Below are 72089 nucleotides of genomic sequence, written 5' to 3'. Positions count from 1 at the left end.
TGTGTTACCAATTGTTTTCTTGGTGACTATGGTCCCAGCTGCCTTGAGATCATTGACAAGATCCTCCAGTGTAGTTCTGGGCTGATTCCTCACCGTTCTCATGATCATTGCAACTCCACGAGGTGAGATCTTGCATGGAACCCCAGACTGAGGGAGATTGACAGTTATTTTGTGTTTCTTCCATTTGCGAATAATCGCACCAACTGTTGTCACCTTCTCACCAAGCTGCTTGGCGATGGTCTTGTAGCCCATTCCAGCCTTGTGTAGGTCTACAATCTTGTCCCTGACATCCTTGGAGAGCTCTTTGGTCTTGGCCATGGTGGAGAGTTTGGAATCTGATTGATTGATTGCTTCTGTGGACAGGTGTCTTTTATACAGGTAACAAACTGAGATTAGGAGCACTCCCTTTAAGAGTGTGCTCATAATCTCAGCTCGTTACCTGTATAAAAGACACCTGGGAGCCAGAAATCTTTCTGATTGAGAGGGGGTCAAATACTTATTTCCCTCATTAAAATGCAAATCAATTTATAACATTTTAGACATGTGTTTTTCTGGATTTTTTTGTTGTTATTCTGTCTCTCACTGTTCAAATAAACCTACCATTAAAATTATAGACTGATAATTTCTTTGTCAGTGGGCAAATGTACAAAATCAGCAGGGGATCAAATACTTTTTTCCCCTCACTGTAGGTGAACTCAGTCCTATCTGAACTCTGAATACTACAGCGACCCCTACTGTCATTCACAGAAAGTGCAGTTTCAGAGAGCGACAGCTGACTCTGAGAAAGCATCCTCATCTCAAATCAGTGTGGTGCTAGACTCACATGTACTCTATGGTCCCACAGAAGGTGTGCGTGACTGCGCCGTCATGAATGGACTCCTTACACAGGCCAAAGTCAGTCAGCTTGATGTGTCCTGGAAGACAGATATAATATCTGTGTCAATTGTAAATTATAACAATAAGCCAATGGATAGCAGATCATTTATAAAACAATATATACTATATTCATCTCACTGATATTGATTTCTATGTAACAGACAGACAGACACACCTTGGTGGTTCAGCATGATATTCTCTGGTTTCAGGTCTCGGTAGATGATTCCGTTTGAGTGGAGGTGTCCCAAAGCAAGCACGATCTCACCCAGATAAAAACTATTTGTCAAAGAGGGAAAACATTTATTAACACTCCTCCTCTTACGCATGCACAACACATACTGTCAAGCTATTGTTCTCACATTCTTCTCCTCCTCTCTTCTACAAATGTTCACATGGAAATTCACTGGTGTTTATGGCCTCAGCCTCACACTTGTATCCTTTCCCAATGATAACCTGAAGCTAAGCATCTCCCTCTCTTACCAGGCAGTGTCCTCCATGAAGATTCCTTCTTTCTCCAGCTGCATGAACAGTTCTCCACCTGATAAAGAAACAAAAACAATACGATTAAGGAGATCGAGCGATACAAGTGTCTGTTGAAGTGCCAGGATTCAGAGATAGACATGGTTGTCCTACCCAGATCCCATCTCTTCCTCCTTCGCTCATGAGGTCAAAAGTGTCTGTTGAAGTGCCAGGATTCAGAGATAGACATGGTTGTCCTACCCAGATCCCCTCTCTCTCCCTCCCTCCCTTCAGGATGAGGTTGAAAGCATACAGCAGGTCCCTCTCCCTCCCTTCCTACCTCCTCCCATCCATCCCTCTCCATCTCTCACCACTGAGACACTCCAGGATGAGGTAGAGTTTACCCCCGGTCTGGAAGGCGTACAGCAGGTCCACAATGAAGGGGTGCCGCACCGTCTCTAGAATCTCCCGCTCTGCACGCGTGTGGGCTGTGTCCTTGGCGTTACACACTATCTTCGCCTGGTAGGGAGAGAAAGAGAGGGATGGGTGGAAGGAGGGAGGGAGGTGGAGATAGGAAGTTGTGTATTTAGAGATTTTACATTTTGCCCCTGGTACCGTAGCAATATTTAGAACATTCTTTTGGTTGAGAAAATTGATTAAGAGGAATCGTATGTACCTTCTTTAAAACCTTCATGGCGAATATCTTCCCCCGTCTGTGCACCCTGCACTTTCCGTACCTGGAAAACCTGCAAGTAGAAATACAATTGTTAAATAGGTCGATGAAAAACGGGATGAGTTTCTGATCAAGTGCTTGGTGTATTCCAAAGTACATTGTGAAACTGAAATTCGTAGAAACGCAAACACGCACTGGTTGACTGACACACACAGATGCACGCACACACACACACCTTGCCATAGCCCCCCTTGCCCAGCACACTTAGCAGCTCAAAGCTGTCTGGTCCGATCCTCTCACTGTCTCTGTTGACAATGGCACTGGTCAGCTCTATCTCTTCTGTCTGAACACTAAGAGAGTGGGGGATAAGAGAGAGTGAGGAAGAGGGGAATGAGTGAGGGTGAGTTTATATGATTCAGTGAAAGATATAGGCTCAAGCAAGAATGGTGGACAAAGTGACTAAGTTCAGAGTTCCACTTACGGGTCTGTCTCTGCTACGGTGAAGTCACAAACGTCATCCTACAGAGCACGGGGGACAGAAGAGAGGGGGTCAAAATTAATTCACTGTAGACAAGTGAAGAAGGGTCACTGCAGATATACTGAAGATAGCATCATTTAATATCACAGAACATGCATACATACAGTGCCTTGCAAAAGTATTCATCCCCCTTGGCGTTTTTCCTATTTTGTTTCATTACAACCTGTAATTTAAATGGATTTTTATTTTGGATTTCATCTAATGTACATGAATTGGTGAAGTGAAATGAAAAAAAGTAACTTTTTTCAAAAAAATTCTAAAAAATTAATAACGGAAAAGTGGTGCGTGCATATGTATTCACCCCCTTTGCTATGAAGCCCCTAAATAAGATCTGGTACAACCAATTACCTTCAGAAGTCACATAATTAGTTAAATAAAGTTCACCTGTGTGCAATCTAAGTGTCACATGATCTCAGTATATATACACCTGTTCTGAAAGGCCCCAGAGTCTGCAACACCACTTAGCAAGGGGCACCACCAAGCAAGCGGCACCATGAAGACCAAGGAGCTTTCCAAACAGGTCAGGGACAAAGTTGTGGAGAAGTACAGATCAGGGTTGGGTTATAAAAATATATCAGAAACTTTGAATATCCCACGGAGCAACATTAAATCCATTATTACAAAAATGAAAGAACATGGCACCACAACAAACCTGCCAAAAGAGGGCCGCCACCAAAAGTCACAGACCAGGCAAGGAGCATGGTGGTGGCAGCATCATGCTGTGGGGATGTTTTTCCATCGGCAGGGACTGGGAAACTGGTCAGAATTGAAGGAATGATGGATGGCGCTAAACACAGGGAAATTCTTGAGGGAAACCTGTTTCAGTCTTACAGAGATTTGAGACTGGGATGGAGGTTCACCTTCCAGCAGGACAATAACCCTAAGCATACTGCTAAAGCAACACTTGAGTGGTTTAAGGGGTAATATTTAAATGTCTTGAAATGTCCTAGTCAAAGCCCAGACCTCAATCCAATTGAGAATCTGTGGTATGACTTAAAGATTGCTTTGCATCCAACTAGAAGGAGCTGGAGCAGTTTTGCCTTGAAGAATGGGCAAAAATCCCAGTGGCTAGATGTGCCAAGTTAATAGAGACATTCCCCAAGAGACCAAGAGCTGTAATTGCTGTAAAAGGTGGCTCTACAAAGTATTGACTTTGCATCTTCAAAGTGGTAGGCATGTTGTGTAAATCAAATGATACAAACCCCCAACAAATCCATTTTAATTCCAGGTTGTAAGGCAACAAAATAGGAAAAATGCCAAGGGGGGTGAATGCTTTCGCAAGCCACTGTATTTTGTTTTGGGGATTCTAGCTGCAATTGTCTGGCAGTTTTCTTCACTACATTGAACACTGCCCTGATCTGACAGTCTGATAAGAAGTTAGTTAGGTACCCTAATTTACTTCAATAACAAAAAATGTCCTCAAATCCCCAACCAACAAGTGACAAATCCACACCTCTGCATCGCTAAGGTCTTCCGACTCCAGGTCAATATCGAAAACACCAGCCATCCTGCGGAAGAAATTTTAGCTTAGCTATGTGTGATATGTCATTAAAAACACAACGACGGAGAGCTAGCAATGTGAAACACGCAGTTGTTGTTGTTACTAGCTAGCTAGCTATGCCTGACAGTTGCAAATACTAAGCAGCTACACTGTCAAAGTTGGACAAGAAGCTGGCGTTATCTAACGTTAACCTAGATGGGATCTAGGCAGGCTAATCGGTTTTATGGGTAAAGTTTATGCATAAGGGAACATTTCTTACTGGGCCCGCGGGCAGGGAAGGCAATGCTAATGCTAGCTAGCTAATCCTGTTGAGCGTTGTCAACAGGCATGGTTGGAGATAGCCGACTAAACTCAACTCCACGATTTACGATGGAGTTGAGCTGTGACTAGTCTGGGGGGCCTCGAGCCAAGACGTCACATACAACGACGTTATTAAAACGAGCTACTGATTTCATCACCCAAAGAATATCCAGCAATTGTGTAATTGTGGGCTATTCTTAGGGTGCTGAAATCAGTAACAGTTGTTATTTATTAAAACTTCCGCCCACAGCCACACTAGTCGCCACTCACCTCCATATTAAATCGCAGAGTTGAGTCTAATCGGCTATTGGAGAGAACCAGAGTCAGAGAGCTAGCCAGCTCATGTGAAAGTTCAGACTGTGTTGGAATGTCGTAAGAAAAGAGAGAACCAAGTTTGTTGTGTCACTTTTGCTAGTTAAATGACTAAACTGACTGTATCAAATGGAAATATATATTTAATATGTAACGGTTCGTGATCACTTCGGTTTGAGAGCTGGTTTGACAGCTAACGTTAGCTAGCTAAGTTAGTTACGTTTACTGCTTAGCTACGACGACTCGCAGGTGATAAGGTAACGTTCGTTAGCTAGCCTAGCATTTCACCTCGGCTCATTTACCTGGCTTCAGCTTCATTCGTCGTGACCACTGAGTCAGTGAGCTTTTAAGGGACCGAGGTTGGCTGATTCCACTTTCCTTGCTGTGTCGCTCCCAAAAGTCTCGTTGGACCTAAACTGTAGTTATAAATAAGAATACGATTATCTTAAAAAGCTGTCTGTCACCTCGCTCTGGTCCTTGTTGATGTTCTGTTGTTTGTTTCTCTTGGCATGTGTGATTGAACTGTGACCTTTTTTAGCTACGTCATCAGTAAAAGACTTGCGATTGGCTGCTTTCTTATTTTATTTTATAGCAATACATCAATTTATGACACTGCTTTTTTATTTTATTATAAACAAAACATAACAAACAATATACAATGTTAAAATCACAAATACGGCAAGAGACGTACATGAAAAAAAAGTTAATAGAAAAGTGGACATGGGCATTTTGACAAGCGCAGACATTGGTCAGAAAGGCAATTCCCATTGGGGAAAAATAGCATTCCAGCTTTACAGAAGCTGTTCAGGGGTCAGGGACATTGTGGTCTCTCCACCAACTGGCTTTATCCCAGTTTCAGTAACCTGGGGACAAGGTTTGGGACATTGTGTATGCGGCCCTGTCACCCTATTATAGAGCACCCCATAGGGCTCTGGTCAAAAGGAGTGCACTATATAGGGAATAGAATGGCAGGTTTTTGTTATTGTACGGATGACAATGATATTTACATCTATTGAGACTTTTGAGACAATTCAACTATTTTATCAAACTGATAGAAAAGCAACAAAACCTAAAATAAATAAATAAATAAATAAAATAAAATAAAATAAAATAAAATTTTATTGGTCACATGCGCCGAATACAACAGGTGCAGACATTGCAGTGAAATGCTTACTTACAGCCCTTAACCAACAGTGCATTTATTTTAAACAAAAAAAGTAAGAATAAAACAACAACAAAAAAAGTGTTGAGAAAAAAAGAGCAGAAGTAAAATAAAGTGACAGTAGGGAGGCTATATATACAGTAAAATAAAGTGACAGTAGGGAGGCTATATATACAGGGGGGTACCGTTGCAGAGTCAATGTGCGGGGGCACCGGCTAGTTGAGGTAGTTGAGGTAATAAATACACTCCAACAGATGCGTTACCTAGCCTATTTGAAAGTAACACGCGATCTTTGTTTTCCTCATTGTCTCTGGCGTTGTCTGTTTCAATAAAAGGCAGTAGCTCTTTTGCTGGTTTTGTTTCCAGGGTAAACAGAAGTGAGAGAGAGAAAGGTCACTTAGGCCTACAGCCTACACACCTCTGTGGGCGCAGCTTCCTGCAAGACCAGTCCATAACACACCAGCTCAAATCAAATGTTATTTGTCACATGCGCCAGATACAACAGGTGTAGACCTTACAGTGAAATGCTTACTTACAAGCCCTTAACCAACAATGCAGTTTTAAGAAAAATAAGTGTTAAGTAAAAAAAGAGATAAGTAATAAATAAGAATAAGAATAAGAAAAATAGAAAAATAACAATAATTAAAGAGCAGCAGTAAAATAACAGTAGCAAGGCTATATACTGGGGGTACCGGTACAGAGTCAATGTGCGGGGGCACATTAGTTGAGGTAATTGAGGTAATATGTACATGTAGGTAGAGGTAAGCAGCTGTTGTTTCACCTATGAGAGTACAACACCTTACCAACAGCAAACCATCACACTATGCATGCTACCACTTATGAGAAAGTTTTTTGTTGTGTTTCAAGGTATGACGCTGAAGGTTTGCAAATGGCTGATAACACTTTTTTTTTTATAAAGGTGGTCTACATCTGAAAGGAAGTGGAACTTTCACGGAACTAGTGGTTTTACCAGTGTACATGAAACTGTCCATTGTCAGACTGCAACCTGTAACCAGTGACCTGTAATTCTGCTAGTAATAGCACACAGAGAATGGAATCTCTTTGGTTTATCTTGATGATTTGTGAGTACATTTTATTGGAATTTTAGAGGGTCTTCTTAATGAATAGCCTGATTTGATTATACACATTTCTTTCTTTGACTGTAATAGAAAATAGCCTAATGTGTTGTAATCTATCAAACAGTGTTCATCGTCAAGCCACGGCAGTCTGTGGAGTCTGTGTTTCGAGAGATCCAGCTTGGAGATACTGCCATTTTGCCCTGTGATATCTCTTACCATTACGAGATAACCTGGTTGAAGCACAATCCTGAGCAGACTCCTGCCGTTGTGCTGTTGGCGAGTCTCAAAGGTGGAACTATAATCTATGAGTACAAACACAATCTTCGTTTCGAGGCAGACATTTCCAACAGGTCATTGGCATTGAAAATCCGGACCATTGAGAATGCAGACCTTGGATTGTATTACTGCATGGGAAAGGTTGGCAAAATGATGATGCTTGGGGGAGGAACCAGACTTCATGGTAAGAAGGGATTTTTGCTAATCAAAAACATACGTGTATTTTTCACAAAATACCATGTAATATCATGTTTATTCTCACATTAATCTTGGCACCCATAACCAAATCTCACTTGCGCTGGCCAGCGACTCAATTTAGAATATAACATTTTAATTGTTAAATCTGTCACAAGAGAATATTCTCACATCTAAAACGTTCTGCCTCAGAGGCCTTATGTTCAGTCTCTCAAACTGTGACCTTTGAACTTTACTAACATATTCATCATCACTGGTGGTACACCTAGTCATCAACCAATCTCATAAGTCATTTATGTCACTATTTTTCAGTGTCTGGCCTTGAAACTATAAATGAATCTTCTACCACTTGTGGACAAGGTAACATAAATCTATATTCTAAATGATATTACAACTTAAATACTGTCATGCTGCATGCAACACTAACAAAATTGAGCCATGCAATTTTCCTAATGTAGCATAATATCAGCAGGTAAAGCTACCCCTGCCTCCCTCCTCCTATACTTCTCATTTTAGCTTTGCCTGCAATGTCTATTGGTACCTCCGGGCTATCCTTCTTTCATCTGCATGCAGCTGCAGTTGGACTGGGTCTGGTGGGGATGATACTGGCAGTTTGCATCACTCATCACAAGACCAAGAAAAGAAACATGACAACCTAAACGGTCCGGTCCAAATAAGCTGCTCTGTATGCTTGTCTTGCCCAGTGTGTTTCAGTGTCTGATTACAGTATAATATCTGAAGAAACCTGAATGCCATAGTCCTACAGCATGAATTTTGATTATTTATCTTAAGACAATTATATTATGGTCAAGAGCTCTGGAATTTGGCTCAAGTTTATCAGGAAGGAAGGAATTATTTTGTCTCAGTGTGTAATATTACCTGCTGCAAATTGTGCTATTCGGATTTGTATTGCTCTTGGGCTTTTTTAAATAAAAATAAATAAAGACTGCATGAGGGCCTGGTCTAAAATGTGACTTTATAATAAGAAAAGGAGCTAGACTTTTATACTAACTTTCACCTACTGTCCGTCCCACCTCTGCAATTTAATCAGAAATGCAAACATGTGTACCGGTAGTCTGTACACTACAAAATATTTTAGCAGTGAGTCGTTGACTCTACACTGTCTATGGAACAAATCGATGAAGTAGCTGGCCAACGCTCACGCAATACTTGGTTCTGTGTGCTGTTGTAAAGCTAGCCAAAAAAATCGAAGAGAAGACAGACACCTGTCTGTCTAGCTAAGTGTCAACAGTGCTCAGGTGAGTTATACGCAGTTTTAGATTGAGTTAATGTGTAAATATGCTGTTGTGTAATGTCGCTTAGTTTAGCATGTTTTTTTTCCCAGCTATCCAACAACGTTGATAGATAGCTAGCTATTGAGCATGCAAGCGTTTAGTTAGCTACCTCTACTAGCTAGCCAGCTAACCAGCGAATGTTAGCTAATGTCACCTAGTTTATCATCTTTTTTTTGCAGCTATCCTCGCCGGGCCAGACGTGTATAGCCGTAACGGACATTAAAACACTAAACAATCACAATACAGTAACTATTGGTCACTCTATTATGTATTATTCTAATATGTATTCATGATAGAATTGTCAGTTATTAATGAAAATGTTAATGATAAACCTTTTTTACTGCACTCTAGAGAATTGTAGGCCTAGATATCTTACAATGTATTTACATATTTACAGACTGTGTGTGTGAGAGAGAAAGGGGAGAGTGTGTGTGCATGTTGTGTCTTATTTTTTCCTTGTCAGCCACCCATCTCTGCATTTCTGCATCACAAAAAGCTGAGGTCTGGAACTCCCTCCAGTTCATCTCTCTCTCTATTCCTTTGGCCTTGGTTGCCTGGTTTTTAATCGCCACATTCATTCATTGTGGAGAACAAACATCCGTTTGGCCAGAGCGATGTGGATGGGTAGCCAGGGAATGGCCTTGGTACATTAAAAATACTTTTGCAGGACAATAAACATATTTGCCTGCCACTCCTGGGAACCCTGTTCATATACAGTGGCTTGCGAAAGTATTCACCCCCCTTGGCATTTTTCCAATTCTGTTGCCTTACAACCTGGAATTAAAATTGATTTTTGGGGGGTTTGTATCATTTGATTTACACAACATGCCTACCACTTTAATGATGCAAAATATTTTTTATCGTGAAACAAACAGGAAATAAGACAAAAAACAAAAAACTTGAGCGTGCATAACTATTCACCCCCCCAAAGTCAATACTTTGTAGAGCCACCTTTTGCAGCAATTACAGCTGCAAGTCTCTTGGGGTATGTCTCTATAAGCATGGCACATCTAGCCACTGGGATATTTGCCCATTCTTCAAGGCAAAACTGCTCCAGCTCCTTCAAGTTGGATGGGTTCCGCTGGTGTAACAATCTTTAAGTCATACCACAGATTCTCAATTGGATTGAGGTCTGTGCTTTGACTAGGCAATTCCAAGACATTTAAATATTACCCCTTAAACCACTCGAGTGTTGCTTTAGCAGTATGCTTAGGGTCATTGCCCTGCTGGAAGGTGAACCGCCGTCCCAGTCTCAAATCTCTGGAAGACTGAAACAGGTTTCCCTCAAGAATTTCCCTGTATTTAGCGCCATCCATCATTCCTTCAATTCTGACCAGTTTCCCAGTCCCTGCCGATGAAAAACATCCCCACAGCATGATGCTGCCACCACCATGCTTCACTGTGGGGATGGTGTTCTCGGGGTGATGAGAGGTGTTGGGTTTGCGCCAGACATAGCGTTTTCCTTGATGGCCAAAAAGCTCAATTTTAGTCTCATCTGACCAGAGTACCTTATTCCATATTTTTGGGGAGTCTCCCACATGGCTTTTGGCGAACACCAAACTTGTTAGCTTATTTTTTTCTTTAAGCAATGGCTTTTTTCTGCCCACTCCGCCGTAAAGTCCAGCTCTGTGGAGTGTATGGCTTAAAGTGGACCTATGGACAGATACTCCAATCTCCGCTGTGGAGCTTTGCATCTCCTTCAGGGTTATCTTTGGTCTCTTTGTTGCCTCTCTGATTAATGCCCTCCTTGCCTGGTCTGTGAGTTTTGGTGGGCGGCCCTCTCTTGGCAGGTTTGTTGTGGTGCCATATTCTTTCAATTTTTTAATAATGGATTTAATGGTGCTCCGTGGGATGTTCAAAGTTTCGGATATTTTTTTATAACCCAATCCTGATCTGTACTTCTCCACAACTTTGTCCCTGACTTGTTTGGAGAGCTCCTTGGTCTTCATGGTGCCGCTTGCTTGGTGGTGCCCTTTGCTTAGTGGTGTTGCAGACTCTGGGGCCTTTCAGAACAGGTGTATATATACTGAGATCATGTGACACTTAGATTGCACACAGGTGGACTTTATTTAACTAATTATTTGACTTCTGAAGGTAATTGGTTGCACCAGATCTTATTTAGGGGCTTCATAGCAAAGGGGTGAATACATATGCACGCACCACTTTTCCGTTGTTTTTTCTTTAGAGTTTTTGGAAACAAGTAATTTTTTTCATTTCACGTCACCAATTTGGACTATTTTGTGTATGTCCATTACATGAAATCCAAATAAAAATCCATATAAATTACAGGTTGTAATGCAACAAAATAGGAAAAACGCCAAGGGTGATGAATACTTTTGCAAGGCACTGTATGAGGGCTGTTGGGTGTCAAGGCTGAGGTGTATGTGGTGTGGAAGTCAGGCGCAGGACACCGAAGCTTAGTCCAACAAAAGTTTACTAATGTATCAAAAGGCACAGATACAAAATAAACGGCCTCAAAAACAACAGAGGCGAGCAATACGCAACTATGCGTAAAAACAACAAACAGAGAAAAAACACGCAGCACAACGGACAGGCGAAAACAACACACAATCTAACCAATACAAAACGGGAACTTATAGGACACGTAATCAGAACACAAACAGACACAGGTGTGCAAGACAGACCAAAGCAATCACACCACGAAACATTCAACGGTGGCAGCTAGTACTCCGGGGACGGCGAACGCCGAAGCCTGCCCGAACCAGGAGGAGGAGCAGCCTCGGCCGAAACCGTGACAGTACCCCCCCCTTGACGCGCGGCTCCAGCCGTGCGCCGACCCCGGCCTCGGGGACGGCCAGGAGGACGCGGACCCGGGCGCGTGGGATGCCCACGGTGGAACTCAGTCAGGAGGGATGGATCGAGGATTTCCCTCCTAGGCACCCAGCACCGTTCCTCCGGACCGTACCCTCCCCACTCCACGAGATACTGGAGACCACTCATCCGGCGCCTCGAGTCCAAGATGGTCCGGACCCTGTACGCCGGGGCCCCCTCGATGTCCAAAGGGGGCGGAGGGGTCTCTCCTATCTCATCTTCTTGGAGTGGGCCAGCTACCACCGGCCTGAGAAGAGACACATGGAACGAGGGGTTAATATTTTTTTACTCTATAGGCAGTTGTAACCTGTAACACACCTCGTTCAATCTTCTCAGGACTTTGAAGGGCCCCACAAACCGCCGACCCAGCTTCCGGCAGGGCAGGCGGAGGGGCAGGTTTCGAGTCGAGAGCCAGACTCGATCACCCGGTGCGTACACCGGTCCCTCACTGCGGTGGCGATCGGCGCCGCTTTTGTTGACGGATGGCCCGCTGCAGATGGACATGGGCAGCGTCCCCACGTCTCCTCCGAGCGCCGAATCCACTCGTCCCACCGCAGGGGCCTCGATCTGGCTCTCGTGCCACGGTGCCAGGACCGGCTGATATCCTAAAATATACTGGAAAGGTGTTAAATTGGTGGAGGAGTGGCGGAGAGAGTTCTGGGCCATCTCTGCCCAGGGGATATACCTAGACCACTCCTCAGGCCGGTCCCGGCAATAGGACCTTAGAAACCTACCCACATCCTGGTTGACTCGTTCCACCTGCCCATTGCTCTCTGGGTGGTACCCCGAGGTAAGGCTCACCGAGACCCCCAAGCGTTCCATGAACGCCCCCAGACTCTGGAGGTGAACTGGGGACCTCGGTCAGACACAATATCCTCGGGGACCCCATAGTGCCGGAACACGTGGGTAAATAGGGCCTCGGCGGTCTGTAGGGCAGTAGGGAGACCCGGCATTGGGAGGAGACGACAGGCCTTGGAAAACCGATCCACAACGACCAAAATGGTGGTATTCCCCTGGGAAGGGGGTAGGTCGGTCACAAAATCCACCGAGAGGTGGGACCATGGTCGTTGTGGAACGGGCAGGGGATGTAACATACCCCTGGGCAAATGTCTAGGCGCCTTACACTGGGCGCACACCGAGCAGGAGGAGACATAAACCCTCACATCCCTAGCTAACGTTGGCCACCAGTATTTCACGCTAAGGCAGTGCACTGTCCGGCCAATACCTGGATGTCCAGAGGAGGGTGATGTATGAGCCCAATAAATCAGACGATCACGAACCTCGAGCGGAACGTACGTACGCCCCACAGGACACTCAGGGGGAGTAGGGTCAGTACGCAGTGCCCGCTCGATTTCCGCATCGACCTCCCACACCACCGGAGCCACCAGACAAGACTCCGGCAGTATGGAAGTAGGCTCAATGGACCTCTCCTCTGTGTCATACCGCCGGGACAGGGCGTCTGCCTTACCGTTCTGGGACCCTGGGATGTATGTGATCTTAAAAACAAACCGGGTTAGGAACATGTTCCACCTAGCCTGACGAGGATTCAATCTCCTAGCTGCCCGGATGTACTCCAGGTTACGGTGATCAGTCAGAATGAGGAAAGGGTGTTGAGCCCCCTCAAGCCAATGCCTCCACACCTTTAGGGCCTGGACTACAGCTAACAGCTCCCTGTCCCCAACGTCATAATTACGCTCCGCCGAGCTGAGCTTCTTAGAGTAGAACACACAGGGGCGGAGCTTAGGTGGCGTGCCGGACCGTTGCGACAGGACTGCCCCAATGCCGGACTCGGACGCGTCTACCTCTACTTGGAATGGTAAAGAGGGATCCGGATGCGCCAGCACCGGGGCCGAGGTGAACAGGTTCTTCAGTTTGACAAATGCCCTGTCCGCCTCAGCTGACCACTGCAAACGAACCGGACCCCCCTTTAGCAGGGACGTAATGGGAGCTGCAACCTGTCCAAAACCCCCCGGATAAACCTCCGGTAGTAATTAGCAAAACCCAAGAACTGCTGCACCTCTTTTACAGTGGTTGGAGTTTGCCAATTACGCACGGCCGACACTACGGTCTACCTCTATCTCCACACCAGACGCGGACAACCGATAACCCAAAAAGGAGACGGACTCCTGGAAGAACAGGCATTTCTCTGCCTTGACATACAAGTCATGCTCCAACAGTCTTCTCAACACTCGGCGCACCAGGGCTACATGCTCGGCACGTGTAGAAGAGTACACTAGGATGTCGTCGATGTACACTACCACACCCTGCCCATGCATGTCCCGGAAAATCTCGTCAACAAAGGATTGGAAGACTGAAGGAGCATTCATTAGCCCGTATGGCATGACGAGATACTCGTAATGACCCGAGGTGGTGCTAAATGCTGTTTTCCATTCATCCCCCTCCCCTAATGCGCACCAGATTGTACGCGCTCCTGAGATCCAACTTTGTGAAGAACTGCGCTCCGCGTAATGACTCCGTCATAGTCGCAATCAGTGGAAGAGGGTAACTGTACTTAACCGTGATCTGATTGAGACTACGGTAATCAATACACGGGCGCAAACCCCGTCCTTCTTCTTCACAAAGAAGAAACTCGAGAAACCGGGAAGTGGAGGACCGTATGTATCCCTGTGCCAAGGACTCGGCTATGTAAGTCTCCATAGCCGCTGTCTCCTCTTGAGACAAGGGATACACACGGCTCCGCGGAAGAGCCGCTCCTGTTTGGAGATTTATCGCACAGTCCCCCCGTCTATGAGGTGGCAGCCGTGCTGCCCTCGTTTTGCTGAACACAAGTGCTAAGTCCTCATACTCGGGGGAATGCGCATTGCGGGCACTTGGTTCGGACTCTCTACCGAGGTCGCCCCTAAGGAAACACCTAGACATTTCCCTACACACTGGGCAGACCACTCCATAAGAGCCCTCTGTTGCCACGCAATGGTAGGATCATGGGCGCTTAACCAGGGAAGCCCCAACACCACGGGTACGCAGGAGAGTCAATCAGATAAAACTGAATGATCTCCTCATGACCCCCCTGCGTTGTCATCTTAAGTGGTGCTGTGACTTCTCTGATCAGCCCCGACCCCAACGGCCGGCTGTCTAAGGCGTGGACAGGAAAGGGGTTTTCTACCGGCCGAAGGGGAATTCCTAACCTATAACAAAATGCCCGATCAATAAAATTCCCAGCTGCGCCTGAATCTACTAGCGCCTTATGCTGGGAATGAGGTGCCACCTGTGGAAATCTCACAGGAATACTCATGTGACCAACAGAGAGCTCTGGGTAAGTGGGGCGCCTACTCACCTGAAATGACTCCCCAGTGCGTGACCTGTTGTCTCCTCTCCCAGGAGACCCTCCCCAGCACCTGGCCGCGGTGTGTCCTCCACGGCCACAGTTGGTGCAGGGGGTGGCCTCCCCTCGGGTTCTCTCTCCTCCTCTCTCTAGCGCCCAGCACCCCCGAGCTCCATGGGAATCGGCTCGGAGGTGCTGGAGGGTGGAATGGACGACCCCCACTCGGGGACGTCCGCGGGTAGCCAGCAGGGTGTCGAGACGGATGGAGATGTCCACCAACTGGTCGAAGGATAGGTTGGTGTCCCTGCAGGCCAGCTCACGACGAACGTCCTCTCGTAGGCTACACCGGTAATGGTCGATGAGGGCCCTCTCATTCCACCCCGCATCCGCCGCTAGCGTCCGGAACTCCAGCGCGAACTCCTGTGCTGAGAGAGGAGGACTGGCCGTTGGTGATGGAATGGTGTGCGAAGGCGTGGGCACCTCTCCAGTAACCAACCACCGCAGCGTGTTGGACACCTCGTTCATGGCGGCCCCAAGTCGCCGGATCATGGTGTCTTGGTCGCTGATTCGATCCTCCAGCGACTTGGGTGCCGCCAATGCTCCTGCTGACTCCATGATGGTGTGTTGTTCTGTCAAGGCTGAGGTGTATGTGGTGTGGAAGTCAGGCGCAGGACACCGAAGCTTAGTCCAACAAAAGTTTACTAATGTATCAAAAGGCACAGATACAAAATAAACGACAGAGGCGAGCAATACGCAACTATGCGTAAAAACAACAAACAGAGAAAAAACACGCAGCACAACGGACAGGCGAAAACAACACACAATCTAACCAATACAAAACGGGGAACTTATAGGACACGTAATCAGAACACAAACAGACACAGGTGTGCAAGACAGACCAAAGCAATCACACCACGAAACATTCAACGGTGGCAGCTAGTACTCCGGGGACGGCGAACGCCGAAGCCTGCCCGAACCAGGAGGAGGAGCAGCCTCGGCCGAAACCGTGACATTGGGGCCCTGTTTCAGCTCCAGATTACAAAACCTGCAGACTTCCTTTTGGTCATTCATTTTAATCAGAGAAATATCCAATAAACCAAACTGTTGCTTTCACTGTGAATGTACTTTATTGCACACAATCCTCAAATTAAATGGAGCATACATAAAATAAACAATGTATTTACATTGGCTCTAATGTCTATGTGTGTGAGAGAGACAGAGAGAGAGTGAGACATGTTTTTCAACTCAGAAAAAAGCACACTGAATTTCCTCAAACTGTACACATTATCAATCACACTTTGATTTGATAGATATTTAGAGTAATTATGTAGATATTGATCATGGATATCTAGGCGTAGATACAGTGGGGGAAAAAAGTATTTAGTCAGCCACCAATTGTGCAAGTTCTCCCACTTAAAAAGATGAGAGGGCCTGTAATTTTCATCATAGTTACACGTCAACTATGACAGACAAATTGAGAAAAGAAAATCCAGAAAATCACATTGTAGGATTTTTAATGAATTTATTTGCAAATTATGATGGAAAATAAGTATTTGGTCACCTACAAACAAGCAAGATTTCTGGCTCTCACAGACTTGTAACTTCTTCTTTAAGAGGCTCCTCTGTCCTCCACTCGTTACCTGTATTAATGGCACCTGTTTGAACTTGTTATCAGTATAAAAGACACCTGTCCACAACCTCAAACAGTCACACTCCAAACTCCACTATGGTCAAGACCAAAGAGCTGTCAAAGGACACCAGAAACAAAATTGTAGATCTGCACCAGGCTGGGAAGACTGAATCTGCTATAGGTAAGCAGCTTGGTTTGAAGAAATCAACTGTGGGAGCAATTATTAGGAAATGGAAGACATACAAGACCACTGATAATCTCCCTCGATCTGGGGCTCCACGCACGATCTCACCCCGTGGGGTCAAAATGATCACAAGAACGGTGAGCAAAAATCCCAGAACCACACGGGGGGACCTAGTGAATGACCTGCAGAGAGCTGGGACCAAAGTAACAAAGCCTACCATCAGTAACACACTACGCCGCCAGGGACTCAAATGCTGCAGTGCCAGACGTGTCCCCCTGCTTAAGCCAGTACATGTTGTAATAAATGCTATTTTTATAAACAGCTTATTGCTATTAAAATTGCTATAACTAATTCCTTTTTCCAAGACAAGTTTTGACCACACACACACACTCTTGCCACAAATGCACTCACACACACAGACTCACTCAAGACAAGATAATTAAACGCACACACCAAATCTTTACTCTGCTGAAACATTCGGAACAAAGAGCCTGAGTTACAGTGTGTAGATCTCCTAGACCCAATCACAGAGGACGACGCCCGAGCAGCATGGACCAACCAGAAGACCAGATCTGCCAGACTCAACCTACTTTACAAATAGTATAAAACATATGTGAACTGTTTTTTGGCGCTCTTTTCTGAAGGTTCCCTATGAGCTGAAAGAACGAGACCGTGCACGTTTTGTACCAAGACATTTTTACTCTGAATAAACTGCCGCTTGTCATACAATTTACCACCTAGTCTGAATCGATCCTTGACCGACCCACCCTTCTCTATATCCCGATATCAACAGAAACTTGGTAGCAGAGGACGGTTCTCTAGATACACGGTCCAGAGTAGTTGATGTGGATGTGAGGGGGCGAGTTGGTAAAAGGACGATTCACGGAAAGACTGGTGTAATTATTCGGAGGGAGGACAACAATTCAACTCAGCTCGGGAAACTGATCCTAAAGTCGACTATAAAAAAAAGGTAAGCAAAACCTGTTAAATCAAACTTTGCATATTGTCGAATAGTCTATCCAAATTTTGATCAGTATTACCGAGTGTGAGTATGAATTATTGATAAAATTTATGCATTGATGACAAACTGAAAGGCAGTGTAGTAAACATGTCTGGGAATAATTAATAAGTCGAGAGTCGGCTAAGAGAGTTAGACCGGGAGGGACTTTGTGATAAAATGTATTAAACCGTCTGGGAGAGTTGGTTCACAGAGACGGACCAAGAGAGTCAGATCGGGGAATGTATGATAATATGTATTAAGTTTAAGCCGGCTGGGAGAGTGGGTTAACGAGAGAAGAATCCAGAGAGTCAGACCGGAGGGGGAAATTGTGTGGCTAGGAGAGATTCTGAAAAAGGATTAGTCGTAATTATGTGATGTTTAATGTTGAATGTTGAGTATGTAATGTTTTGTGTATGAGTCAGGTATTATTGTAGGAAATATTGGATAATTGTGATAAGTGTTATATATGTAAATAGATATTGATTTGACTAAGAGTATAATCTGTTGGTTGCGCATCCCACAACGTCTGATAAATAAATAATACATATAAAGTTCTGAGTGTACGAGGGAGGAGCTCTGAGATAAGACAGAGTACGTGTCTCCAGGAATACATTGCTGGTATTAACCGGTGACGGGCTAAGTATATTCAGATAGTCTAATTGGTGTCTGCTAAAATTAAGCTGATAAAATAAAAATTAAATAAGCATAAAATACAAGATATATGACAAAATGACGACCCCAAATACTCTAAAGCTTAAATTTAACGATTTTCTAGATCAGAAGATACAAGATAGGTCAGGGGGTAATTTACAGTGGAAGTCTATTAAGAAGGTTTGGGAGGGGGTGAAGTTGAAGTGGACACAGGCAGGTTATCTAGGGGGGGGCCCGCCAAACAGGGCCCAACTGGGGACGATGGAAGGCGGACTGAAAGAGGCAGTGCAGGAAGCTAGAGACAGGGAGGTAGAAAAGAATAAAAGTCATTTGTTTAAAAAGGAAGGGACTAAGCAACGAGAGAGAGCAGAAGCAGAACTAAAAATAGGAACATGGGCTGTGGAGGAGGCTTTGAAAACGCAACTGAACAAGAAACCAGAAATGATGGGGGTAGTCATTACAAAGGAGGAAGAGGCGTCTATGGAGGCCCAGCAGGGTAGCCTATCAGAGCCGACTCCACCCACGGCTCCCATCTACCCACCTCTACCAGCAGAGGTCGCCCTTGCTACACCCCCTCCATACACTCCCTTGGTGCACTCTGACACTGGACCAACGATACAGGCTCCAGTCTTCGTTGTGCAAGGAGGACACCTACAGGGAAGGATGAACGTTGACCTTGAGGGGGGACATCTGACGTGTGAAGAACTCACAATAGACAGACGGCCTTCACACCATTCCACCCCAAGGGAACCGGACACAACCCAGCCATCACACCTGAGCAGACACTCAACATCAGAAGACTCCCTCCATCCTTCTTCACTCAGGGCAGATTCCCTGAGATCAACCAGGGGATCCCAGTGTGCACCACAGCTGAGCAGACACACAGGACCAGATAACTCCCACACTTCTCCACCCAGAGCCGACTCCCCGAAATCAACCAATGAATCCCAGCGTGGACACTCCTCCCATATGCAAAGGACATCCCCAGCCCAATCTGAAAGGGGAGACAGTCTGAGGGAAGAATATGAACATTCCCTAAAGGGTGCTTGCCAACTAGCGGAATACGCCCATTCCGTTCCCAACCTGTCCAGTCATACTGAAAGAGAATATCACATGAACCATCCTACTGAAGAACAAAAGGACGATGGGGAGGAACTCTGTGAGGAAGATCTGGAAGAAGCATCCAGAGAACTCGAATTTCTGAGACAGGTGGAACAAGAAGGGGGCCCCTACCGAGTGGAGGGAGTACTGATGGGGAAGGTAACCGGACTGAGGGACGTGATAAGAAGGTCAAACCGAATTGTTGAAAGACAGCAGAGAGAAAGAGAGGCACATTCTCAGATGCCTCTTAGACTGAGTGCCACTCAGAACCGTGAGGAGTATGTGGCATGGAAAATGCAAGACCTCACTGCTCTCATGGAGCAGCTACCCAGCCTGCATGGTGGGGGCGTCGGCGTGGTTGCTGCAGCTACAGACACTAACTTCAGGGGTCAGACTGGCTTTAGCGGATATGAAGGCCCTGCTGGCTAGAGCTACAGACCATACCACCATGACAGTTCTCATCCGAGATGCAGGCATGACAACCAGCCCTGGGGCTACTCCTCCTGAAACATATAGAACTCCACTTTGGGATGTGTTGAGGAGAGCATATCCTACAGAAAGGAACTATGCTACACTCACTTCCTTTACTATCAACCCAGGGGAACAGGCAGCGGAATACCTGGACAGGGCAAAAACCACCTGGAGGACAGTCCATAATGAACCCTATGATTATACTGAAACCGCCCTAAGTATGTGGAAGGAAATGGTGGTGAGCGGAACCCCACCAGAAGTAAGAACCAAACTGAGGGCGACGGTAGGGTTGGGAGCCATGCCAAATGTCCAGTTCAACTCCCATGTCCACCACCACATCACCCAATACAATAAGGACAAGGGCACCGCTGACACACAGGTACAGTCACTGCAGGTTCAGCTGTTGAAGCTCCAGCTCAAAGAGGCACAGAAGAATGAAAAACCCAAGAAGCAGATGATGGCAGAAGACATGCCCGATATATCCCAGATCATAGAAAAGACTGTCACTAAGATGCTGGTTGCTACCCCTTTGACTGGTCCTGTGCCTCCATACCAGCCGCCACCACCTAGTGCATACCCAGCACAACTCACACCATACCCACAAGTGGCTTATCCAGCCCAACCAACCCAGGGGCCAGTGTATACAGGCGCTGGGTACGCCCAGCCGGGATATCCTGTGCCAGCTCACCAATGGGGTCCTAGACCAATGGGCCCGTGCTATAACTGCGGCCAACCCGGACACCCGGTAAGGCGTTGTCCGATGCCATTATCGGCCCAACAACAACACTGGATGGCCAATCGTGGGAGAGGATATGCCTATCATGGAAGAGGAGGTCCAAGAGCAGCGGCACCGGGACCTGGCTACTACCAACCTCTGTACAATCATCCGACTGCTCCAGCTGCAGCACCAACCACCCCGGCTAATCCCGGTGTACCTTTCCAGGGCATGTCCGATGGCTTCCCACCCTGGGAATGAAGTTGCCCACCATCACCTGGTGAGACTAATGGCCAGCATTTTTCCATTTACACAGAACCAACAGTGACGTGTGAGGTGGAAGGTGTTCCCCATAAATTTCTGGTGGACACTGGATGTACATACTCTGCCATCAGATCTCACCAACCCCTGTCTTCGGAATCAATACAGGTGGTGGGGGTATCAGGAACACCCGAAGCTCAGTACAAAACCAACCCCTTGCTTTTTCAATGGGGACCATTGTTGATAAAACAAGTTTACTGGAGAACGGAGACCAAGTAGAGACTTTCGGACAAGGTGGATGATTGTATGATATAAGGCAGTTTATTCAGAGGTAAAGATATCTGAATTCTCGTGCACGGACTCGTTTCGTCAACCTCGTAGGGAGATATCTGAGAGCGCGCCCCTAACCATTGTGTGCTGACATTTTATACAATAAAATAAAGTAGGTTGATTCTAGTCGTTCCGATCTCCCCATTGGTCCTGATGAGTTGGTCGAGGTCATCTCCATTTCATTGGCTCTGAGTCAGGTTCTCTGTCTCCGGCCTAAGAGAAGGGGTTTTTTGTGTGTGTGTGCTTAACAATGATGATGTGTGTGTATGTGTGTGTATGTGTGTGTATGTGTGTGAGTGTGTGTATGTGTGTAAGTATGTGTGTGTATGTGTGTGTGTGTGTGTGTCCTCAGGAGATATCTCGTGAGTTTGGGAGGACTTGAGAGACTTATGGCCTGGGTGTTACTCATGGCCACCTGCTGATAAGGCCGACAGGATACAAGTCCTTGTGCATTGTATTAAGTCCCAAGGCCCCAACACAAGATGGGTTATGCACAAGATTTTAGTCAGACCAAGCTTTAACATAATATATTTACCACTACAAATCCCTCTCTTCACGTCTCCCAAGAGACGTGACCAAGTAACAGTAGAGAAGGAAAACTTAAGACGTGACACAAGCTAACAGTGTAATTGGCAAAATAGGGAAAACTTTATCAGAAGAGAAAGTTTTGAGTCCCCCTCTTCACGTCTCAAAAGAGACGTGACATAAACCAAGTAAAAAGAAAGGGAAACTTTCTCAAAGAGAAAGTTTTGAGTCCCCCTCTTCACGTCTCAAAAGAGACGTGACATAAACTAAGTAAAAAGAAAGGGAAACTTTCTCAAAGAGAAAGTTTTGAGTCCCCCTCTTCACGTCTCAAAAGAGACGTGACATAAACTAAGTAAAAAGAAAGGGAAACTTTCTCAAAGAGAAAGTTTGAGTCCCCCCTCTTCACGTCTCAAAAGAGACGTGACATAAACTAAGTAAAAAGAAAAGGGAAACTTTCTCAAAGAGAAAGTTTTGAGTCCCCCTCTTCACGTCTCAAAAGAGACGTGACATAAACTAAGTAAAAGAAAGGGAAACTTTCTCAAAGAGAAAGTTTTGAGTCCCCCTCTTCACGTCTCCAAAGAGACGTGACATAAACTAAGTAAAAGTTCTACCCTCATCCTCCTCGAAAGATAAAAAATCTCCTTCCCCAAGAAGAGGAAACATCTGGGAAGGGCTTGTTGGGTCAATGGCCTTAGGTATGAGCCTAGTGGTGAGTGAGCGAATGCATGGTATGCAACAGCACCCACACAAAACCAAAATGGCCGCAAACACCGAGATTGAAACCAAAATGGAGGACACCAGGGCTTTATATCTACCAAAAGCGTCCATCCAGGAATCCCACATGGAAGTGTCCACCCCTGAGTGGCTCTTCATCTTACCATTAAGAGTTTGTAACCCTTCCAATTCTATCAACGTTTTTATTAATAGTACAACAGTCAGCACCCAAAAGGACTAGCCCCCAAAAACTGTACTCCATGTACCCATGTTCAAGGACAGTTTCACAGACAACAAAGAGAGAGTGTTCTTATCGGCCTGTTATGTGAAACAATCCATATCAGTACAGTACTCCTCATTAATGCATTCCTTCCAAGCTATTCATCACATACAGATCCAAAAAATAAAACCCAACAATTTTATGGTGTCACTCTAAACTGAGTATAATCACCCTTAAGAATAACAGGATATGGAAATTAAATCACAACATTTAATGTTAATAGAAAATAAAAATAATGATTTTAACCCTCTATTCCTCCCCTACACCTAACATGTACTGAGTTGGCTACCAGCCACCCAGGAATCCTTTACCTTCACATCAGGAAGAATAAACAATCACAGTGGTTAGTAAAAACATAAGGTAATAAATGAGCAAGAACTGAAAATAAATGCGTGTATGTATTTCACTAGGCAAAACATGGATCATCCAGCTTGGTCTCAGAGTCAGTAGCAGAGTCACCTGCATCATCCTGGGCCGGTAACAACAGCATCATACCTGACGCCTGCACCACTCCTACCACTGACCTCCTGAGACAAGGGACGATGCAAGCAGCACTACACATTAACAGCAAAAACACAATTACTAGGGTCAGAAATCCAGTAACCACCATAGAAGAGTACTCACCAAACCAGTCACTCAGCCAGGAAATAAGGCAACATCCACAAAGAACAAGTATACCCATAGAGGCCATAACTTCACCCAGAATAGTCACAACAATAGTTTTCCATTTACCAAATATGTTATCAAACCAACCGTTTATGGAGCTATCAATACCAGAGTTCTCAACCAGTTCGTTCGCCAGCGTGGTGATGGTCACTCAAGCGCTTTGGTCACAGGCCCGTCCGGTGCTATATTGTTGGAGATGGAAGTACAACACATATATCCAAACAGAACACAAACCCCGTCCCGCTCAGCCAAAAGCACATCTAAAGCTATTCTATTCTGCCATGTCATTAAGCTAGTTGCCGCTGTCTGCTCAGCTAATCCCTTTATTGCATCACGAGTGTGGTTTATAAATATTTTGCTGGTTATATTAAATATAATTTATCCAATCTACATTTTTATTAATTGTTTGACCACCAGAAAATACTTGATTCAAACTCAGCTGCGATCTGATTGTGGATCCCATCAATATATATCCTTTCATCAAAGGCTCCCGGGAGGAGGTCCTACTTTCTATGTGACAACTCACCAATCTCTGACACGTTTGATTGTTTGCGTATGTAGGTGAGTTCACAATCAGTTATCACCACACATCCATCAGATGTCAGCACGGGCCTGGTTTTGGCTCCTATAATCCTCTTGCTGCAACAAAGAGGAGAGATTAGACTAGAAAAACAATTTAGAATCCCCTGTGACTTCAAACTGAGGCAACCCAGGTCGGGATGACTTTGTTATCGGGGAAACAGATAGTGCAAGTTACCATAAGACTCTTTCACCACATTCCCAAGTGGCTTGCATGGAGGAAAAACCTGTCAGAGAGTTAAAGCCTGTCAAGGGGAACGGAGTAGTTGTTAACCCTGGTTTGGCTGTCCCACTGGCAAAACAGTCTTCTTTAGACATAGTTGTTGCCGTATACTGAATCCATTCCAACCACAGGTCAAGATTTCTATACCCCGTTTCCACCTGTACTACTTCCTCCAGGTCTATAGTTTTGCACTATCTTTACCACAGCCCCGGTCTCACTACCTCCCTCAGAGAGGTTTACTCTAGAATTTCCCTTTTCCCTACGTCTAGCTGTCTCCTATGCTTTTTCAACTTGTGTTAGGTTAACTACCACTTCTGGCTGAAACAGGAGGGTCCGTGTGTGTTAGGAATATGGCCCCCACAATCAGACAGCTACCTACCGTCGGGAGACCTGTGAATCCCCACCCTTGCCCTGAGAACATGTCAGATGCCAGAGGCCAACCCATTGCTTTACCTTCTATCGAACTCACACAGGGATGATCAGACAGGGTAAGGGAATCTTCGTTAAGGAGGCAACCCCCGGACCATAGTGGTGATCGGATCTTTCTCCTAACTCTGTGTTTGTTCGTCAGGTGTAGCTGGTTTTGTACAGTGTGTGACATGCACCCAGATGGATCTCTCAGCTTTTCTGCTGGCAAAGGCAGTGCTTGGTAGGGCCCTTCCCGCCAGGCCTGATTCAGTCTCCTGGTTAGATAGAGTGGGTCACCTTCTCCTTTAGTTCACCTGTGGGGCACAAAACCTCTGACATACAGGTGTGGTTAATAAACTATCATACATGTTTTTTTAAAAGTATTTTGTCCTCTCCTTCGTATATATTTAATAAAGTATTTTGTCCTCTCCTTCGTATATATTTAATAAAGTATTTTGTCCTCTCCTTCGTATATATTTAATATTTAATCCAACCATCCCCCTCTTTGACACATGATTTGGCCATGTGTCAATATTACCACCTACCTAAACAATCACTTTAGTTAATATCGGTATTTCATTATCCAATTGCCATTCCTCCACTCTCTCTTCTGTTATTTATGGTTCAAATCAAATATATTATTACCAAATTATAATCTTCTTCACAATTTTCACAGTACTATAAATTACCCTCAACTTAGTAAAATAAACTATGCTAAAATCTTCCTCTCATGTCTTTAGAATGTACTAGTGTGGATGATTAATTAACACCAGAATGTTAAAACAGAGTTCAGAGGCCATTGAAATCATTTAACGAACTGTTTAATCCCATAGTATACTAAACAATTACCATTATTCTAAATATTTCATAAATGTTAGTTATCCCAAGTGTTCATTAAGTCCTCATGACATTCATTCTCATAAGAAATCATATATACCCCAAACTCAGCCAAAACCTAAAAAATCCATAAAATTCACTGTGTGCACCTTTAAGACCCATAACCCTTGACCTGCTGGAACCCTCCAAAATTGAAACAACATGACTTTATTAACATCATACTAGGTGTGTTGTTTTCTATTCGAAAACCCCAATTAAAAAACAACAACCAAACAGCCAGGTCATGAGGACTCCTGATTTCCACTCCCAGGTGTTGACTAATAGTCTCACTGTCTCTAATTCAACACAAAACCCCATCATCCAATTAATTTTCATACCCATTACTGTCAATGCCAAATTAGGTTTCTCTGTTCCTGTTGAAGTGCTAAATCAATAGTAGCCAATTCAAACACCTCACAATTTGGATCAAAGGGTTCCTTAGTCTTCCCCCCACTAGAGTCTACTATTTCTCCCTCAAGGACTAGTCATGCCTTATCTTCCTCTTTCTCACACTCAAAGCTGGGGGATGGACTCCTCTCTCCTGTCTGACTTTCTCTCATGATGGATTGCATGTCTCTCTGAGGCTATTACACAATTCAGTTATTTTCCCAACATACTCTCCGTAATCGGCCCATGGCAAAAGTGTCCTATGGGCATCCCCTGAAACCCACTGCCCTCTAACGGCAGCCCAAACCTTACTATTCCTGTTTTGGGGTGGGTCATTCTTTCTACCGCTCTGGCCACGTCCTGATGAGTTCATGGCCTGTCTGCTAAATGGCATATTATTATTATTACTGTATACATCTAAGGTTGCTTGGGCCCCTTTCATTCCCCGCCAATAGATTAGGTAAGGCTGTCAGTGGGTACTGGCCCCCTCAACTCTCTCTCTCTCTCTCTCACTGCTTATTTCTCCTTTACACACCTTATGTATCTGTTTAAGCATGGATTCGAGTTTATCTCCGTCCAGACGTCCCTCAAAACCATACCTCTCCCTCCACCTGGTTATATAATGGAGATTTAAAGCTATCCCTGGATTCCATTTTAATTATATCAAGCATTTCTTGTCCCCAGTAAATTCTGGGACCTCTTGTGAGGATTTCCCCCCCCCCCATGGTTGGTACTGTTAAAAATCCCTTAGCCACCTCTTCTATATTATAAGTCAATTTAACAAGTAATTCTAAATAGCTTCACACAACACGGGGCGGCAGGTAGCCTAGTGGTTAAGAGCATTGTGCCAGCAACCGAAAGGTCGCTGGTTCTAATCCCCGAGCTGACTAGGTGAAAAATCTGCCGATGTGCCCTTGAGCAAGGCACCCAACCCTAATTGTTCCTGTAAGTCGCTCTGGATAAGAGCGTCTGCTAAATGACTCAAATGTAATGTAAAAGAACAACACCTCATAAGGAGTGCCCAGCAGAGTCCAATTCCTATCAGAAAACATACATACAAACATTCAGACACTCCCAATCTCTCCCAGGGGGAAAAAGTTATTCTTCACCCTGAGTGAGATTGTTGTTCCCATAAGGGTTTCTTCATTGTGTTGTCAGGATTGGTTCTCGCTGCTCAAATCAGCCCTGACTTCTGTCAGTGATCTAGAAGGAGTGGGGGCTGGTGTGCAATGAGTTAGATGGTGTCAGTGTGCGCCTAATTTACCTCTGACCTGGACTGAGTGTGAAGTAACCTCCTTCACTTCGTACGGTCCAGTCCACCTGGGTTCCAGCCACTTTCTCTTGTGGACTTTAACCCTCACCCAGCCTCCCACGTTTACCTTCAGTGTCAGCGTATTTCCCGACAGCTCCCCCCTCTTGGGCCTTCTGCGCCTGAGAAGAGAGTGCTGCAGAAAATTCCGTCAATTTCATCACATAATCAGTCATTTCTATCTGTGGTACATCAAGGGCGGGCATATGACCTCCCTCCCTTGGTGGACCTTGCATTTCTCTCCCTTACACTATCTCATGAGGAGAGAGATGGGTCCCTGCCCCTGGTGATGCTCTCATAGCCATCAAAACCAGTGGCAGGGCTTCAACCCATGTCAATTTTGTCCCTGCACAAACCTTATTCAGTTTCATAAGTCTCACTCATTTACCACTGTTCACTTTAACTACATCCTTCACCGAACGAATATTCGAGCTTTTGGATGAGGCTTATACACTTTAAGACTATCGGAATCCTATTTTATTTTATTCTTATTTTTTTACTAGCAATGTTCATCATTAAACAATATCCATTATACAATTGACATTTACACATCCGACCCTATTGGTACATGGAGCGTTTGTCATTAAGTAATACACATTAATCAGTTGACATTTACACATCCGACCCTATTGGTACATGGAGCGTTTGTCATTAAGTAATACACATTAATCAGTTGACATTTACACATCCGACCCTATTGGTACATGGAGCGTTTGTCATTAAGTAATACAGTTGCCATGGTCATACAGCTTTTCCTCTAGACTATCTTGGTGCACCTAGCCCGTCACTGGCCGAAACCAGCAATGTATTCTTGGCGCTGACTCAGACTTATCTCTGATGTCCCACCCTCGTACACAAAGAATGTTCAATACTTTTTTCTTAGGAATTATTTTGCAAAAGGTATTATTGTTTTTCAATTATTCGAATTATTATATATTTTCCCAAAAGGTATCAGAATCGCCCTTTTGGAAGAATACATTAACAAACCCAAGCGCTCCTAAAATAATTATCAATTTAATTTTGGGAATTATTTTGCAAAAGTTATTATTGTTTTTCAGTTATTCAAGTTATTATATATTTTCCCAAAAGGTATCAGAATCGCCCTTTTGGAAGAATGTATTAGCAAACTCGAGCGCTCCTAAAATAATTACCAATTTAATTTTGGGAATTATTTTGCAAAAGTTATTATTGTTTTTCAGTTATTCGAGTTATTATATATTTTCCCAAAAGGTATCAGAATCGCCCTTTTGGAAGAATATATTAGCAAACTCGAGCGCTCCTAAAATAATTACCAATTTAATTTTAGGAACTAAGGAAATACCAACTTCCACAAGAGGGAAAAAGTTCAAGTCAGCTTTTAGCGCAGCGGCTACATAACAAGCAAAATAGGACTCCGTGGTCCTCTTAACCCTCCTGTTGTCCTGGGGTCATTCTGACCCCAAATTAAATCTTTTGCCGACAAAATATGTTTTTTATTCATCAATTGGTCTGAAAATAACGGTAGTTGTTTAATACTATGCTCTTTATGATTCAAACAAATTTGAAGTAATTTGATTGAATTATGGGTGTTTTACTAAATGTAATAACTTCTGTTGTCCTCTGGGGTCAAAAAGACCCCGCAGCACAAAGTTTACATACTGCTTGGCAAAACATCTTTGATCATGTTTCTTTGATGTGTGGGGTCAAGCAATGGTTATGACAACAACAACAACAACAAAAAAGTATTTTCTCACAGGTGTTTGGGCATTTCACATTTTAGTCTGAGAGAGACAGGCAGCACAATGAGGAGGCAGAAGTTTTATAATGCACAGGAGGCTTGCAAGATAATTTTTGAAATAAAAGAAAATAATGACCAGGAGGACAATGCTGCACATAATGAGGATGAATCAACTGATGAAGAGGGTTCAGGGTCAGAAGAGAGGAACATAATGATGAGGTGATAGATCCAACATACAGACAGCATGCTACTTCTTCCTCCGAAGATTCCCCCACATCTCCTGCTGCAGAAATGGAAGATGATTATGAATATAAGGAAATGGATGAACGTGATGATGACGTAGAATCTGAAGCTGGTATGGAAGAAGTGTCAGAAGTGGAGCACTGCACCTATTATGATGAAGAATCAACAGATGAGGTAGAATCTGAAGTTGAAATGGAAGAAGTGTCAGAAGTGGAGGACATCATCTATTACGATGAAGACGAAGAATCAACAGATGAGGTAGAATCTGAGGAAGAGGACCGAGCTGAGATGGGTCCTCTTCCTCAGATTCTACCTCATCTGTTGATTCTTCATCTTCATCATAATAGATGATGTCCTCCACTTGACACTTCTTCCATTTCAACTTCAGATTCTACCTCATCTGTTGATTCTTCATCATAATAGGTGCAGTGCTCCACTTCTGACACTTCTTCCATACCAGCTTCAGATTCTACGTCATCATCACGTTCATCCATTTCCCTTATATTCATAATCATCTTCCATTTCTGCAGCAGGAGATGGGGGGAATCTTCGGAGGAAGAAGTAGCATGCTGTCTGTATGTTGGATCTATCACCTCATCATTATGTTCCTCCTCTTCTGACCCTGAACCCTCTTCATCAGTTGATTCATCCTCATTATGTGCAGCATTGTCCTCCTGGTCATTATTTTCTTTTATTTCAAAAATGATCTTGCAAGCCTCCTGTGCATTATAAAACTTCTGCCTCCTCATTGTGCTGCCTGTCTCTCTCAGACTAAAATGTGAAATGCCCAAACACCTGTGAGAAAATACTTTTTTTTTGTTGTTGTTGTTGTCATAACCATTGCTTGACCCCACACATCAAAGAAACATGATCAAAGATGTTTTGACCCCACACATCAAAGAAACATGATCAAAGATGTTTTGCCAAGCAGTTTGTAAACTTTGTGCTTCGGGGTCTTTTTGATCCCAGAGGACAACAGAAGTTATTACATTTAGTAAAACACCCATAATTCAATCAAATTACTTCAAATTTGTTTGAATCATAAAGAGCATAGTATTAAACAACTACCGTTATTTTCAGACTAAAGATGTAACACAGAATTGATTGAAAATGTATACTGTATGCTTTATAAACCGTCAAACCAGGCGGGTCATTTTTGACGCCAGAGGACAAAAGGTGTGATTATGGGCTGTCATTAATAAAAATAAAATGATTCAAAAACAGCATCCTCACTAAACTTTTACAAATACCACTCAGTGATAAGTCAAATAGTCAAAATAATAATAGGTCAAAATAATTCATTGTTTCATTGTAATTTTACCTAAAAACAGGGGTATAATTTTATGTAAACAAGGTCTATTGGCTCTAAATTCCAAAACAAATGAAAAAAATTCTAGTAATGGGTTGAACAGAAGTAAGACTAAAGATGTAACACAGAATTGATTGAAAATGTATACTGTATGCTTTATAAACAGTCAAACCAGGCGGGGTCATTTTTGACCCCAGAGGACAAAAGGTGTGATTATGGGCTGTCATTAATAAAAATAAAATGATTCAAAAACAGCATCCTCACTAAACTTTTACAAATACCACTCAGTGATAAGTCAAATAGTCAAAATAATAATAGGTCAAAATAATTCATAGTTTCATTGTATTTTTACTTAAAAACAGGGTATAATTTTATGTAAACAAGGTCTATTGGCTCTAAATTCCAAAACAAATGAAAAAAATTCTAGTAATGGGTTGAACAGAAGTAAGACTAAAGATGTAACACAGAATTGATTGAAAATGTATACTGTATGCTTTATAAACAGTCAAACCAGGCGGGGTCATTTTTGACCCCCAGAGGACAAAAGGTGTGATTATGGGCTGTCATTAATAAAAATAAAATGATTCAAAAACAGCATCCTCACTAAACTTTTACAAATACCACTCAGTGATAAGTCAAATAGTCAAAATAATAATAGGTCAAAATAATTCATAGTTTCATTGTATTTTTACTTAAAAACAGGGTATACTTTTATGTAAACAAGGTCTATTGGCTCTAAATTCCAAAACAAATGAAAAAAATTCTAGTAATGGGTTGAACAGAAGTAAGACTAAAGATGTAACACAGAATTGATTGAAAATGTATACTGTATGCTTTATAAACAGTCAAACCAGGCGGGGTCATTTTTGACCCCAGAGGACAAAAGGCGTAAGGCATTTGGGAGGACAACACGAGGGTTAAAAGTTATCAACTAGTTAGTCTCATGAAACGGCCAATCTTACGCAACATTCAGGTTATCATTTCAACAATTACATTTTCATTACATATCAGCATCAACACACGACCAATCTTACACAACATTCAGGTTATCATTTCAACAATTACATTTTCATTACATATCAACATCAACACACGACCAATCTTACACAACATTCAGGTTATCATTTCAACAATTACATTTTCATTACATATCAACATCAACACACGAATTCAGTTTGAGTTCCTCACAGTACAAATAGTTGAGTGCCACGTCAACCAAAATGCCCGACTATTTGAACTTGTATTTTTTATTATTTTTTCGATTCTCCTCATAGGAGACTTCCAGTAGTTTAAACCATTCAACTGGCGTCTAGTCGGGAGAACCTTTTCTGGACTTGGATTCTCACGGAATTAACTCAACCCGACTATCTGAATCTTTTTATCAAGTCACCAGATCCTTCTCTTGTGGATCAAATAAAATGGTCCATCGCTTGTGGGCCAAAAACTGTAATAGGCTTCTCACTAGAAAGCCACATTTCAACAGGAAATAAAAGTCGGTCCGTCTCTTGTGAACCCCTGTAACTAGACTGCTCTCTAGACAGTCACATTTCAACAGGAAAAAGACTAAAACATTCAGATATCTTTACATATGTGCCTTTGAGTCATAATAGATATGTTATAAATGTCACAGTAATCCATACTCACGCCCAGTACTACTGATCAAAATTTGGGTTTATCCTACAATACAATATGCAGATTTTGTTTTAACAGGTTCTGCTTACCTTTGTATTGACGGCCGTCTAGATCAGTTTCCTGAGGCGAGCTGGATTCCCGGCTGCTCCTGCGGACAGGTCACCCGTCCTTTCAGATCCGTCTCTTACTTGTCTCCTGTCTCTATCAACTTTTATGGGCCGAATTCAGAGTTAGAAAAACCATCCTCTTGCTACCAAGTTTTGTTGATAAAACAAGTTTACTGGAGAACGGAGACCAAGTAGAGACTTTCGGACAAGGTGGATGATTGTATGATATAAGGCAGTTTATTCAGAGGTAAAGATATCTGAATTCTCGTGCACGGACTCGTTTCGTCAACCTCGTAGGGAGATATCTGAGAGCGCGCCCCTAACCATTGTGTGCTGACATTTTATACAATAAAATAAAGTAGGTTGATTCTAGTCGTTCCGATCTCCCCATTGGTCCTGATGAGTTGGTCGAGGTCATCTCCATTTCATTGGCTCTGAGTCAGGTTCTCTGTCTCCGGCCTAAGAGAAGGGGTTTTTTGTGTGTGTGTGCTTAACAATGATGATGTGTGTGTATGTGTGTGTATGTGTGTGTATGTGTGTGAGTGTGTGTATGTGTGTAAGTATGTGTGTGTATGTGTGTGTGTGTGTGTGTCCTCAGGAGATATCTCGTGAGTTTGGGAGGACTTGAGAGACTTATGGCCTGGGTGTTACTCATGGCCACCTGCTGATAAGGCCGACAGGATACAAGTCCTTGTGCATTGTATTAAGTCCCAAGGCCCCAACACAAGATGGGTTATGCACAAGATTTTAGTCAGACCAAGCTTTAACATAATATATTTACCACTACACCATCAAAGTTGAAACATCGGTTTCTTTTCTGTCCAAACTGCCCCATTAACCTGTTGGGTAGGGACCTACTCTGCAGACTCGGATGCGCAATATACCTAACAGAAAAGGGAGTTGAAGTCTCTGTTTCCCAAATTCCAAGTGCAAGAGTCCTGATGCTTCCCATTCTACCAACCCCTATACCATCTACAACACAGGAAATCTACTGGCTTAGGTGTCTCCCAACTGGACCAGCAACTCCAGCTGTCCAGTTCCAGTTTAATCTAATGAGAAAGCTCATCTACTCTTTTCACCCTTACAAACCTCCTCAGACTGACTTACACTGCACACTTAATGTGACTCATGATGAAGAAACTCCCTACACTCAGGATTGGGATGAAAATATGATGCACCTTACTCCCACCATTCGTTGCGTTACTATTATCTGTGGAACAGAAGGTGTTGCTGCCCCTGTCATACTCTCCAACAACCTTAAGCCTTGGTACCAGCTGGGGCCTGATTCTGCACCTCATGTTACCTTGGCTGTGGGCAACGGCCATGAAGCCAGGAGTTTGGGACAAATGATAAAAAGAGCCTCCAAACTCACCTGGGAGACTACCACCACACCTGGACTGTTAAAAGCGACCACTGAAAAAATGTGGCGTTTAACAACGGTAGACACAGAAGAACAGTGCCAACCTGAGCGAATCACACTCCCAAGACACCATGGAAAACCTTATTCTGACCACCCATCTTCACCAGCTGTTTTGGAATCCATTGACAAATCAATATGGACTCACACACCCTTTGATGTGGGAAAACTCCAGGTTCACCCAGTTACCATCACCCTTACCAACCCTGACCAGATTCCTATATATCGAACGCAGTACCGACTGAAACCTGAACAAACAGAGGGAATCAGACCTACTATCGAGGCCTGCTGGGAGCAAGGTGTATCTATAGGACTCAGTCACCATGGAACACTCCAATACTTCCTGTTCTTAAAGCTGGGGGTGAGACATATAGGATGGTGCAAGACTTCCGAGCTGTGAATGACGTCACCACACCTATTGATCTCCCTGTTCCTGATCCTCACATCACTTTGAGCAATCTGTCACCCAAACATCAGTACTTTACTGTAGTGGACTTGGCCAATGCCTTCTTCAGTATTCCATTGGGACGAAGCATCCCAGCCACTCTTTGCGTTTACCTACGAAAATCAGCAGTTTACGTATTCGGTTCTTCCCCAAGGTTACAGGTGTTCTCCCGGAATCTTCAATCATATCCTGAAGACGCACCTGGCGGAGCTGAAAATCCCGGAAGGAGTGATACTTATACAATATGTTGATGACCTGTTGCTGGGGGCTCCCACCTCAGATCTCTGCCTGGAAATAACTAAAACCCTTTTGGACTTTCTGGCAGTCAAAGGCTACAAAGTCAAAATGGCCAAGGTCCAATGCTGCAGACGTACCGTTCTGTTCCTGGGAAGGGAGATCTCAGGAGATGGTGCTGGACTCTCCAAGTCACACCGAGACACGATCTTACACCATCCAAGACCCATCACTGTCTCAGGGATGCTGTCCTTCCTAGGCTTGACTGGTTATAGCCGTACTCATATCCCGGACTATACTTCAAGAACTGAACCACTGAGGGAGATCGTGAGGGAAGCTGGTCCAAGAAACCTACATGCCCCATTGGTATGGACTCCTGAAGCCTCTACCGCATTTGGCCTGTTAAAAACCGATTTATCTGTTGCTGCTGCCCTCACCTCGCCTGACTATGAAAAAACATTTCACTTGGATGTTTCTGAAAAGGAGGGGTTCACTTCTTCCGTCCTTTTTCAGAAACAAGAGGGGAGAGAAGAGTACTGATGTACCACTCTGCTAAACTTGATCACATTGAGACAGGCCAAACCACGTGCTCCAGGTATGTAGCTGCAGTGGCTAAGGCCATTGAAAAAACCGCTCACCTTGTGATGTGCCACAAGATGGAGATTCACACCCATCATGGGGTTGCGGCATACCTGATGAGCAAGGAATTCACTTTCAGTGCTGAACGGAAAAGCAAAATTCAGAACAAATGTACACAGTCACACATCACGTTTGTCAACACAGACAAAAACATGGCTGACGCACTCAATGCAGAAGAAGGCCTGGCACACTCCTGCCAGGAAAGAGCAGCTCAGGAACTCAAGCTGAGACCTGACTTGGGAAACGAACCCATGATCCTACCTGACTTATGGTTGTACACTGATGGCTGCTGTTACAGAGGAAAAGAAGGAAACATAGCTGCATACGCAGTAGTACAGCAGTTACAGGACAAAACCCATGTCACTCTGGAATCGGGAGTAATTCCCCAACCTGCTTCTGCACAATTGGCTGAGATCATCGGACTAACCCAAGCTCTGGAAAGGGCAGAAGGAAAGACGGTAAACATATACACCGATTCGGCCTACGCTCATGGAGCAGTACATACCGATGGACCTCAATGGGTCAGACGCAACTTCACCACCACAGGAAATTTACCAATCAAGCACAAGGCACAAATGGAGCGACTGATAAAAGCTGTATCCCTGCCAAAGAAGGTGGCCATCATGAAGTGCAGAGGTCATCAGGACCTCAAGAACAGAGTCAGCAGAGGGAATGACGCTGCAGACCAAGCAGCCAAGAAGGCAGGTGGCTACACCCCGAAGCAGATGGTGTTGCAGATACCACCTGCCCAGACTGAATTGACGAACCAACACATAAAGGAATTACAACTCACAGCGGGACCATATGAACATTCGGTCTGGGGACAGAAGGGGGCCACCAAAGGACCTGATGAACTGTGGAGGTGCCATGATGGCAGACTGGTGGCCCCAGCAAATCTCTGCCCTGAACTGATAAGAGAAGCCCATGGGCCCACCCATGAGGGGAAACTTAAGACTTTGCAGAAAGTTTCCTACATTTGGTGGCATCCTTATATGAAGGACATGACGGATTTGTTCTGCGACAGTTGTGAAATTTGTGGAAGTCACAATCCAAAGAAACCATACCAAACCCCAATGGGGTCCTACCCAGTGCCAAACGCATGTTTCCAAGACATCAGTATAGACTATACAGATATGGGGGCAGATAATGTAAAAAGCGGAAAGAGATATTTGCTAGTAATGGTAGATAGGTTTTCCAAATGGGTAGAAGCTATTCCAACAGCTAAGGAGGATGGGAAGTCTGTCATTAAGTGGTTACAGACTGAGCTCATACCAAGATATGGGGTCCCAAGACAAATAAGATCCGACAATGGGTCCCATTTTTCAAACCAACACCTAAGACAGGTGGAGGAGAGGTTCGGGATTGTACACAAGTTTGGTTCTGTGTATAAGCCGCAATCTCAAGGCCTTGTGGGCACGCTAACCAAACCCTGAAGGCTAAGATAGCCAAGGTTTGTGCAGGTTCTAAATTGACGTGGGTGGAAGCCCTGCCCCTTGCGTTGATGGCCATGAGGTCCTCACCAGGAGCAGGGACACATCTTTCACCCCATGAAATAATGACCGGAAGAGTTATGCCAGGTCCACCAAGAGAGGGAGGTCATATGCCCCCTCTTGATGTACACCAGATAGGTATGACTGACTATGTAAGGAAATTGACGGAACTGTCTGCAGCTCTCTCCAAACAGATACACAGAGTCCAAGAGGGGGAGCTGACGGGGGATCCAGAACCACTGAAGGTAAAGGTTGGCGACTGGGTAAGGATCAAGGTTCACAAGAGAAAGTGGCAAGATCCCAGGTGGACTGGACCGTCACGAAGTGAAGGAGGTTACTTCACACTCAGTCCAGGTCAAAGGTAAATCAGGCGCACCTTGGCACCACTTGACACATTGTACACCAGCACCAACTCCTTCCAGAACCCTGACTGAAGTCAGAAGTGATTTAATCACATTAAATTCGGATCAAATTCTTGACACCAACACTATCTGAATATGTGGAGGAGACTCCCATCTTCAGATACTGGAGGGAAAAAACAGAGGAGGGACAGACCACCAGGGGAGAGACTGGGGTGCTCTGCTCCACTCCTTGTTTTGCTGATTGTAACTATTGGGGTTACTCTAGGAATCATACTCTGGTCAGTACAATACCTGACACATCCAACTAACTTACACTCCGACACATTGAATAACTATACCAACAGCCTACGTAACCGTATAAATCTACTCCTAAACCACCATATACACAAACGACAAGTTGCCTCTACCACCCTTTCCTGTGGGCCCAGACAAGTGCATAGAAGCACCACATTATGCATACCCTTTAATGTTACCACCACTGCGACAGTGCCGTGGGTAAACTTGGGAAAAACTCATTATAGAAAAGGTACAGATGCTACCTACTATCGTGACTGGGACTGGTATATGACAGTTGGGGACTCCCCGAGCGATTGGACTTGGACAAACTTGGTATGTGAGACTAGATATGACTGGTCCAGTTACACCTCTACTACATTAGGACGGCAATGGAGGAAACTTTTGACTTTGACGAGAAACTCTGAAGGACTTAAAATTACTATCCATCCCGATATTGCAACAGGCTGCCAAGATTTTATACTTGCTCCTCATGTAAGCAGTACCACTGCAATAGTCTATTGGAATCTTCGAATATGCCATATTAATGGCGCGAAAGCACAGGCTATTACTGAAAACAATAATAAAAACAATTCTATTATTTTACTTACAGCACCGCTCACTCTTGACGGTGCTATCCTTACAACTACAGGGGTCTCGGGACTTACGAATAATTGGCTATTGTCTGAGGAGGCGGGCAAGGCCACCCACCAGAGCTGTGTGGTATGTATGGGGGCCCGTCCACTCCTTCGCATTGTACCGGCTACCTTACCTGACGTATGTCTTCTTCCTGTTATGAAGTATGACAACCCAACTGCCAGCTGCTCTGTATGGGACAAGTTTTACCCTATTGTTATAAGTACTAGAAAGGGCCCAATGTTTTCTTCTCGGGTTGCCAGGGCTAATTTCACTTGTATTAATATGTCCCTTGGCCCTCCAATGCTGGGAGCATTACCTTATGAATGGTGTAATAATACCCATAATCCTAATGCTCCCTTTCAGTCTGTGTCTAGAGCTGATGTCTGGTGGTGGTGTGGAGGAAACCATCTGTATGATCGCCTGGCCGGAAATGCTACTGGTCTTTGTGCTCTTGTCTCTCTGATCCTTCCTGTTTCAGTTTATCCTATGGAAGTGAAGGACCTGATGGCCCGAATGGAGAGGGACTGGGATTCATCCCGATCCAAAAGATCGACAAGAACAGATCTAGGGGACCCCACCTATATCGATGCCATAGGGATCCCTAGGGGGGTGCCAGATAAGTATAAACTCGTGGATCAGGTTGCAGCCGGTTTTGAATCATCAGTGTGCTGGTGGTGTACTATTAATAAAAATGTTGACAGGATCAATTATATTCATTTTAATGTCCAAAAACTAGGCAATTGGACCCAGCAAGGTTTTGAGGCGGTGCATGGCCAATTGGCTGCCACCAGCTTGATGGCCTTCCAAAATCGTATTGCAGTAGATATGCTGCTCTCAGAGAAAGGAGGTGTATGCACCATGTTTGGCGAACAGTGCTGCACTTTCATACCCAATAACACCGCCACTGATGGCAGCCTGACTATCGCCTTAGAAGGCTTGAGGACTCTTAATGGTAAGATGAAATCCCATTCCGGTGTAGACACCGCCATGTGGGATTCCTGGATGGACGCTTTTGGTAAATATAAAGCCCTGGTGTCCTCCATTTTGGTTTCAATCTCGGTGTTTGCGGCCATTTTGGTTTTGTGTGGATGCTGTTGCATACCATGCATTCGCTCACTCACCACTAGGCTCATAACTAAGGCCATTGACCCAACAAGCCCTTCCCAGATGTTTCCTCTTCTTGGAGATGGAGACTTTTTATCTTTCGAGGAGGATGAGAGTAGAACTTTTACTTAGTTTATGTCACGTCTCTTTTGAGACGTGAAGAGGGGGACTCAAAACTTTCTCTCTGAGAAAGTTTCCCTTTTCTTTTTTACTTAGTATATGACACGTCTTAAGAGACGTGTAGAGGGGGATTTGTAATAAATGCTATTTTTATAAACAGCTTATTGCTATTAAAATTGCTATAACTAATTCCTTTTTCCAAGACAAGTTTTGACCACACACACACACTCTTGCCACAAATGCACTCACACACACAGACTCACTCAAGACAAGATAATTAAACGCACACACCAAATCTTTACTCTGCTGAAACATTCGGAACAAAGAGCCTGAGTTACAGTGTGTAGATCTCCTAGACCCAATCACAGAGGACGACGCCCGAGCAGCATGGACCAACCAGAAGACCAGATCTGCCAGACTCAACCTACTTTACAAATAGTATAAAACATATGTGAACTGTTTTTTGGCGCTCTTTTCTGAAGGTTCCCTATGAGCTGAAAGAACGAGACCGTGCACGTTTTGTACCAAGACATTTTTACTCTGAATAAACTGCCGCTTGTCATACAATTTACCACCTAGTCTGAATCGATCCTTGACCGACCCACCCTTCTCTATATCCCGATATCAACAATGTCCAGGCCCGTCTGAAGTTTGCTAGAGTGCATTTGGATGATCCAGAAGAGTATTGGGAGAATGTCATATGGTCAGATGAAACCAAAATATAACTTTTTGGTAAAAGCTCAACTCGTCGTGTTTGGAGTACAAAGAATGCTGAGTTGCATCCAAAGAACACCATACCTACTGTGAAGCATGGGGTGGAAACATCATGCTTTGGGGCTGTTTTTCTGCAAAGGGACCAGGACGACTGATCCATGTAAAGGAAAGAATGAATGGGGCCATGTATCGTGAGATTTTGAGTGAAAACCTCCTTCCATCAGCAAGGGCATTGAAGATGAAACGTGGCTGGGTCTTTCAGCATGACAATGATCCCAAACACACCGCCCGGGCAACGAAGGAGTGGCTTCGTAAGAAGCATTTCAAGGTCCTGGAGTGGCCTAGCCAGTCTCCAGATCTCAACCCCATAGAAAATCTTTGGAGGGATTTGAAAGTCTGTGTTGCCCAGCGACAGCCCCAAAACATCACTGCTCTAGAGGAGATCTGCATGGAGGAATGGGCCAAAATACCAGCAACAGTGTGTGAAAACCTTGTGAAGACTTACAGAAAACGTTTGACCTGTGTCATTGCCAACAAAGGGTATATAACAAAGTATTGAGAAACTTTTGTTATTGACCAAATACTTATTTTCCACCATAATTTGCAAATAAATTCATTAAAAATCCTACAATGTGATTTTCTGGATTTATTTTTCTGATTTTGTCTGTCATAGTTGACGTGTACCTATGATGTAAATTACAGGCCTTTCTCATCTTTTTAAGTGGGAGAACTTGCACAATTGGTGGCTGACTAAATACTTTTTTCCCCCACTGTATATCCACTCCTAAAATAAACTGGAGCATACAGAAAATAAACAAGTAATTACAATTTATTTACATTGGGGATAGAGTGTGTGTGCATGTTGTGTTTTATTTTTCCTTGTCAGCCACCCATCTCTGCTTTGTCAGTCTTGATAGGCCCAGTGTATGCACTTCTGGGCAGTGGTGGAGTGCATGGCAGATCTGAAAGAGAGATGCACAAAGTGACAGCAATTATATAGCTCAACAACATGTTTGTGTGTGCACATCTGTTGGTGTGAGCGTATGTAATATAATTCTAGTGAGCGTATGTAATATAATTCTGAATTACCGGTATCCATCTGGGAATCCTCAAAAGGTTCTCCCTTCACGGCCAGTGTAGTAGGAACTGGTGCAGCCGGTAAATTAAATACCACAGGACTACTGTAACTGCAGCTGAACTGCTGGGGGGTGGCAGATCTAAAAGAGAGGCACAATTTTTGGGGGACGGTGTCTGAGGTGTAACTGCGTTGGATCTGTCAAATTGGTAAGCAGCTGCTCTTGATTACTATCACGAAGCTACACCTGTCCTACTCGCGTTACAAGTTCAGAACGAGAAAGTGTAGGCTATATAGAAATAATTACGCTCAAATTGAAAAATCATTAAACGAAATAATGAGGATTTCTATCATCCTAATGGAGGTGTAGATTACATCTCACATTCCAGTGTTCAAACTTGTACACAAGGCTGTATGAGATTTCTGTTAATGCCAGGAGCCACTTGTGGATTTCACATCTCTAACACAGTTCCACCTCAGACACAGCCAAAAGAACCACTATGCGGATGTGATTGAGTAGAGCCCCAAGTGAGGGAGAGCATGCATGTGTGTATACATGTATGTGATAATTACCTGTATCACCTGTCGCGGCCGGTGTAGCAGGTGCAGGGGCAGACGACTGCAGCTGTGAGGGCTGTGGTTGAGCTAATAGGGGTGTCATATCTAAAAGAGAGAGGCACAATTTTCTTAAGTGAAAATAATTATACAACAAAATAGAGTGAGTGATTGAGTGAGTATAAGTGTGTGTGTGACCATTTTCTGGACCACATCACACTGCTTCAGGTCTACAAGCCTCTGGAAGTTTCAGCGTGTCACTCCAGGCCTGGAACAGATTGATTGAAACACGGTTACCTGTCACCCACCGAGCCTGGTTGGCAGATCTGAAAGATAGGCACAATATTATTTTAATGACAAAGCCTCGACTACACACTAACCTAAATTAAGTGTGTGTTTGTGTGTGTGTGTATATTGGGCAACCACACAGCAGACTTCATTTTCCCAACTGCTCATTGTACTTGCCCTCGCAATCTGTGGTGTGTGTGATCTGTGTTATTGACTCAGAAGTGTGTCAACCTGACCACATCCTTGTAGTAGGACATTCAGTGATTAGCTTCGCAAAAAATACTATCAACAGTGTACAGTAAAAAGGATATCAAATATTCAGATCTGGATTGACAAGTAGGTTAAATCATGTGAAGTTACAAAACCTCTAGGGCTTAGTCTACACTTAAATTAAATAAAGGATGCAGGACCTGAGCTCTAGGACCATGCCTCAGGACTACCTGGCCTGATGACTCCTGGCTGTTCCTGTCCCCAGTCCACCTGGTCGTGCTGCTGATCCAGTCTCTGCTGTTTCTGTCTGCGGCTATGGAACCCTGACCTGCTCAGGGCTCCCCGAAGTGCTACCTTGTCCCAGACCTGCTGTTTGATCCTGTCTCTCTCTACTGGACCTGCTGTCTCAACCTCTAAATGCTCAGCTATGAAGAGCCAACTGGCATTTACTCCTGAGGTGCTGAACTATTGCACCCTCTATAACCACTGCGATTATTATTTGACCCTGCTGGTCATCTATGAACATTTAAATGTCTTGAAGAACGATCTGGCCTAAATGGCTGTACTCTTTTATAGTCTCCACCAGCACAGCCAGAAGAAGACTGGCCACCCCTCGGAGTCTGGTTCCTCTCTAGGTTTCTTCCTAGGATCCTGCCTTTCTAGGGAGTTTTTCCTAGCAACTATGCTTCTACATCTGCATTACTTGCTCTTTGGGGTTTTAGGCTGGGTATCTGTATAAGGACTTTGTGACAACTGCTGATGTAAAAGGGGTTTTATAAAATGCATATAATTGATTGCTTGTATATGCGTCTATTCATGTCAGTAACTCTAAATATGACATTAAGTTATCTTAAATTTCCTTAATAGGAAGTTGTACGTTAAGCCAACACTTTTTCCTGGTCTTTCCTGCTGGGGACAGGGGGCTTCAGGTTTGGGAATGGAGGGCCTAGAGAATTGGAATATTAACTATAATTAGAGCCCACATTTATGAATTAATTTCAATTTGAGTTAGATGTGTATCTCTTCTGATTGAGAATTGCTGATTATATACTGTATATGTCTATTTTCGTTTGAAAATATGCCATTTTCCCAGGTCAAAGGTAACACAATTTCGTCAAGGGAGACCTAGCAGAGGGCAGAGCTCTCAAGTAAAAGGCATATCCATAGAAGCAGCTATGGTACGGATAAAGACAATGTGACACCACCACAGCTGCATGAATGTGTGATCTCTCTATAATATTAGCTAATTTAACAATTTCCAGACCCAACGAATAACAAAACAGTATGAAGGCTATTGTTGCTGTATTGTAGCCTACTCTACACCACCCCATCAACCAACTACTATCTAGCGACAAGGCTACGTTGTTATAATTGTGTAATGTTGTACTGTAGCCTACTGTACACCACATTAACCACCTAGCTAACTAGTGATAGCTTAACTAGCTAGCTCTAAAGAAACAACCAATGACATAAACAGGCGTTTAAACTAAATATCTATCTAGCTACTATGAGTGCATGTAAAACAACTTTAGAGATGATTGCAAAGTTGACTTCCCGGTCTGCTACTCTTGGGAACTAACGTTAGATGGAGGCATCAACATAGGACGTTAGCTATTAAACTATCTATCCAGCAAAAATCTCGAGGTCAAAAACGAAATAAACTATGTTAAGCCATGCTTTAGTAAGATAAGTCCAATCTGACTGAAATAATTAACAGGCTGAACGTAAATTTATGTGACTCATTACTAGCTAACTTTAGCTTGCTAGCTCAGTGACTGCTGCTGGGCGAAGAAATATGCACTTCCTGTTTACAGTGTTCCTTATGGGAAATCAGACTAGCGCCACAAAAACAACCAGTGGCCAATAATTATATTACAAATGCATGCAAGCCAGCGCACATGCGAGCGTTTAGCTACCTCTATACCAGCTAACATTAGCTTGAAAATGGGAAGCAAATGCTGGAATGTGGAATGTGAAAACTAGCTAGATATAATAGCTAGCTAAGGGAATCATCAGGCAGTTGAGGGAATTTATTTGGTGATAAAGGAAAACATATTTCGAAGAAGGAATGTAATGTAACGTAGAATGGATCCCTTTCATTTATATTACGAAATGCAAGCTCTTATTAACACCGCTCCCTGGTGGTCTAGTGGTTAGGATTCGGCGCTCTCACCGCCGCGGCCCGGGTTCGATTCCCGGTCAGGGAACTACACTTTTGTAATGGCTCGATTCCATTTTATGTAGCAATATCATCTGTAAGTAAAATCTGAACATATTGTCCGTTTTATAATAATCGGAATAATGTATTGGTCATTCACTAAAACATTGATTAACACAATCAGTGTTTTAGTGAGTGGCCATGCATTATTATGATATATGAATAATTTTTTTGTGCTGTCTGTGATAACATTAATTAGAGATGGTTTTACTAACTTGCAGGATTGTTTCAGCCTCTAGTACTTTTCAATAAATTCAATAAGTGGATTAGTTTTAAATATTTTCTAAAGCATAACATTAAGTAGGGCTGGGCCCTATGGCCAAAATATCATATCACAATATTTTTCTCATTTTTGAAGGTATGGCGGTATTTGACAGTATTTTAATTTTCGGAATAATAAAAGTTCCAATATGTTTTATGAGTAGTGCATGATCCAGGTTATGGTAAAAAAATATAAGTGCTATTAATGGGCTTTCGCCATTATGATTGTTGTATACTTAACCAAACTAGGAAAAAACTGACAGTGAACTTTTCATTTATTTAGTATTGTATGAACATATCTTCGTAGACGGTATTGTATAAAAATGCATACTGGTATGTGTAGCCATACCGGTATACCTTGTTATTGACATACGATACTGGTATACCTTGTTATTAACATACGATATTAACATACGATATTGACCAGCCCTAAAATGAAACATGTCCTGACAAATAATTTGTATATGAATTTCTCTGTACTTTAACCCGGCTAGCTCAGTCGGTAGAGCATGAGACATAATCTCAGGACAAGGTGACTTTTATCAATATATTCGGCTCTATTTACTCTCAGATTCGAAAATGCTGTTTAGCATCAAAGTAAACATCATGCAAGACTACAACTCAATGAAAGCTCCTGCACGCCATGTTTAGCTGACACCTTTGCTGGTAGCTAGCTACTAGCGACCTTGATCCAAAACTAAAGACATATTGAACATTTTAATTTACTGTTCCGTATTTTATTAGACCATTATTTGTCTTATTTATGCATTTGGTCTTGTGTCTTGTACAGAATACTATCCTAGTAGCATTCAGATATTTATAATGTGTCATGAATATTTGGCAGAAGTTTACATACACCTTAGCCAAATACATTTAAACTCAGTTTTTCACAATTCCTGACATTTAATCCTAGTAAAAATTCCCTGTCTTATTTTAAGAATGTGAAATGTCAGAATAATAGTAGAGAGAATGATTTATTTAAGCTTTTATTTCTTTCATCACATTCCCAGTGGGTCAGAAGTTTCCATACACTAAATTAGTATTTGGTAGCATTGCCTTTAAATTGTTTAACTTGGGTCAAACGTTTCGGGTAGCCTTCCACAAGCTTCCCACAATAAGTTGGGTGAATTTTGGCCCATTCCTCCTGACAGAGCCGGTGTAACTGAGTCAGGTTTGTAGGCCTCCTTGCTCGCACACGCTTTTTCAGTTCTGCCCACAATTTTTCTATGGGATTGAGGTCAGGGCTTTGTGATGCCCACTCCAATACCTTGACTTTGTTGTCCTTAAGCCATTTTGCCACAACTTTGGAAGTATGCTTGGGGTCATTGTCCATTTGGAAGACCAAGCTTTAACTTCCTGACTGATGTCTTGAGATGTTGCTTCAATATATCCATATAATTTTCCTTCCTCATGATGCCATCTATTTTGTTAAGTGCACCAGTCCCTCCTGCAGCAAAGCACCCCCACATCATGATGCTGCCAACCCCGTGCTTCACGGTTGGGATGGTGTTCTTCGACTTGCAAGGTACCCCCTTTTTCCTCTAAACATAATGATGGTCATTATGACCATACAGTTCTATTTCTGTTTCATCAGACCAGAGGACATTTCTCCAAAAAGTATGATCTTTGTCCCCATGTGCAGTTGCAAACCGTAGTCTGGCTTTTTTATGGCAGTTTTTCCTACAGGATCTTTACAAGGTCCTTTGCTGTTGTTCTGGGATTGATTGCACTTTTTCGCACCAAAGCACGTTCATCTCTAGGAGACAGAACGCGTCTCCTTCCTGAGCGGTATGACGGCTGCGTGGTCCCATGGTGTTTATACTTGCGTACTATTGTTTGTACAGATGAACGTGGTACCTTCAGGCGTTTGGAAATTGCTCCAAAGGATGATCCAGACTTGTGGAGGTCTACAATTATGTTTCTGAGGTCTTGGCTGATTTATTTTAATTTTCCCATGATGTCAAGCAAAGAGGCACTGAGTATATACAATTGAAGTCAGAAGTTTACATACACTTAGGTTGGAGTCATTAAAACTTGTTTTTCAACCACTCCACAAATTTCTTGTTAACAAACTATAGTTTTGGCAAGTCGGTTAGGACATCTACTTTGTGCATGACACAAGTAATTTTTCCAACAATTGTTTACAGACAGATTATTTCGCTTATAATTCACTGTATCGCAATTCCAGTGGGTCAGACTTTTACATACACTAAATTGACTGTGCTTTTAAACAGCTTGGAAAATTCCAGAAAATGATGTCATGGCTTTAGAAGCTTCTGATAGGCTAATTGACATCATTTGAGTCAATTGGAGGTGTACCTGTGGATGTATTTCAAGGCCTACCTTCAAACTCAGTGCCTCTTTGCTTGACATCGTGGGAAAATAAATCAGCCAAGACCTCAGAAAGATAATTGTAGACCTCCACAAGTCTGGTTCATCCTTGGGAGACATTTCCAAACGGCTGAAGGTACCACGTTCATCTGTACAAACAATAGTACGCAAGTATAAACACCATGGGACCACGCAGCCGTCATTCCGCTCAGGAAGGAGACGCGTTCTGTCTCCTAGAGATAAACGTACTTTGGTGTGAAAAGTGCAAATCAATCCCAGAACAACAGCAAAGGACCTTGTGAAGATGCTGGAGGAAACAGGTACAAAAGTATCTACACCACAGTAAAACAAGTCTTATATCGACATAACCTGAAAGGCCGCTCAGCAAAGAAGAAGCCATTGCTCCAAAACCGCCATAAAAAGCCAGACTACAGTTTGCAACTGTACATGGGGACAAAGATCGTACTTTTTGGAGAAATGTCCTCTGGTCTGATGAAACAAAAATAGAACTCTTTGGCCATAATGACCATCGTTATGTTTGGAGGAAAAAGGGGGTTGCTTGCAAGCCGAAGTACACCATCCCACCCGTGAAGCACGGGGTGGCAGCATCATGCTGTGGGGGTGCTTTGCTACAGGAGGGACTGGTGCACTTCACAAAATAGATGGCATCATGAGGAAGGAAAATTATGTGGATATATTGAAGCAACATTTCAAGACATCAGTCAGGAAATTAAAGCTTGGCCGCAAATGGGTCTTCCAAATGGACAATGACCCCAAGCATACTTCCAAAGTTGTGGCAAAATGGCTTAAGGACAACAAAGTCAAGGTATTGGAGTGGCCATCGCATAGCCCTGACCTCAATCCCATAGAAAATTTGTGGGCAGAACTAAAAAAGCATGTGCGAGCAAGGAGGCCTACAAACCTGACTCAGTTACACCAGCTCTGTCAGGAGGAATGGGCCAAAATTCACCCAACTTATTGTGGGAAACTTGTGGAAGGCTACCTGAAATGTTTGACCCAAGTTAAACAATTTAAAGGCAATGCTACCAAATACTAATTGAGTGTATGTAAACTTCTGACATTGGGAATGTGATGAAAGAAATAAAAGCTGAAATAAATCATACTCTCTACTATTATTCTGACATTTCACATTCTTAAAATAAAGTGGTGATCCTAACTGACCTAAGACAGGGAATTTTTACTAGGATTAAATGTCAGGAATTGCGAAAAACTAGCTTAGCTAGCTAGCTACCTACCTAGATGATATTAGCCATATACCCTTATTTTACCAGATCCTCTTCTCCTTCAGCCGGTGGAGGTCTTTATTTAATCCTTTACAATTTCTGCCAACTATATGAACAAGGTGAAATCTATTTCAATTCATGGTGTCAGAATGCACTGCTGTATTAAAGCAATTCAGAACTAACTTGTTGACATGTTCTGTTGCAGATTCAAAGCCAGATTCACTCATTTCAGAATGTATCCATAATCACGAATGAATAAGCATATTCTTTTGACAAGAATGCACCTAGTCACCCATCAATCACGTCAAACAACTGAGCTCCAACAATGACATTGTTTTAAAGAAATCAAAATATTAAACAATGCATACGTATGCCTTTTATACATAACATAAACATCTGAATTTGTACTGAACAAAAATATAAACACAACATGTAAAGGGTTGGTCCCATGTTTCATGACCTGAAATAAAAGATCCCAGAAATTTTCCATATGCACAAAAAGCTTATTTCTTTCAAATTCTGTGCACAGAAATCACTTGGAGCTGATGATCTGGTGTTTTTACAATAACAAATAAATATATATATATATATATACAGTGGGGGAAAAAAGTATTTAGTCAGCCATCAATTGTGCAAGTTCTCCCACTTGAAAAGATGAGAGAGGCCTGTAATTTTCATCATAGGTACACGTCAACTATGACAGACAAATTGAGGAAAAAAAATCCAGAAAATCACATTGTAGGATTTTTAATGAATTTATTTGCAAATTATGGTGGAAAATAAGTATTTGGTCACCTACAAACAAGCAAGATTTCTGGCTCTCACAGACCTGTAACTTCTTCTTTAAGAGGCTCCTCTGTCCTCCACTCGTTACCTGTATTAATGGCACCTGTTTGAACTAGTTATCAGTATAAAAGACACCTGTCCACAACCTCAAACAGTCACACTCCAAACTCCACTATGGCCAAGACCAAAGAGCTGTCAAAGGACACCAGAAACAAAATTGTAGACCTGCACCAGGCTGGGAAGACTGAATCTGCAATAGGTAAGCAGCTTGGTTTGAAGAAATCAACTGTGGGAGCAATTATTAGGAAATGGAAGACATACAAGACCACTGATAATCTCCCTCGATCTGGGGCTCCACGCAAGATCTCACCCCGTGGGGTCAAAATGATCAAAAGAACGGTGAGCAAAAATCCCAGAACCACACGGGGGGGGGGACCTAGTGAATGACCTGCAGAGAGCTGGGACCAAAGTAACAAAGCCTACCGTCAGTAACACACTACGCCGCCAGGGACTCAAATCCTGCAGTACCAGACGTGTCCCCCTCCTTAAGCCAGTACATGTCCAGGCCCATCTGAAGTTTGCTAGAGTGCATTTGGATGATCCAGAAGAGGATTGGGAGAATGTCATATGGTCAGATGAAACCAAAATATAACTTTTTGGTAAAAACTCAACTCGTCGTGTTTGGAGGACAAAGAATGCTCAGTTGCATCCAAAGAACACCATACCTAATGTGAAGCATGAGGGTGGAAACATCATGCTTTGGGGCTGTTTTTTCTGCAAAGGGACCAGGACGACTGATCCGTGTAAAGGAAAGAATGAATGGGGCCATGTATCGTGAGATTTTGAGTGAAAACCTCCATCCATCAGCAAGGGCATTGAAGATGAAACGTGGCTGGGTCTTTCAGCATGACAATGATCCCAAACACACCGCCCGGGCAACGAAGGAGTGGCTTCGTAAGAAGCATTTCAAGGTCCTGGAGTGACCTAGCCAGTCTCCAGATCTCAACCCCATAGAAAATCTTTGGAGGGAGTTGAAAGTCCGTGTTGCCCAGCGACAGCCCCAAAACATCACTGCTCTAGAGGAGATCTGCATGGAGGAATGGGCCAAAATACCAGCAACAGTGTGTGAAAACCTTGTGAAGACTTACATAAAACGTTTGACCTGTGTCATTGCCAACAAAGGGTATATAACAAAGTATTGAGAAACTTTTGTTATTGACCAAATAGTTATTTTCCACCATAATTTGCAAATAAATTCATTAAAAATCCTACAATGTGATTTTCTGGATTTTTTTTCCTCATTTTGTCTGTCATAGTTGACGTGTACCTATGATGAAAATTACAGGCCATCTCTCATCTTTTTAAGTGGGAGAACTTGCACAATTGGTGGCTGACTAAATACTTTTTTCCCCCACTGTATATATATATATATATATATATTATTTATTTTATTTTTATTTTTTCTCAGAAAACTTGAGGGACTATGGGGCATAAAAGGCATAGTGTGGAATAAGGGGTAGCTAGAGAGATTGTTGTCCATGGAATAAAACATAAAAAGGGGCGCTGGTGTGCCTCTTTTAGGTCGTTGTCACAAATATCCAGCCCGTGTCCAGTCAGCGTATGTCCCTCGAAGTCATTCCGTCTCACTTGCAGCATTCAAATCGTGGTCATCCTGTGTCTATGAATCATTAAAGACGAAGAGTGATCACAGCATTTACACAAATTGAGCCATTGACAATACAACTTAAGCATTGAGGACAGCATTTTGTTGACAACATGGTGATTTACACCAGGGGTTCCCAAACTTTTTCACTCGGAGCATTGGGGAGCATCCTGTGCCCCCCCTGCGCGCGCGTGCATGCACCACGTCTATTTCTATGCGCACAAGCACTGTTCACACCCCTCTTGTTGGTGGAGAACTTTGCCGGTTTAAAGCTTATGTCCTGCATTTCTACACATTTTGTCATGGGCTGCAAAGAAAATGTAGCAGTTTAAAAGCAAAATGTTCTTGCAATACATTTTGCCATGTCTAATGTCTATTCGTGATATTTGAGTGAGTAAAACAATTACAACAATATATATGGGCAAAAAATACTAATGTTAGCTGACATGGGCTAGTTGATCTGGACATTTCTGACACATTATAAATGACTGTCTAAGGTATGCAATGACTAACATGACGAGAGGATGTGGGGGGGGGCACAGTTTGGGAACCACTGGTTTACACTATGTCTACCAGGTGTAAATGATGGAAGAATCTTACCCCAGCTTTAGGCCCATTTGAGTGTGGTGGACCATTGGAGATTTAGGATGCTTTCTTTCAAAGTGCTGCTTGAATGTCTTCATGTCTGCATCTATAAAGGTCAAGTACAAAATGTAGGAAGTTAACAATCTCTGGCTTAGATTGAATTAAAAGTTGACACAAATGATAAACTAAGCAATACGATGCAACAAACTACTACACATATGAAAGACTGTACCACACAGGCCAGGACAATAGCCTACACATAGACAGGATCCTAAAGGCACATACAGTACCAACCAATTCAACTCACCCCCCCTTTTATTCTAAAGCTCCTGACTTTCCTACCTGAAGATCACTGACATCATGATTCGACCTCATTTTCTTTCGAATTCCCAGTTGTCTTGAAAGCATCATATTCCATGGTCAAGGAAAGATGAACAAGAGGCAATACAAAAATGGACGTTAAAACGGGTGTCCTGACTCTCTGTGGTCATTCAAAATCCCATGGCACTTTTTGTAAGAGTAGGGGTGTTCAGCCCGGTGTCATGGCTAAATTCCCAACCTGGCCACATTCCATCATGGCCACCTAATCATCCCCCTCATTCCTAATTGGCTAATATCACTCCTCACCTCTCCACCTGATAGCTGATGTGTGGTGAGCGTTCTGGCCAAAAAATGGTCGCAGTGTAGCTACACATTGATTGTGGATGAGGTGAGTTTCCCCCTACTATGTAAAGCGCTTTGAGTACCTCAGTTGGTAGAAAAGCGCTATATAAATCAAATAAATTATTATTATTTGTATACGATCACGTTTCTCTATTATGCGTGGAAATATTTGGGAACAGATTTCCAAAATTAAAATCACTTGGAGCTGATGATCTGGTGTTTTTAAAGTCTTTTATGTCCAACAATGAAAATTCAACAACAAATAAATAATTATAAATATATATATATATTATTATTGTTTTTTTCCTTTTTCTGAGGGGCAAAATAAAACCACCAGCAGGGCCAAATTCGGCCCGTTGGCCGTCAGTTGGGGAACCCTGTGATAAGACGTTCAAGAAATGTGTATGATGACATTGTTTACAGTCACAATCTTATCTTTGCGCAGATCCGATGTCATGTCATTACATGAAACAATTATCATAAAGCGTTAAACAGATTCATGTCATAGTCTAAGCATTGGTGGTGAGTTATAATCATATTGTCCAGCAGAGGGCAATATCAATTTGTTTATAATTCAGTTGAATGAATTCCTCATCTGTGAATTACATCAAGTCAAGCTCTAAAGTGTCTCACATAAATAGAGAAATATAAACGTTTTTTAAAGCTCCACATCACAGACCTATTGGCCGTTTAAATGATCACCTCCACATTTGTACAATACCCCACACCCTCGCTCGCCTCATGATCCCAACCAAAAAACTAAGCGTTCATTTTCTGACACAGTGACCATAAAATTGCAAAATGCTCGGGGAAAATGGAGGTAATGTGTGTCTACTGCCAAGTAGAACTTGTGCAATGAAGGCTGGCTCCCTCCAACAACCCTCCAACTACTACAATGGTGCTCTTATCGCTCCGCACACCGAGGACTGCTTGGGCCTTCTCCAAGAAAAATACTATCACATCAAATCAAATCAAATCAAATGTTATTTGCCACATGCGCCGAATACAACAGGTTACAGTGAAATGCTTACTTACAAGCCCTTAACCAACAATGCAGTTTTTTTAAGAAAAAAGTAAAACAAATAGTGTTAAGTAAAAAAAAAAAAAGCAAATAACTAAAGGGCAGCAGTAAAATAAAATAACAGTAGGGAGGGGGGTACCGGTACAGAGTCAATGTGCGGGGGCACCGGCTAGTCAAGGTAATTGAGGCAATATGTACATGTGGGTAGAGTTAAAGTGACTATGGATAAATAATAAACAGAGTAGCAGCAGCGTAAAGAGAGGGGATGGGGTAGGGGTGGGGGGGACAGTGCAAATAGGCTGGGTAGCCGTGATTAGCTGTTCAGGAGTCTTATGGCTTGGGGGTAGAAGCTGTTGATAAGCCTTTTGGACCTAGACTTGGCGCTCCGGTACCGCTTGCCGTGCGGTAGCAGAGAGAACAGTCTATGACTAGGGTGGCTGGAGTCTTTTACAATTTGTAGGGCCTTCCTCTGACACCGCCTGGTATAGAGGTCCTGGATGGCAGGAAGCTTGGCCCCAGTGATGTACTGGGCCGTACACACTACCCTCTGTAGTGCCTTGCGGTCGGAGGCCGAGCAGTTGCCATACCAGGCGGTAATGCAACCAGTCAGGATGCTCTCGATGGTGCAGCTGTATAACTTTTTGAGGATCTGAGGACCCATGCCAAATCTTTTCAGTCTCCTGAGGGGGAATAGGCTTTGTCGTGCCCTCTTCACGACTGTCTTGGTGTGTTTGGACCATGATAGTTTGTTGGTGATGTGGACACCAAGGAACTTGAAGCTCTCAACCTGTTCCACTACAGCCCCGTCGATGAGAATGGGGGCGTGCTCACTCCTCGTTTTTTCCCTATACATCACATCACACATTCTTTAGATATCTGAAAGTCTTTATTTCATCGCTCAAAATGTAAATAGCCTAAACATGATTTTTCACTTACTTAGCTGTAGTCAATTCATCCAGACAGTTTGTCATTCATTCTGACAGTCTAAAACATGCTACTGTAATTCAACTCTATTACATACAGTAGGTATGCTTATCTGAAGCCTATGCTACTTTGACATTTTGAAGTCACTCAAATCAAATCAAATTGTATTTGTCACATGCGCAACAGGTGTAGACCTTACAGTGAAATGCTTACTTACAAGCACTTAACCAACAATGCAGTTTTAAGAAAAAATAAGTGCGGTAGCAGAGAGAACAGTCTATGAATAGGGTGGCTGGAGTGTTTGGCAATTTTTAGGGCCTTCCTCTGACACCGCCTGGTATGGAGGTCCTGGATGGCAGGAAGCTTGGCCCCAGTGATGTACTGGGCCGTACACACTACCCTCTGTAGTGCCTTGCGGTCGGAGGCCGAGCAGTTGCCATACCAGGCGATGATTCAACGAGTCGGGATGCTCTCGATGCAGCTGTAGAACTTCTTGAGTATCTGAGGACCCATGCCAAATATTTTCAGTCTCCTGAGGGGGAATAGGCTTTGTCGTGTCCTCTTCACGACTGTCTTGGTGTGTTTGGACCATGTTAGTTTGTTTGTGATGTGGACACCAAGTAACTTGAAGCTCTCAACCTGCTCCACTACAGCCCCGTCGATGAGAATGGGGGTGTGCTCAGTCCTCCTTTTCATGTTGTCCACAATCATCTCCTTTGTCTTGATCACGTTGAGGGAGAGGTTGTTGTCCTGGCACCACACGGCCAGGTCTCTGACCTCCTCCCTATAGGCTGTCTCATCGTCATCGGCAAACTTATTGATGGTGTTGGAGTAGTGCTTGGCCATGCAGTCATGGGTGAACAGGGAGTACAGGAGGGGACTGAGCAAAAACCCCTGAGGGGCCCCCGTGTTGAGGATGAGCTTGTCAAATGTGTTGTTACCTACCCTTACCACCTAGGGTCGGCCCGTCAGGAAGTCCAGGATCCAGTTGCAGAGGGATGTGTTTAGTCCCAGGGTCCTTAGCTTAGTGATGAGCTTTGAGGGCACTATGGTGATGAACGCTGAGCTGTAGTCAATGAATAGCATTCTCACGTAGGTGTTCCTTTTGTCCAGGTAGGAAAGGGCAGTGTGGAGTGCAATAGAGATTGCATCATCTGTGGATCTGTTGGGGCGGTGTGCAAATTGGAGTGGGTCTAGGGTTTCTGGGATAATGGTGTTGATGTGAGCCATGACCAGCCTTTCAAAGCACTTCATGGCTACAGACATGAGTGCTACGGTGGTCTGCTTGAAACATGTTGGCATTACAAACTCAGTCTGTAAATCCGCTAATTGCGCATTTCTGGTATTCTGTCTCTTCTTAGTTATATATATATATATATATATATATATATATATATATATATATATATATTTTTTTGTGGGGTAGATCAGCTTTAATATTGCAAATATATATATATATATATATATATATATACATATAGATACATAAACATACATACATATACACATACATACATATAAATACATATATATATATATATATATATATATACACACACATATCCTTTTAAAAATATATTTTCCTTTATTACTTTCCAACCCCACCACCTCTCCCCTAATTGGAGTAAACTAGTGAACAACAACGCCTAGGCCTCTACTTCCAGCTTGTACATAATATATACATGTTATGGAGCGGTATGCAAATTGACACAGTCAATTTTACAATAATTATATTTTGTTTGTTTTTACTCCTCAACTTCCTCTACCCTCAACCTCTCCGATCATTTTCATGATGTCCATCCGGTTTGCTTCTATATGCCATATCTTTCAAACTGTGCTCTTTCACAAAAGTTCTCAACCTATAACCTATATACTTATTATGGACACAGTATGTTTTACATTAGTTATTTTGTTGTTATTAGTTGTTATTAGTTGTTATTAGTCCCAACCTTCAGCTCCATTCAACCCCTCCCATCTATCTCATAACACCATCCATATTGGATTTCTATTTGCCGTATATTTTTCAACCTCATGAGGACCTTGACAGGAATGGAAGACCCAAAGTTACCTCTGCTGCAGAGGATAAGTTCATTAGAGTTACCAGCCTCAGAAATTGCAGCCCAAATAAATGCTTCACAGAGTTCAAGTAACAGACACATCTCAACATTAACTGTTCAAAGGAGACTGCGTGAGTCAGGCCTTCATGGTCGAATTGCTGCAAAGAAACCACTACTAAAGGACACCAATAAGAAGAAGAAACTTGCTTGGGCCAAGAAACACGAGCAATGGACATTAGACAGGTGGAAATGTGTCCTTTGGTCTGGAGTCCAAATTGGAGATTTTTGGTACCAACCGCCGTATCTTTGTGAGACGCGGTGTGGGTGAATGGATGATCTCTGCATGTGTATTTCCCACCATGAAGCATGGAGGAGGAGGTGTTATGGTGTGGGGGTGCTTTGCTGGTGACACTGTCTGTGATTTATTTAGAATTCAAGGCACACTTAAACAGCATGGCTACCACATAATTCTGCAGTGATACGCCATCCCATCTGGTTTGGGCTTAGTGGGACTATAATATGTTTTTCAACAGGACAATGACCCAACACACCTCCAGGCTGTGTATGGGCTATTTGACCAAGAAGGAGAGTGATGGAGTGCTGCATCAGATGACCTGGCCTCCACAATCCCCCGACCTCAACCAAATTGAGATGGTTTGGGATGAGTCGGACCGCAGAGTGAAGGAAAAGCAGCCAACAAGTGTTCAGCATATGTGGGAACTCCTTCAAGACTTTTGGAAAAGCATTCCATTTGTAGCTGGTTGAGAGAATGCCAAGAGTGTGCAAAGCTGTCATCAAGGCAAATGGTGGCTATTTGAAGAATCTCAAATCTCAAATATTTTTTGATTGGTTTAACACTTTTTTGGTTACTACATGATTCCGTATGTGTTATTTCATAGTTTTGATGTCTTCACTATTATTCTACAATGTAGAAAATAGTAAAAAATAAATAAAAACCCTTGAATGAGTAGGTGTTCTAAAACTTTTGACCAGTGGTGTAAATTGTTAGGATCATAAGAAAAGAAATGAAATATGAAAAGTAAACTTTAAATTAGATCTGTAAATGTTACGACTATGAATGAACATTTACACATTCAATTATTACTTTACGTCTCCCTTTACTCAGTTGCAGATCTTTTTTATACGTACAACATCTTGTCAGTAATGTGGCATCTGCAAAGGACAAGAACTGAACGTAGCCAGTCATAGTTAGCTAGTCAATCAAGCAACTCTAGCCCAGACGATAGAGTTGCTTTGCAGTTTCGTTTCCCAAATAAAAACTTGTTTTAGAACTGCATTCAATACCGACGTTATACCAGTAGGTATAACGTCGAGAATGATAGACACAGAAGAGCCTTGTCTAGCATAACCGCCTGAGCTGCAAAATAGAAAGTAAATGTGATTTAGGCCTCTTCCGTTATCTAAGTATGCCATGCTGTTGTGTGTTATTTAATGGCCATATAATTGCATAATTTATTTTTATACATTTACATTTAAGTCATTTAGCAGACGCTCTTATCCAGAGCGACTTACAGTTAGTGAGTGCATACATTATTATTATTATTATTTAATTTTTTTCATACTGGCCCCCCTATTTGTGTATGGCTACTGTGGTGATCATGTAACCTAATGAATCACACTTTTTTCCAGTATTTGGGAGCATGGACTGTAGGCCTTATATTAGGCATTTTGACTGTATTAGTGAATTCCACTCTGTATGTAGGCTTGTTATAGCCATTTGCGTTTCACAACTCCATCACGCAGAGGCTATATACATATCAATAAATGAGACAAGACAAAATATTGATTAAGTCTTAGCTATAACCTGAGCGAAATAGCCAAGGGGTCCCAAAAGGTCAAGACTATCTATAGCCTATTGTTATTGCCAGATCTGTTTTCCCTATCAGCCACTGCATGTGCTTCTTCAACTATTAAAAAAATAAAAACATTTAGAGGCCTGTGAGCTAGGGTCTCTTTTTAAGGGGAGCCCTGTAATAAAAAGTTACAAAACACAAATAGAGTTCTATAATTATTCCGCAAGACACCAGTACTCAAAATGATAGCCTAAATTGCAATGCCTACAAATTGAAGGCCTCTTTTTTATTTGGATAGGCCTAAATTAAACATTGAATTACTAAAGTGATAGGCTAAAGAACTTTGGAGAATTTAGACAATTTTTGAATACACACTTGGATTTCAATACACAAATGGATAAGACTGTTCTATTCTCTTTGATTTAGTTCCTATTGCAACTCAGACAAATGACTGAATGGAGGACATTCTGACTGACTGAACTAAATGAAGGATGAATTAAATGTTCAAATATGTTGGAATGACGAGTTGCACACATCATTACATTTACATTTACGTCATTTAGCATTTTCATGCATCATCATGCACGCATCATGCATGCTCTGCACTTTATTTGGCTAGTATGGAAATAGGCCTACATTAGGGTATAATGACTCTGACTGCATGCCTCCAGAAGGGCATCTTCTGAGGCTGAGGGGTGCTTTTCCGAAGGTGCATTTTGCTGCATGGAGATCACAAGCTCTTCAACTGGGCAGCAGTGTCACAATGGAGGTAATAGCCTATATAGAGACTACCTAAGACCACTACAACAGAGTTATTGTAAAGTGTGGGAATAAGCTTATGCCAGACTTAGCCTACGTTTAACCTCTCCCTTGTTCATTTCAAAGTCCATATGTTCATGACCCGATTCATATAAATCATGTCAAATTATTTTAAATTCATATTAACCCCTCCTACAGAATATGCTTTGGCATGATTTTGAGTGATGAAATAAATATCAAAATATTCTATAAAAAAATATTTTGAGTGGCAAAGACTACAGTGGTCATACATAATTCATAGATTCACCAAACATCTATTATTATATGTTTCATTATTCCTGGTATATACTACTGGTTATGATTGCAGACAGAGCCCAGAGAATGGGATGGTGCAATCCTGAATTAGTTAGATTTTGATAAGGTGCATGCATGGCAATGTCCATGTCCACATCTCTGCCCATGCTGTAGAGATACACCTAGCGGACTGAAACTTCACTGTTGTAGCATAATACAGCTAGTGCTATCTAGACTTGCGCTGGCAAACAAATCCATTACATTAGCTACCTAAATGTGAAGTCAACTCAACTGAGGAGTAATAGACAATGGAGACTTTTAACTTGAAAACGTGCAGGATAAATCTTGCCGGTTTCCCTGACTTCCGTTTTTTTTTATACTGTGTTATGCTTGTTCAGGTAGCACTCCTCACAGGCAGTTTGGTGTAAGTTTTTTTTGTTGGTGAGATGAAACTTCCAAAACTATTAGGTATTATTGTACGTCAGAATTGCAAAACAAGATTTGATCAAGCCTAAAATGTTAGTCGGTAATCGTAATATGGTGTTTGTATGTTCACAGATGAAATGTCACGTTTATGTTCATGTTTCACGCATGGCTTTTCTTACGATCCTAACCATTTGCATATGGATTTTCTTACGATCATATTTCTTAATGAAAAAATGTGCATGAAAATGAGTCGTCTCTCGTTGAATGACAACAAATACTTTATTGAAGAATCCCTACTGTTGACCAATCACAAACGAATGGCTGTAGACTTCGGCTGCGAACTTCGGCTTGTCTCCAGAAAAAAGGGTGTGTGGCCGAACAGCCGTAAAAACCCGCACCGAAGTCCAAAACGAACAAAAACATCACCGAATGTCATCATAATATATCCACGAACTCTTCCGAACTGTTTATACCAGAGAAAGGTTTGGACACACCTACTCATTCAAGGGTTTTTCTTTATTTGACATCAAAACTATGAAATAACACATATGGAATCAGGTAATAACCAAAAAAGTGTTAAACAAATCAAAATATATTTTATATTTGAGATTATTCAAAGTAGCCACCCTTTGCCTTGATGACAGTTTTGCACACTCACATTTGGACTCATCAGACCGAAGGACAGATTTCCACCGGTCTAATGTCCATTGCTCGTGTTTCTTGGCCCAAGCAAGTCTCTTCTTCTAATTGGTGTCCTTTTTCTTTGCAGAAATCCGACCATGAAGGCCTGATTCACGCAGTCTCCTCTGAACAGTTGATGTTGAGATGTGTCTGTTACTTGAACTCTGTGAAACATTTATTTGGGCTGATAACTCTAATGAACTTATCCTCTGCAGCAGAGGTAACTCTGGGTCTTCCTTTCCTGTGGTGGTCCTCATGAGAGCCAATTTCATCATAGCGCTTGATGGGTTTTGCAACTGCACTTGAAGAAACTTTCAAAGTTCTTGAAATGTTCCGTATTGACTGACCTAAAGTAATGATGGACTGTCATTTCTCTTTGCTTATTTGAGCTGTTCTTGCCATAATATGGACTTGGTCTTTCACCAAATAGGGCTATCTTCTGTATACCAACCCTACCTTGTCACAACACAACTGATTGGCTCAAACGCATTAAGAAGGAAAGAAATTCCACAAATTAACTTTTAACAAGGCACACCTGTTAATTGAAATGCATTCCAGGTGACTACCTCATGAAGCTGGTTGAGAGAATGCCAAGGGTGTGCAAAGCTGTCATCAAGGCAAATGGTGGCTACTTTGAAGAATCTCAAATTTAAAATATACTTTGATTTGTTTAACACTTTTTTGGTTACTACATGATTCCATATGTGTTATTCCATAGTTTTGATGTCTTCACTATTGTAAAAAAATGTAGAAAATAGTAAAAAATAAAGAAAAACCCTGGAATTAATAAGTGTGTCCAAACCTGTGTGTGTGTGTGTGTGTGTGTGTGTGTTGTGTGTGCATGCATGTGTGCTGAGACTATGTGGACCTGTAGCTGTGTATGAGCACTGAGTCTGTGTGTGTGTGTGTGTGTGTGTGTGTGTGTGTGTGTGTGAGCTGAGTATGTATGCATGGTCTACCCATATATTATCTAGACCGACTCTCTCTCTCTCTCCAAACCATGCATCGAGATTATGTTGGTCATGACACATTTACGAGCCAAGAAGGGAGATTACTCATAGAGTCATACTTTTCTCCCACCACAGCACAAAGCATCAGCCTGACAATTGTTAGGCTCCACATTACAGCTCTACACTCGACTAGTTACATTTTAGTCATTTAGCTGATGCTCTTGCGATTTACAAGAGCAATTATGGTTAAGTGCCTTATCTACCTAACACGCTGCCTGACCCGAGGTGGAATGTGTGACCTAGTGTGCATCCCAAATGGCACCCTATTCCCTACATAGCACTACTTTTGACCAGAGACTTATTGGGTCTCGTCAAAAGTCGTGCACTATATAGGGAATAGGGTGCCATTTTGGGCTGCAGCCCTAAGCACTTATGACAGAGCTACAATAGTCATAGTCATATGAAAGCAAATTGGGCAGTATTTATGGCATAGATCTCAAAAATAGACGTAGTTGATACAGTGCATTTGGAAAGTATTCAGACTCCTTTACTTTTTCCACGTTTTGTTACGTTACAGCCTTGTTCTAAAATGGATTAAAGAAAAATAAATCCTCATCAATCTACACACATTGCCCCATAATGACAAAGTGAAAACAGATTTTTAGAAATGTTTGCAAATATATTAAAAACAGAAATACCTTATTTAGATAAGTATTCAGACCCTTTGCTATGAGACTCGAAATTGAGCTCAGGTGCATCCTGTTTCCATTGATCATCCTTGAGATGTTTCTACAACTTGATTGGAGTCCACCTATGGTAAATTCAATTGATTGAACATGATTTGGAAAGGCATACACCTGTCTATATAAGGTCCCACAGTTGACAGTGCATGTCAGAGCAAAAACCAAGCCATGAGGTCAAAGGAATTGTCCGTAGAGCTCCAAGACAGGATTGTGTTGAAGCACAGATATGGGTAAGGGCATCAAAAAATGTCTGCAGCATTTAAGGTCCCCAAGAACACAGTGGCCTCCATCATTCTTAAATGGAAGAAGGTTGGAACCACCAAGACTCTTCCTAGAGCTGGCTACCCGGCCAAACTGAGCAATCGGGGGAGAAGGGCCTTGGTCAGGGAGTTGACCAAGAACCCAATGGTCACTCTGACAGAGCTCCGGAGTTCCTCTTTGGAGATTGGAGAAGCTTCCAGAAGGACAACCATCTCTGCAGCACTCCACCAATCAGGCCTTTATGGTAGAGTGGCCAGACGGAAGCCACTTTTCAGTAAAAGGCACGACAGCCCGCTTGGAGTTTGCCAAAAGACACCTAAAGGACTCTGACCATTAGAAACAAGATTCTCTGGTCTGATGAAACCAAGATTGAACTCTTTGGCCTGAATGCCAAGTGTCACGTCTGGAGGAAACCTGGCACCATCCCTACGGTGAAGCATGGTGGTGGCAGCATCATGCTTTGGGGATGTTTTTCAGCGGCAGGGACTGGGAGACTAGTCAGGATCGAGGGAAAGATGAACGGAGCAAAGTACAGAGAGATCCTTGATGAAAACCTGCTCCAGAGCGCTCAGGACCTCAGACTTGGGGCGAAGGTTCACCTTCCAACAAGACAACGACCCTAAGCACACAGCCAAGACAACGCAGGAGTGGCTTCAGGACATGTCTCTGAATGTCCTTGAGTGGCCCAGCCATAGCCCAGAATTGAACCAGATCGAACATCTCTGGAGAGACCTGAAAATAGCTGTCCAACCTGACAGAGTTTGAGAGGATCTGCAGAGAACGATGGGAGAAACTCCCCAAATACAGGTGTGCCAAGGTTGTAGCATCATACCCAAAGGTTCTTCAACAATGTACTGAGTAAAGGGTCTGAATACTTATGTAAATGTGATATTTCAGTTTTTTTGTTTTTATAAATTTGCAAAAATTTCTACAAACCTGTTTTTGCTTTGTCATTATGGGGTATTGTGTGAGGAAAAAAACATTTCATCAATTTTAGAATAAGGCTGTAATGTAACAAAATGTGGAAAACGTCCATGGGTCTGAATACTTTCCGAATGCACTGTATAGACAGGTGTGTGCCTTTCCAAATCATGTCCAATCAATTGAATTTACCACATGTTGACTCCATTCAAGTTTTAGAAACATCTCAAGGGATCAATGGAAACAGGACTCACCTGAGCTCAATTTCGAGTCTCATAGCAAAGGGTCTGAATATTTATGTAAATAAGGTATTTCTGTTTTTTATATTTAATACATTTGCAAAAATTTCTAAAAACATGTTTTGGATTTGTCATTATGGGATATTGTGTTTAGATTGATGAGGATTTATTTTATTTTATCAATTTTAGAATAAGGCTGTAAAGTGAAGGGGTCTGAATACCTTCCGAATAGCCTATTCTTAACTACTGGACCATACATACTGATACATTTACCAAGCAGCTGTTTGACTAGTCAACAACAATTTTAACTATGTAATTTACATTCAATAAGTTCAATGGGCTACATTAAAGGGGCACTCATGCTCAGTGGCAATTTTAGCATGTAAATCTTGGTGGCAAACAACAACAAAAACATGTGGGATGCATGCCAGCAAAGTCACAACACAACACTAAACAATACATTAATTGCACTATAACGGTGACAAACGGTGACAACAAACTGTTAGGGCCTACCTAAAGGTGTCCCAAAAGCAGAGTCCCAACAGCAGTCCCAACACCTTACCACTGCTACACCTGGCTATCAGCGGAGCTTTGTCTGGCAGCGAAACGGTTCATTCAGCCTCATTTACTGCCTTTAAAAAAAACATAGCTGATATGGCTGACTTGCTTAAAACGTGGTGGTTTCTACTGACAATTGAGATGTACAAACTGCGGCATATAGGGACGACAAGAGGATAAGAGGCAATCCGTAATTTCCATGTACACCAAGTCAGAACCGTAGGATAAATAAAGGGGGCATATAAGGAGACTGTGATTGGTGATTTGAGTCAGAAGCAGGAGGGTAAATCACAGAATACAGAGATTATTCCAGAATACAGAGTTACGCAGGATAGCGTCAAACAGTCCAGAGCGCAAAACAGGCACACTGAAACAAAAAACAGGCACACAGGGAAAATATACCGCGGCAATACAAAATAAACGTAGCTCAACCGAGCTACTCTCTCCTCACATTAAACAATCAACCACAAGGACAAGGGGGCAGAGGGAACACTTATACACGTACTAATGAGGGGACATGAACCAGGTGTGTGTAATAGACAAGACAAAACAAATAGAATGATGAGATGTGATGCGGCAGTGGGTAGAAGGCCGGTGACGACGAACACCGAAGCCTGCCCGAACAAGGAGAGGAGGCAGCTTCGGAGGAAGTCGTGACAGAGACAATGAAAGCTCTTACAATATTCGATGATTACATTTCTCTAAAACAGGTTATAGGCTACATGTGCACCAACAAGTCAGAACAGTAGGCGAAATTAAGAGGGAAAATTAGACCAAATTATTAGGGTGAGGCACATGGGCTACTAACAGCTTACTGCACAACATACACTTAGTATTACTTTCTTACCTACAGTATACATATCTCCCTTGCATTTTACATCATTTATGCAGTAGCATACAATACATTTTTGGACTCACCTTGTTGTGCTGTGCTCACTTGAACAGGAAGGTGGCACGGCGGTCCTTGGTGGGTAAATTTTGTAATCAAAGTCTGGCATTCCCTGGATTTATGGTCCTTTCAAGACAATTGGGAACTCAGAAAAAAATAAGGTCGAATCATGATGACATCAGTGATCTTCAGGTCGTAGCTCTAGAAAGAGGCCCGAGTTCCGGATTTACAATTCCGAGTTGGATGACCGTTCAAAGTGTATTTTCCCAGTCGGAGCTCGTTTTCCAGAGTTCCCAGTTGTCTTGAACTCACTGAAGTCAAATTTTGCAGTTCCGAGTTAACAGTTGTTTTGAGCACGGCAAAAATCATGCTTCATTGACAGCATGGCCAATGTTGAATGTTTATCATTTTAAGCTTGGAAAAGAGACCCTGAATCCCAGACGAGGACCACACAGCCACTCCACTGAATAGCAGGCTAGTGATTGCTTTGCAATGCCTGCAGTTAGCCACTCATTCATTCCTCATTGTTGAATTTGCGATTTCCAACTTGTTGTGTAATGTTTATGTCCAATGGCCGATGAGCACCGATACGTTTTATCTATAATTTTTCTTCATTATTTATCTTCATATGACAAGGATTAAAAAGGATTTGCCAGTAGATTGTCGACTTGATTCATGACGATTGTCACACCCTGGCTCTGGGGACTCTCGTATGTTGAGCCAGGGTGTTCATTTCTAGGGTCTAGTTGTTGTATATCTATGTTGGCCAGGGTGGCTCCCAATCAGAGACGGCTGTAGCTCGTTGTCTCTGATTGGGAGTCATACTTAGGTAGCCGTTAGGCATTCATTCATTGTGGTTTCTTGTTTCTAGTCTGTTTATGTTAGACCGTGAACTGTCACGTATCGTTTGTTGTGTTTGATCGTGTCTCTAATTAAAGAGTATGTTTGCCTGCAACGCTGCGCCTTGGTCCTCCTCTGTAGAGCGGCTGATCGTGACAGAAGAAACCACCAAGACTGGACCAAGCAGCGTGTCCAGGAGCCATCGCAAGGGAGATCTCTAGCAGATCTCCTTCGCCTCCTCGACTGGGTCAAGCCGGGTGAGGAAGAGAAGGGCTTGACATGGAGGCAGAAGGGGCGAAAGGCTGGCGAGGGACATGGAGACCTGGTCCACGGGTAGGAGAGACGGCCAGAAAATTTTTTAGGGGGGCTAACGCCGTGACTGACGGGCCAGCAGGAGACCGCGGCAGAGCGGCCCAGCGGGTTGGCAGAGGAGGCCGCCAGGTTACGGGGGCCACTGGTCGAAGAGGGGATGGAAGGTGTAGAGGCACGGCGAGAGGTACTGGGGTGTTTTACCAGTCCGGGTCCGGCCCATTCCAGATCCCTGCGTAGGACCAGTGGTGTGTGTCCCCAGTACGGTCCGGCCTGTTCCTGCTCCCCGCACCAAGTCAGTGGTGCGCTCCCGTCAGCCCGGCTCGGCCGTTCCTGCTCCCGCACCAAGTCAGTGGTGCGCCCGTCAGCCCGGCTCGGCCCGTTCCTGCTCCCCGCACAAGTCAGTGGTGCGCTCCGTCAACCGGCTCGGCCCGTTCCTGCTCCCCGCACCAAGTCAGTGGTGCGCCGTCACCGGCTCGGCCCGTTCCTGCTCCCCGCACCAAGTCAGTGGTGCGCCGTCAGCCCGGCTCGGCCCGTTCCTGCTCCCGCACCAAGTCAGTGGTGCGCCCGTCAGCCCGGCTCGGCCCGTTCCTGCTCCCGCACCAAGTCAGTGGTGCTGGCTCGTCAGCCCGGCTCGGCCCGTTCCTGCTCCCGCACCAAGTCAGTGGTGCGCTCGTCACCCGGCTCGGCCCGTTCCTGCTCCCGCACCAAGTCAGTGGTGCGCTCAGCCCGGCTCGGCCCGTTCCTGCTCCCCGCACCAAGTCGGTGGTGCGCTTCGTCAGCCGGCTCGGCCCGTTCCTGCTCCCCGCACCAAGTCAGTGGTGCGTTTCAGTCAGCCCGGTTCGGCTCGCTCCTGCTCCCCCACACCAAGCCAGTGGTGTGCGTGCGTCAGTCCGGCACAGCCCGTGCCTGTTCCACCGGTGCCTGGGTCGGCACGGGTCAGCTGCGTCACGCCGAGCTAGAGCAATCCGCTCCACCAGTGTGCAGTCCAGCTCCGGTCAGCAGGGCCAGACCGGACCAGGGGTACTTTGGGGGTTTTAGAGAAGGAGTGGGAGTCATGTCCGAGCCGGATCCGCCGCTGAGGCGGAGTGCCCACCCGGTCCCTCCCCTGTTGTGTTTGGTTGGCGCGGTCGGAGTCCGCGCCTTGCGGGTGAGGGGTACTGTCACGCCCTGGCTCTGGGGACTCTCGTATGTTGAGCCAGGGTGTTCATTTCTAGGGTCTAGTTGTTGTATATCTATGTTGGCCAGGGTGGCTCCCAATCAGAGACGGCTGTAGCTCGTTGTCTCTGATTGGGAGTCATACTTAGGTAGCCATTAGGCATTCATTCATTGTGGTTTCTTGTTTCTAGTCTGTTTATGTTAGACCGTGAACTGTCACGTATCGTTTGTTGTGTTTGATCGTGTCTCTAATTAAAGAGTATGTTTGCCTGCAACGCTGCGCCTTGGTCCTCCTCTGTAGACGACGATCGTGACAACGATGACTGCTAGCTAAGATTTTTTGGAAATATGATGTTGACATGATCAGTCCAATCAAAGCAACTGTAGATATAACGTGATTTGACGTCAATTTTATCTGTGGCCAATGACCTTGAGCCTTCTTGGATGGGCAATTCTAATGTAACTCTATGGCAGCACCCAAAGGACTTGAATTTTCGAGCTCGACCCTTAGACTTGACGGTGAGGTAGTGTCCCCATGAGTGACAGAACACTGAGTGACAGAACACCAATCACAGCGCAACTAGAGAACATTACCAATACCTACGCTCCGTATTTTCCACTGGCTGCCCCACCACCACAGAAAGCACTGAGCTAGGCTGAAATACCTGCATTTTGGAGCTGCCTTATTCAATAAAGCAAAAAAGAGACCATGTTTGTATGTGACTTTATTAACTCAATTATATATATTTTTGTTTACATTGTTTACAAACTGATATGTGACACGTATTAATGCCAAAATAAAATGCAAAACAGGAAAACCCCCAAAATATATATATATATTACCAGTCAAAAGTTTGGACACACCTACTCATTCAAGGGTTTTTCTTTATTTTTACTATTTTCTACATTGTAGAATAATAGTGAAGACATCAAAACCATGAAATAACACATATGGAATCATGTAGTAATAACCAAGAAAGTGTTAAACAAATCAAAATATATTTTATATTTGAGATTCTTCAAATAGCTACCCTTTGCCTTGATGACAGCTTTGCACACTCTTGGCATTCTCTCAACCAGCTTCACCTGGAATGCTTTCCCAACAGTCTTGAAGGAGTTCCCACATATGTTTAGCATTTCCTTCACTCTGACATCCGACTCATCCCAAACCATCTCAATTGGGTTGAGGTCGGGGGATTGTGGAGGCCAGGTCATCTGATGCAGCACTCCATCACTCTCCTTCTTGGTCAAATAGCCCTTACACAGTCTGGAGGTGTGTTGGGTCATTGTCCTGTTGAAAAATATAAGATAGTCCCACTAACCCCAAACCAGATGGGATGGAGTATCGCTGCAGAATGCTGTGGTAGCCATGCTGGTTGTGTGCCTTGAATTCTAAATTAATCAAAGACAGTGTCACCAGCATAGCACCCCCACACCATAACACCTCCTCCTCCATGCTTTACGGTGGGAACAACACATGCAGAGATCATCCGTTCACCCACACTGCGTCTCACAGACACGGCAGTTGGAACCAAAAATGTCAAATTTGGACTCCATCGGTCTAATGTCCATTGCTCGTGTTTCTTGGCCCAAGCAGTTCTCTTCTTCTTATTGTTGTCCTTTAGTAGTGGTTTCTTTGCAGCAATTAGACCATGAAGGCCTGATTCACACAGTCCCCTCTGAACAGTTGATGCTGAGATGTGTCTGTTACTTGAAATCTGTGAAGCATTTATTTGGGCTGCAATTTCTGAGGCTGGTAACTCTAATGAACTTATCCTCTGCAGCAGAGTTAACTCTGGGTCTTCCATTTCTGTCGCGGTCCTCATGAGAGCCAGTTTCATTATAGTGCTTGATAGTTTTTGCGATTGCACTTTAAGAAACTTTAAAATTCTTGAAATGTTCCGTATTAACTGACCTTCATGTCTTAAAGTAATGATGGACTGTCGTTTCTCTTTGCTTATTTGAGCTGTTCTTGCCATAATATGGACTTGGTCTTTTACCAAATTGGGTCAAACACCCACCTTGTCACAACACGACTGATTGGCTCAAACAAATTAAGAAGGAAAGAAATTCCACAAATTAACTTTTAAGAAGGCACATCTGTTAATTGAAATGCGTTCATTAAGCTGGTTTAGAGAATGCCAAGAGTGTGCAAAGCTGTCATCAAGGCAAAGGGTGGCTATTAGAAGAATCTCAAATATAAAATATATCTTGATTTGTTTAACACTTTTTGGGTTACTACATGATTCCATAAGTGTTATTTCATAGTTTTGATGTCTTCACTATTATTCTACAATGTATTCTACACTATTATTCTTTTGACTGGTAGTGTACAGTCGTTGTCAAAAGATTTGAGAATGACACAAATATTACTTTTCACAAAGTCTGCTACCTCAGTTTTATGATGGCAATTTGCATATACTCCAGAATGTTATGAAGAATGATCAGATGAATTGCAATTAATTGCAAAGTCCCTCTTTGCCATTTCCACTGCATTTCAGCCCTGCCACAAAAGGACCAGCTGACATCATGTCAGTGATTGTCTCGTTAACACAGGTGAGAGTGTTGACGAGGACAAGGCTGGAGATCACTCTGTAATGCTTTTGAGTTAGAATAACAGACTGGAACCTTTAAAAGGAGGGTGGTGCTTAAAATCATTGTTCTTCCTGTGTTAACCATTGTTACCTGCAAGGAAACATGTGCCGTCATCATTGCTTTGCACAAAAAGGGCTTCACAGGCAAGGATATTGCTGCTAGTAAGATTGCACCTAAATCAACCATTTATCATCAAGAACTTCAAGGAGAGAGGTTCAATTGTTGTGAAGAAGGCTTCAGGGCGCCCAAGAAAGTCCAGCAAGTGCCAGGACCGTCTCCTAAAGTTGATTCAGCTGCGGGATCGGGGCACCACCAGTGCAGAGCTTGCTCAGGAATGGCAGCAGGCAGGTGTGAGTGCATCTGCACGCACAGTGAGGCGAAGACTTTTGGAGGATGGCCTGGTGTCAAGAAGGGCAGTGAGGAAGCCACTTCTCTCCAGGAAAAACATCAGGGACAGACTGATATTCTGCAAAAGGTACAGGGATTGGACTGCTGAGGACTGGGGTAAAGTCATTTTCTCTGATGAGTCCCTTTCCGATTGTTTGGGGCATCCGGAAAAAAGCTTGTCCGGAGAAGACAAGGTGAGCACTACCATCAGTCCTGTGTCATGCCAACAGTAAAGCATCCTGAGACCATTCATGTGTGGGGTTGCTTCTCAGCCAAGGGAGTGGACTCACTCACAATTTTGCCTAAGAACACAGCCATGAATAAAGAATGGTACCAACACATCCTCCGAGAGCAACTTCTCCCAACCATCCACAAACAGTTTGGTGACGAACAATGCCTTTTCCAGCATGATGGAGCACCTTGCCATAAGGCAAAAGTGATAACTAAGTGGCTCGGGGAACAAAACATCGACATTTTGGGTCCATGGCCAGGAAACTCCCCAGACCTTAATCCCATTGAGAACTTGTGGTCAATCCTCAAGAGGCGGGTGGACAAACAAAAACCCACAAATTCTGACAAACTCCAAGCATTGATTATGCAAGAATGGGCTGCCATCAGTCAGGATGTGGCCCAGAATTTAATTGACAGCATGCCAGGGCGGATTTCAGAGGTCTTGAAAAAGAAGGGTCAACACTGCAAATATTGACTCTTTGCATAAACTTAATGTAATTGTCAATAAAAGCCTTTGATACTTATGGAATGCTTGTAATTATACTTCAGTATACCATAGTAACATCTGACAAAAATATCTAAAAACACTGAAGCAGCAAACTTTGTGAAGACCAATACGTGTCATTCTCAAAACTTTTTAACACGACTGTATATATATTGTTTTTGTTGCAAAACATTTGGCGCTCAAAACTGGTCGGGCTCTGCCCCACCTGCCCTGAATGACGGCTCGCCACTGCTCATGCTATTGTGTTGTGTCTGCAATGGAATTACAGTATGAGTGAGTGATTAAGTCATAACATTCCTTTGAACTCATATCAGATCCCGGATGTATGATTAACATGTCCTTGTTGGTTCATTGACAGAATTCCATTTTATAGACAGCCTATTGCTGTGCTATAGTCTAAATATTTTGGGAAAGGGACAGACATTTAGTATGGGATTTGGTCTGATATCAGAATTCAGCAAACATCAATTCTTTCTGCGAGTGACATAACCAATAACCAGTCCTTAATTTGTAAATCAGGAGGTGCCGGAACAAAAACTGTGCGCGAGAGGTGGGTGACCTGGGGAATTCTGAGGTACCGGAACGCATGAGAAAAAAAAGTACCTTTATAATAAAGCATTGCATGCATATTATCGCATTTGCGTAGTGGCGTAGAGCAGTAGAGTAGAGGCACTTAAAGAAGTTGCACACATTGGGAACATTTTTTGTAGCCTAGGGTCCGGGAAAAATGTGGCCTTTTATGAACACATTTCATGTAATTCTACGTCATTTTACATGACTGGAGACTTTGGTAGAACCTTTTTTAATACACACAAATAATTGAAATGGAAGGCTACTTTGACACTGACGAACTGAGAATCTGAGATCAATAAAAAACGACCATGTCTTGAATCCATCAATAGCCTAGGCCTAGATGTGTGGAGACACATATTGTAGGCTACAATATGAGGAGGAAATTATAGTCAGAAAAATGCTGTCCAGTTTCACTGACTCACCCAATGATGCACTCGCTGGTGATTGCCAATCTCTCGCTCTCTCTCGTAAAACAATATTTGGAAGTTGATCAAATATTTTGGTAGCCTACAGCATAGAGTCTTCTCTTTTCAGCAGGAGCCATTTGCTTTCCAACCTGTGTTTTCCCTTGATTGCATTTTAAATATTGCGAAAGGCCTGTTCCCGACTGTAGGCTATTCCTTGTCATTGGGCTACAATCCACAGCTAGGCTATTTTTTAAAAGAAGCAATTGATTCTCTGTGGCTAAATTATTGGCCTTCTCATGGTGTAGTAGGCTATTCTGAATTATTTCATTTATTTCTGAACAGACAGCAGTAATTCTAGAAGTTTGGCAAATTTATTTCAATTAATCAAGGGTGCTGCAGCTCCTCCAGAACCCTTCGCGCGCTATGATTCTATAAGGAAATAAATGATGAAGTGCAACGCTGGAGAGATATTAGGCCCATGCTCTTAGAATATTAGGCCCATGCTGAAAATCAACTTTTTCACATTATGTTTTTTTGTGGGGGCAGGAAAATTAAGAAAGAGTCAACTCGAATGAACTTTGATCGCTTTTATTATAATTTTTACATTGTTTTTCATGCCTCGAGAGGTACCGGATCCGGCAAATAGGTTCCGGAACAAAACAGTCCAAAACGGAGAGGTGCCGGATCCTGTTCCGGCAGGATCTGGGTCAAATTAAGCACTGGACACAACCCCTCTTACAGTTTTGTAATCAATCCAAATCCATTTGGTGTTACATTGTTAGTGCACGTTCTTACAGATGAAATGAAAAGATACGTATCTACTTCACTCCAATAAATAAACAAATATAACAACAACAGAAAGCCCATCACTGTCTGCACACCCCAGCTTGCCATCACAGCTAAATAACATTTTAAAACTGAGGGAGATGCGCAGAAAGAATGGACGGAGAGAAGCAGCTGAGCAGGCTAATGGCTGGTTACACGTGATGTTGGATGAAGCATTCTGATATGACATATCTGACATCACGCTCTGAACTCTGTTTGATATTCTATTTGTAAGACGCGTAGGGATGCATTCTGTGCGCAGTCATTATTTTGATATGAGAAACATACACAGGGGCGTCAGTTGGGT

General features: G+C 43.2%; 1 long non-coding RNA gene, 1 other non-coding gene and 1 pseudogene across 3 annotated transcripts; 1 reads left to right on the top strand and 2 right to left on the bottom strand.

The window, feature by feature from the left end:
- LOC121560386 overlaps positions 1-5180 on the bottom strand; it is a 13788-nt pseudogene extending 8608 nt beyond the window's left edge.
- Positions 5181-40347: 35167 nt separating this feature from the next.
- On the bottom strand, positions 40348-41936 carry LOC121560390. Of its 2 annotated transcripts, XR_005998961.1 has the most exons (4): positions 41895-41936; positions 41185-41492; positions 40626-40753; positions 40348-40498 (listed from the first exon to the last, which is right to left on the bottom strand). It is a non-coding gene; the product is annotated as an uncharacterized LOC121560390 (long non-coding RNA). The 2 variants fall into 2 exon arrangements; XR_005998960.2 differs by lacking the exon at positions 41895-41936 and having other exon boundaries at positions 41185-41728.
- Positions 41937-43799: 1863 nt separating this feature from the next.
- Positions 43800-43871, top strand: trnae-cuc. The gene has a single exon. It is a non-coding gene; the product is annotated as a tRNA-Glu (tRNA).
- The last annotated feature ends 28218 nt before the right edge of the window (positions 43872-72089 follow it).

The sequence above is a fragment of the Coregonus clupeaformis genome, unplaced genomic scaffold (assembly GCF_020615455.1).
Source record: "Coregonus clupeaformis isolate EN_2021a unplaced genomic scaffold, ASM2061545v1 scaf0718, whole genome shotgun sequence".
Taxonomy (NCBI): domain Eukaryota; kingdom Metazoa; phylum Chordata; class Actinopteri; order Salmoniformes; family Salmonidae; genus Coregonus; species Coregonus clupeaformis.
Note: the sequence above shows the minus strand (reverse complement) of the source record. Positions and strands in the feature narration are given on the sequence as shown.